Source organism: Nicotiana tabacum, chromosome 11 (assembly GCF_000715075.1).
Source record: "Nicotiana tabacum cultivar K326 chromosome 11, ASM71507v2, whole genome shotgun sequence".
Classification (NCBI taxonomy): Eukaryota; Viridiplantae; Streptophyta; class Magnoliopsida; order Solanales; family Solanaceae; genus Nicotiana; species Nicotiana tabacum.
Window position 1 is genome coordinate 121873515 of NC_134090.1, and position 72089 is coordinate 121945603.

Sequence of the window (72089 nt, forward strand, 5' to 3'; positions counted from 1 at the left end):
AATCAGGCGCCCACCTGGAGAACAAGAGAATACAGTTCAAGTTTAGGCAATCAGGGGCCCACATGGAGAACAAGGGAATATAGTTCAAGTTTTGGCAATCAGGCACCCTCCTGGAGAACAACGGAATACAGTTCAAGTTTTGGCAATCAGGCGCCCACCTGGAGTTCAAGGGAATACAGTTTATGTTTTGGCAATCAGGCTCCCACCTGGAGAACAAGGGAATACAGTTTGGCAATCAGGCGCCCACATGGAGAACAAGGGAGTACAGTTCAAGTTTTGGCAATCAAGCGTCTACCTGGAGAATAAGGAAATAAAGTTCAAGTTTTGACAATCAAGCATCCACCTGGAGAACAAGGTAATACATTTCACATTTTGGCAATCAGGCACCCACCTGGAGAACAAGGGAATACAGTTCGAGTTATGGCAATCAGGCGCCTACCTGGAGAACAAGGGAATACAATTCAAGTTTTGGCAATCTGGCGCCCACTTGTAGAAAAAGGGAATATAGTTCAAGTTTATGCAATCAGGTGCCCACCTGGAGAACAAGAGAATACAGTTCAAGTTTTGGCAATCAGGCGCCTACCTGGAGAACAAGGGAATACAATTCAAGTTTTGGTAATCTGGCGCCCACTTGGAGAAAAAGGGAATATAATTCAAGTTTATGCAATCAGGTGCCCACCTGGAGAACAAGAGAATACAGTTCAAGTTTTGTCAAATAGGAGCCAACCTGGAGAATAAAGGAATACAGTTCAAGTTTTGGCAATTAGGCGCCCACCTAGAGAACAAGGGAATACAGTTCAAGTTTTTGTCAATCAGGTGCCCACATGGAGAACAAGGGAATACAATTCAAGTTATGGCAATCAGGTACCCACACGGAGAACAAGGGACTATATTTCAAGTTTTGACAATCAAACGCCTATCTGGAAAACAAAGGAATACAATTCAAGTTTTGGTAATCAGGCGCCCACCTGGAGAACAAAGGAATATAGTTCAAGTTTTGGCATCAGGCACCCACCTGGAGAACAAGGGATTACAATTCATGTTTTGGCAATCAGGCGCCCACCTAGAGAACAAGGGAATATAGTTCAAGTTTTGGCAATCAGGCGCCCACCTGGAGAACAAGGTAGTATACAGTTCAAGTTTAGGCAATCAGGCGCCCACATGGAGAACAAGGGAATACATTTTAGGTTTTGGAGATCAGGCACCTACCTAGAGAACAAGAGAATAGAGTTCAAGTTTTGGCAATCAGGCGCCCACTAGGAGAACAAGGGTATATAGTTCAAGTTTTGGCAATCAGGCGCCCTCCTGGAGAACAAGGTAGTATACAGTTCAAGTTTAGGCAATCAGGCGCCCACATGGAGAACAAGGGAATACATTTTAAGTTTTGGAGATCAGGCACCCACCTAGAGAACAAGAGAATAGAGTTCAAGTTTTGGCAATCAGGCGCCCACCTGGAGAACAAGGGAATACAGTTCAAGTTTTGGCAATCAGGCGCCCACCTGGAGAATAAGAGAATACAGTTCAAGTTTAGGCAATCAGGGCCCACATGGAGAACAAGGAAATACATTTTAAGTTTTTGAGATCAGGCACCCACCAAGAGAACAAGAGAATAGAGTTCAAGTTTTGGCAATCAGGCGCCCACCTGGAGAACAAGGTTATATAGTTCAAGTTTTGGCAATCTAGTGCACGCCTGGAGAACAAGGGAATACAGGTCAAGTTATGGAAATCAGGCGCCGACCTGGAGAACAAGCGAATACAGTTCAAGTTTAGGCAATCGGGCGCCCACCTGGAGAACATGGGAATACAATTCAAGTTTTGGCAATCTGGCGCCTACATGGAGAACAAGGGAATACAGTTCAAGTTTTAGCAATCCGGCGCCTACCTGGAGAACAGGGGAATACAGTTCAAGTTTTGGCAATCAGGCACCCACCTAGAGTACAAGGAATACAGTTTATGTTTTGGCAATCAGGCTCCCACGTGGAGTACAAGGGAATACAGTTTGGCAATTAGGAGCCCACATGGAGAACAAGGGAGTATAGTTCAAGTTTTGACAATCAAGCATCCACCTGGAGAACAAGGTAATACATTTCACGTTTTGGCAATCAGGCACCCACCTGGAGAACAAGGGAATACAGTTCAAGTTATGGCAATCAGGCGCCTACCTGGAGAACAAGGGAATACAATTCAAGTTTTGGCAATCTGGCGCCCACTTGTAGAAAAAGGGAATATAGTTCAAGTTTATGCAATCAGGTGCCCACCTGGAGAACAAGAGAATACAGTTCAAGTTTTGGCAATCAGGCGCCTACCTGGAGAACAAGGGAATACAATTCAAGTTTTGGCAATCTGGCGCCCACTTGGAGAAAAAGGGAATATAATTCAATTAGGCGCCCACATGGAGAACAAGGGAGTATAGTTCAAGTTTTGACAATCAAGCATCCACCTGGAGAACAAGGTAATACATTTCACGTTTTGGCAATCAGGCACCCACATGGAGAACAAGGGAATACATTTTAAGTTTTGGAGATCAGGCACCCACCTAGAGAACAAGAGAATAGAGTTCAAGTTTTGGCAATCAGGCGCCCACCTGGAGAACAAGGTTATATAGTTCAAGTTTTGGCAATCTAGTGCACGCCTGGAGAACAAGGGAATACAGGTCAAGTTATGGAAATCAGGCGCCGACCTGGAGAACAAGCGAATACAGTTCAAGTTTAGGCAATCGGGCGCCCACCTGGAGAACAAGGGAATACAGTTCAAGTTTAGGCAATCAGGCGCCCACATGGAGAACAAGGGAATACATTTTAGGTTTTGGAGATCAGGCACCCACCTAGAGAACAAGAGAATAGTGTTCAAGTTTTGGCAATCAGGCGCCCACCTGGAGAACAAGGGTATATAGTTCAAGTTTTGGCAATCAGGCGCCCACCTGGAGAACAAGAGAATACAGTTCAAGTTTAGGGAATCAGGCGCCCACATGGAGAACAAGGGAATACATTTTAAGTTTTGGAGATCAGGCACCTACCTAGAGAACAAGAGAATAGAGTTCAAGTTTTGGCAATCAGGCGCCCACTTGGAGAACAAGGGTATATAGTTCAAGTTTTGGCAATCAGGCGCCCTCCTGGAGAACAAGGTAGTATACAGTTCAAGTTTAGGCAATTCAGGCGCCCACATGGAGAACAAGGGAATACATTTTAAGTTTTGGAGATCAGGCACCCACCTAGAGAACAAGAGAATAGAGTTCAAGTTTTGGCAATCAGGCGCCCACCTGGAGAACAAGGGAATACAGTTCAAGTTTTGGCAATCAGGCGCCAACCTGGAGAATAAGAGAATACAGTTCAAGTTTAGACAATCAGGGCCCACACGGAGAACAAGGGAATACATTTTAAGTTTTGGAGATCAGGCACCCACCTAGAGAACAAGAGAATAGAGTTCAAGTTTTGGCAATCAGGCGCCCACCTGGAGAACAAGGTTATATAGTTCATGTTTTGGCAATCTAGTGCACGCCTGGAGAACAAGGGAATACAGGTCAAGTTATGGAAATCAGGCGCCGACCTGGAGAACAAGCGAATACAGTTCAAGTTTAGGCAATCGGGCGCCCACCTGGAGAACATGGGAATACAATTCAAGTTTTGGCAATCTGGCGCCTACATGGAGAACAAGGGAATACAGTTCAAGTTTTAGCAATCCGGCGCCTACCTGGAGAACAGGGGAATACAGTTCAAGTTTTGGCAATCAGGCACCCACCTAGAGTACAAGGAATACAGTTTATGTTTTGGCAATCAGGCTCCCACGTGGAGTACAAGGGAATACAGTTTGGCAATTAGGCGCCCACATGGAGATCAAGGGAGTATAGTTCAAGTTTTGACAATCAAGAATCCACCTGGAGAACAAGGTAATACATTTCACGTTTTGGCAATCAGGCACCCACCTGGAGAACAAAGGAATACAGTTCAAGTTATGGCAATCAGGCGCCTACCTGGAGAACAAGGGAATACAATTCAAGTTTTGGCAATCTGGCGCCCACTTGTAGAAAAAGGGAATATAGTTCAAGTTTATGCAATCAGGTGCCCACCTGGAGAACAAGAGAATACAGTTCAAGTTTTGGCAATCAGGCGCCTACCTGGAGAACAAGGGAATACAATTCAAGTTTTGGCAATCTGGCGCCCACTTGGAGAAAAAGGGAATATAATTCAAGTTTATGCAATAAGGTGCCCACCTGGAGAACTAGAGAATACAGTTCAAGTTTTGTCAAACAGGAGCCAACCTGGAGAATAAGGGAATACAGTTCAAGTTTTGGCAATCAAGCACCCACCTGGAGAACAAGGGAATACATTTCAAGTTTTGGCAGTCAGGCGCCCACATGGAGAACAAGGGAATACATTTTAAGTTTTGGAGATCAGGCACCCACCTAGAGAACAAGAGAATAGAGTTCAAGTTTTGGCAATCAGGCGCCCACCTGGAGAACAAGGGTATATAGTTCAAGTTTTGGCAATATAGTGCACGCCTGGAGAACAAGGGAATACAGTTCAAGTTATGGAAATCAGGCGCCGACCTGGAGAACAAGCGAATACAGTTCAAGTTTTGGCAATCGGACGCCCACCTTGAGAACATGGGAATACAGTTCAAGTTTTGACAATCTGGCGCCTACATGGAGAACAGAGGAATACAGTTCAAGTTTTAGCAATCAGGAGCCTACCTGGAGAACAGGGGAATACAGTTCAAGTTTTGGCAATCAGGCGCCCACCTAGAGTACAAGGGAATACAGTTTATGTTTTGGCAATCAGGCTCCCACGTGGAGTACAAGGGAATACAGTTTGGCAATTAGGCGCCCACATGGAGAACAAGGGAGTATAGTTCAAGTTTTGACAATCAAGCATCCACCTGGAGAACAAGGTAATACATTTCACGTTTTGGCAATCAGGCACCCACCTGGAGAACAAGGGAATACAGTTCAAGTTATGGTAATCAGGCGCCTACATGGAGAACAAGGGAATACAATTCAAGTTTTGGCAATCTGGCGCCCACTTGTAGAAAAAGGGAATATAGTTCAAGTTTATGCAATCAGGTGCCCACCTGGAGAACAAGAGAATACAGTTCAAGTTTTGACAATCAGGCGCCTACCTGGAGAACAAGGGAATACAATTCAAGTTTTGGCAATCTGGCGCCCACTTGGAGAAAAAGGGAATATAATTCAAGTTTATGCAATCAGGTGCCCACCTGGAGAACAAGAGAATACAGTTCAAGTTTTGTCAAACAGGAGCCAACCTGGAGAATAAGGGAATACAGTTCAAGTTTTGGCAATTAGGCGCCCACCTAGAGAACAAGGGAATATAGTTCAAGTTTTGGCATCAGGCACCCGCCTGGAGAACAAGGGATTACAATTCAAGTTTTGGAAATCAGGCGCCCACCTATAGAACAAGGGAATACAGTTCAAGTTTTGGCAATCAGGCGCCCACCTGGAGAACAAGGTAGTATACAGTTCAAGTTTAGGAAATCAGGCACCCACATGGAGAACAAGGGAATACATTTTAAGTTTTGGAGATCAGGCACCCACCTAGAGAACAAGAGAATAGAGTTCAAGTTTTGGCAATCAGGCGCCCACCTGGAGAACAAGGGTATATAGTTCAAGTTTTGGCAATCAGGCGCCCACCTGGAGAACAAGGTAGTATACAGTTCATTTTTAGGCAATCAGGCGCCCACATGGAGAACAAGGGAATACATTTTAAGTTTTGGAGATCAGGCACCCACCTAGAGAACAAGAGAATAAAGTTCAAGTTTTGGCAATCAGGCGCCCACCTGGAGAACAAGGGAATACAGTTCAAGTTTTGGCAATCAGGCGCCCACCTGGAGAACAAGAGAATACAGTTCAAGTTTAGGCAATCAGGGGCCCACATGGAGAACAAGGGAATATAGTTCAAGTTTTGGCAATCAGGCACCCTCCTGGAGAACAACGGAATACAGTTCAAGTTTTGGCAATCAGGCGCCCACCTGGAGTTCAAGGGAATACAGTTTATGTTTTGGCAATCAGGCTCCCACCTGGAGAACAAGGGAATACAGTTTGGCAATCAGGCGCCCACATGGAGAACAAGGGAGTACAGTTCAAGTTTTGGCAATCAAGCGTCTACCTGGAGAATAAGGAAATAAAGTTCAAGTTTTGACAATCAAGAATCCACCTGGAGAACAAGGTAATACATTTCACATTTTGGCAATCAGGCACCCACCTGGAGAACAAGGGAATACAGTTCGAGTTATGGCAATCAGGCGCCTACCTGGAGAACAAGGGAATACAATTCAAGTTTTGGCAATCTGGCGCCCACTTGTAGAAAAAGGGAATATAGTTCAAGTTTATGCAATCAGGTGCCCACCTGGAGAACAAGAGAATACAGTTCAAGTTTTGGCAATCAGGCGCCTACCTGGAGAACAAGGGAATACAATTCAAGTTTTGGCAATCTGGCGCCCACTTGGAGAAAAAGGGAATATAATTCAAGTTTATGCAATAAGGTGCCCACCTGGAGAACTAGAGAATACAGTTCAAGTTTTGTCAAATAGGAGCTAACCTGGAGAATAAAGGAATACAGTTCAAGTTTTGGCAATTAGGCGCCCACCTAGAGAACAAGGGAATACAGTTCAAGTTTTTGTCAATCAGGTGCCCACATGGAGAACAAGGGAATACAATTCAAGTTATGGCAATCAGGTACCCACACGGAGAACAAGGGACTATATTTCAAGTTTTGACAATCAAACGCCTATCTGGAAAACAAAGAAATACAATTCAAGTTTTGGTAATCAGGCGCCCACCTGGAGAACAAAGGAATATAGTTCAAGTTTTGGCATCAGGCACCCACCTGGAGAACAAGGGATTACAATTCAAGTTTTGGCAATCAGGCGCCCACCTAGAGAACAAGGGAATATAGTTCAAGTTTTGGCAATCAGGCGCCCACCTGGAGAACAAGGTAGTATACAGTTCAAGTTTAGGCAATCAGGCGCCCACATGGAGAACAAGGGAATACATTTTAGGTTTTGGAGATCAGGCACCCACCTAGAGAACAAGAGAATAGTGTTCAAGTTTTGGCAATCAGGCGCCCACCTGGAGAACAAGGGTATATAGTTCAAGTTTTGGCAATCAGGCGCCCACCTGGAGAACAAGAGAATACAGTTCAAGTTTAGGGAATCAGGCGCCCACATGGAGAACAAGGGAATACATTTTAAGTTTTGGAGATCAGGCACCTACCTAGAGAACAAGAGAATAGAGTTCAAGTTTTGGCAATCAGGCGCCCACTAGGAGAACAAGGGTATATAGTTCAAGTTTTGGCAATCAGGCGCCCTCCTGGAGAACAAGGTAGTATACAGTTCAAGTTTAGGCAATCAGGCGCCCACATGGAGAACAAGGGAATACATTTTAAGTTTTGGAGGTCAGGCACACACCTAGAGAACAAGAGAATAGAGTTCAAGTTTTGGCAATCAGGCGTCCACCTGGAGAACAAGGGAATACAGTTCAAGTTTTGGCAATCAGGCGCCCACCTGGAGAATAAGAGAATACAGTTCAAGTTTAGGCAATCAGGGCCCACATGGAGAACAAGGAAATACATTTTAAGTTTTTGAGATCAGGCACCCACCTAGAGAACAAGAGAATAGAGTTCAAGTTTTGGCAATCAGGCGCCCACCTGGAGAACAAGGTTATATAGTTCAAGTTTTGGCAATCTAGTGCACGCCTGGAGAACAAGGGAATACAGGTCAAGTTATGGAAATCAGGCGCCGACCTGGAGAACAAGCGAATACAGTTCAAGTTTAGGCAATCGGGCGCCCACCTGGAGAACATGGGAATACAATTCAAGTTTTGGCAATCTGGCGCCTACATGGAGAACAAGGGAATACAGTTCAAGTTTTAGCAATCCGGCGCCTACCTGGAGAACAGGGGAATACAGTTCAAGTTTTGGCAATCAGGCACCCACCTAGAGTACAAGGAATACAGTTTATGTTTTGGCAATCAGGCTCCCACGTGGAGTACAAGGGAATACAGTTTGGCAATTAGGAGCCCACATGGAGAACAAGGGAGTATAGTTCAAGTTTTGACAATCAAGCATCCACCTGGAGAACAAGGTAATACATTTCACGTTTTGGCAATCAGGCACCCACCTGGAGAACAAGGGAATACAGTTCAAGTTATGGCAATCAGGCGCCTACCTGGAGAACAAGGGAATACAATTCAAGTTTTGGCAATCTGGCGCCCACTTGTAGAAAAAGGGAATATAGTTCAAGTTTATGCAATCAGGTGCCCACCTGGAGAACAAGAGAATACAGTTCAAGTTTTGGCAATCAGGCGCCTACCTGGAGAACAAGGGAATACAATTCAAGTTTTGGCAATCTGGCGCCCACTTGGAGAAAAAGGGAATATAATTCAAGTTTATGCAATAAGGTGCCCACCTGGAGAACTAGAGAATACAGTTCAAGTTTTGTCAAACAGGAGCCAACCTGGAGAATAAGGGAATACAGTTCAAGTTTTGGCAATTAGGCGCCCACCTAGAGAACAAGGGAATATAGTTCAAGTTTTGGCATCAGGCACCCACATGGAGAACAAGGGAATACATTTTAAGTTTTGGAGATCAGGCACCCACCTAGAGAACAAGAGAATAGAGTTCAAGTTTTGGCAATCAGGCGCCCACCTGGAGAACAAGGGTATATAGTTCAAGTTTTGGCAATATAGTGCACGCCTGGAGAACAAGGGAATACAGTTCAAGTTATGGAAATCAGGCGCCGACCTGGAGAACAAGCGAATACAGTTCAAGTTTTGGCAATCGGACGCCCACCTTGAGAACATGGGAATACAGTTCAAGTTTTGACAATCTGGCGCCTACATGGAGAACAGAGGAATACAGTTCAAGTTTTAGCAATCAGGAGCCTACCTGGAGAACAGGGGAATACAGTTCAAGTTTTGGCAATCAGGCGCCCACCTAGAGTACAAGGGAATACAGTTTATGTTTTGGCAATCAGGCTCCCACGTGGAGTACAAGGGAATACAGTTTGGCAATTAGGCGCCCACATGGAGAACAAGGGAGTATAGTTCAAGTTTTGACAATCAAGCATCCACCTGGAGAACAAGGTAATACATTTCACGTTTTGGCAATCAGGCACCCACCTGGAGAACAAGGGAATACAGTTCAAGTTATGGTAATCAGGCGCCTACATGGAGAACAAGGGAATACAATTCAAGTTTTGGCAATCTGGCGCCCACTTGTAGAAAAAGGGAATATAGTTCAAGTTTATGCAATCAGGTGCCCACCTGGAGAACAAGAGAATACAGTTCAAGTTTTGGCAATCAGGCGCCTACCTGGAGAACAAGGGAATACAATTCAAGTTTTGGCAATCTGGCGCCCACTTGGAGAAAAAGGGAATATAATTCAAGTTTATGCAATCAGGTGCCCACCTGGAGAACAAGAGAATACAGTTCAAGTTTTGTCAAACAGGAGCCAACCTGGAGAATAAGGGAATACAGTTCAAGTTTTGGCAATTAGGCGCCCACCTAGAGAACAAGGGAATATAGTTCAAGTTTTGGCATCAGGCACCCGCCTGGAGAACAAGGGATTACAATTCAAGTTTTGGAAATCAGGCGCCCACCTATAGAACAAGGGAATACAGTTCAAGTTTTGGCAATCAGGCGCCCACCTGGAGAACAAGGTAGTATACAGTTCAAGTTTAGGAAATCAGGCACCCACATGGAGAACAAGGGAATACATTTTAAGTTTTGGAGATCAGGCACCCACCTAGAGAACAAGAGAATAGAGTTCAAGTTTTGGCAATCAGGCGCCCACCTGGAGAACAAGGGTATATAGTTCAAGTTTTGGCAATCAGGCGCCCACCTGGAGAACAAGGTAGTATACAGTTCATGTTTAGGCAATCAGGCGCCCACATGGAGAACAAGGGAATACATTTTAAGTTTTGGAGATCAGGCACCCACCTAGAGAACAAGAGAATAAAGTTCAAGTTTTGGCAATCAGGCGCCCACCTGGAGAACAAGGGAATACAGTTCAAGTTTTGGCAATCAGGCGCCCACCTGGAGAACAAGAGAATACAGTTCAAGTTTAGGCAATCAGGGGCCCACATGGAGAACAAGGGAATATAGTTCAAGTTTTGGCAATCAGGCACCCTCCTGGAGAACAACGGAATACAGTTCAAGTTTTGGCAATCAGGCGCCCACCTGGAGTTCAAGGGAATACAGTTTATGTTTTGGCAATCAGGCTCCCACCTGGAGAACAAGGGAATACAGTTTGGCAATCAGGCGCCCACATGGAGAACAAGGGAGTACAGTTCAAGTTTTGGCAATCAAGCGTCTACCTGGAGAATAAGGAAATAAAGTTCAAGTTTTGACAATCAAGAATCCACCTGGAGAACAAGGTAATACATTTCACATTTTGGCAATCAGGCACCCACCTGGAGAACAAGGGAATACAGTTCGAGTTATGGCAATCAGGCGCCTACCTGGAGAACAAGGGAATACAATTCAAGTTTTGGCAATCTGGCGCCCACTTGTAGAAAAAGGGAATATAGTTCAAGTTTATGCAATCAGGTGCCCACCTGGAGAACAAGAGAATACAGTTCAAGTTTTGGCAATCAGGCGCCTACCTGGAGAACAAGGGAATACAATTCAAGTTTTGGCAATCTGGCGCCCACTTGGAGAAAAAGGGAATATAATTCAAGTTTATGCAATCAGGTGCCCACCTGGAGAACAAGAGAATACAGTTCAAGTTTTGTCAAATAGGAGCCAACCTGGAGAATAAAGGAATACAGTTCATGTTTTGGCAATTAGGCGCCCACCTAGAGAACAAGGGAATACAGTTCAAGTTTTTGTCAATCAGGTGCCCACATGGAGAACAAGGGAATACAATTCAAGTTATGGCAATCAGGTACCCACACGGAGAACAAGGGACTATATTTCAAGTTTTGACAATCAAACGCCTATCTGGAAAACAAAGGAATACAATTCAAGTTTTGGTAATCAGGCGCCCACCTGGAGAACAAAGGAATATAGTTCAAGTTTTGGCATCAGGCACCCACCTGGAGAACAAGGGATTACAATTCAAGTTTTGGCAATCAGGCGCCCACCTAGAGAACAAGGGAATATAGTTCAAGTTTTGGCAATCAGGCGCCCACCTGGAGAACAAGGTAGTATACAGTTCAAGTTTAGGCAATCAGGCGCCCACATGGAGAACAAGGGAATACATTTTAGGTTTTGGAGATCAGGCACCCACCTAGAGAACAAGAGAATAGTGTTCAAGTTTTGGCAATCAGGCGCCCACCTGGAGAACAAGGGTATATAGTTCAAGTTTTGGCAATCAGGCGCCCACCTGGAGAACAAGAGAATACAGTTCAAGTTTAAGGAATCAGGCGCCCACATGGAGAACAAGGGAATACATTTTAAGTTTTGGAGATCAGGCACCTACCTAGAGAACAAGAGAATAGAGTTCAAGTTTTGGCAATCAGGCGCCCACTAGGAGAACAAGGGTATATAGTTCAAGTTTTGGCAATCAGGCGCCCTCCTGGAGAACAAGGTAGTATACAGTTCAAGTTTAGGCAATCAGGCGCCCACATGGAGAACAAGGGAATACATTTTAAGTTTTGGAGATCAGGCACCCACCTAGAGAACAAGAGAATAGAGTTCAAGTTTTGGCAATCAGGCGCCCACCTGGAGAACAAGGGAATACAGTTCAAGTTTTGGCAATCAGGCGCCCACCTGGAGAATAAGAGAATACAGTTCAAGTTTAGGCAATCAGGGCCCACATGGAGAACAAGGAAATACATTTTAAGTTTTTGAGATCAGGCACCCACCTAGAGAACAAGAGAATAGAGTTCAAGTTTTGGCAATCAGGCGCCCACCTGGAGAACAAGGTTATATAGTTCAAGTTTTGGCAATCTAGTGCACGCCTGGAGAACAAGGGAATACAGGTCAAGTTATGGAAATCAGGCGCCGACCTGGAGAACAAGCGAATACAGTTCAAGTTTAGGCAATCGGGCGCCCACCTGGAGAACATGGGAATACAATTCAAGTTTTGGCAATCTGGCGCCTACATGGAGAACAAGGGAATACAGTTCAAGTTTTAGCAATCCGGCGCCTACCTGGAGAACAGGGGAATACAGTTCAAGTTTTGGCAATCAGGCACCCACCTAGAGTACAAGGAATACAGTTTATGTTTTGGCAATCAGGCTCCCACGTGGAGTACAAGGGAATACAGTTTGGCAATTAGGAGCCCACATGGAGAACAAGGGAGTATAGTTCAAGTTTTGACAATCAAGCATCCACCTGGAGAACAAGGTAATACATTTCACGTTTTGGCAATCAGGCACCCACCTGGAGAACAAGGGAATACAGTTCAAGTTATGGCAATCAGGCGCCTACCTGGAGAACAAGGGAATACAATTCAAGTTTTGGCAATCTGGCGCCCACTTGTAGAAAAAGGGAATATAGTTCAAGTTTATGCAATCAAGTGCCCACCTGGAGAACAAGAGAATACAGTTCAAGTTTTGGCAATCAGGCGCCTACCTGGAGAACAAGGGAATACAATTCAAGTTTTGGCAATCAGGCTCCCACGTGGAGTACAAGGGAATACAGTTTGGCAATTAGGCGCCCACATGGAGAACAAGGGAGTATAGTTCAAGTTTTGACAATCAAGCATCCACCTGGAGAACAAGGTAATACATTTCACGTTTTGGCAATCAGGCACCCACATGGAGAACAAGGGAATACATTTTAAGTTTTGGAGATCAGGCACCCACCTAGAGAACAAGAGAATAGAGTTTAAGTTTTGGCAATCAGGCGCCCACCTGGAGAACAAGGTTATATAGTTCAAGTTTTGGCAATCTAGTGCACGCCTGGAGAACAAGGGAATACAGGTCAAGTTATGGAAATCAGGCGCCGACCTGGAGAACAAGCGAATACAGTTCAAGTTTAGGCAATCGGGCGCCCACCTGGAGAACAAGGGAATACAGTTCAAGTTTAGGCAATCAGGCGCCCACATGGAGAACAAGGGAATACATTTTAGGTTTTGGAGATCAGGCACCCACCTAGAGAACAAGAGAATAGTGTTCAAGTTTTGGCAATCAGGCGCCCACCTGGAGAACAAGGGTATATAGTTCAAGTTTTGGCAATCAGGCGCCCACCTGGAGAACAAGAGAATACAGTTCAAGTTTAGGGAATCAGGCGCCCACATGGAGAACAAGGGAATACATTTTAAGTTTTGGAGATCAGGCACCTACCTAGAGAACAAGAGAATAGAGTTCAAGTTTTGGCAATCAGGCGCCCACTTGGAGAACAAGGGTATATAGTTCAAGTTTTGGCAATCAGGCGCCCTCCTGGAGAACAAGGTAGTATACAGTTCAAGTTTAGGCAATCAGGCGCCCACATGGAGAACAAGGGAATACATTTTAAGTTTTGGAGATCAGGCACCCACCTAGAGAACAAGAGAATAGAGTTCAAGTTTTGGCAATCAGGCGCCCACCTGGAGAACAAGGGAATACAGTTCAAGTTTTGGCAATCAGGCGCCCACCTGGAGAATAAGAGAATACAGTTCAAGTTTAGACAATCAGGGCCCACACGGAGAACAAGGGAATACATTTTAAGTTTTGGAGATCAGGCACCCACCTAGAGAACAAGAGAATAGAGTTCAAGTTTTGGCAATCAGGCGCCCACCTGGAGAACAAGGTTATATAGTTCATGTTTTGGCAATCTAGTGCACGCCTGGAGAACAAGGGAATACAGGTCAAGTTATGAAAATCAGGCGCCGACCTGGAGAACAAGCGAATACAGTTCAAGTTTAGGCAATCGGGCGCCCACCTGGAGAACATGGGAATACAATTCAAGTTTTGGCAATCTGGCGCCTACATGGAGAACAAGGGAATACAGTTCAAGTTTTAGCAATCCGGCGCCTACCTGGAGAACAGGGGAATACAGTTCAAGTTTTGGCAATCAGGCACCCACCTAGAGTACAAGGAATACAGTTTATGTTTTGGCAATCAGGCTCCCACGTGGAGTACAAGGGAATACAGTTTGGCAATTAGGAGCCCACATGGAGAACAAGGGAGTATAGTTCAAGTTTTGACAATCAAGCATCCACCTGGAGAACAAGGTAATACATTTCACGTTTTGGCAATCAGGCACCCACCTGGAGAACAAAGGAATACAGTTCAAGTTATGGCAATCAGGCGCCTACCTGGAGAACAAGGGAATACAATTCAAGTTTTGGCAATCTGGCGCCCACTTGTAGAAAAAGGGAATATAGTTCAAGTTTATGCAATCAGGTGCCCACCTGGAGAACAAGAGAATACAGTTCAAGTTTTGGCAATCAGGCGCCTACCTGGAGAACAAGGGAATACAATTCAAGTTTTGGCAATCTGGCGCCCACTTGGAGAAAAAGGGAATATAATTCAAGTTTATGCAATAAGGTGCCCACCTGGAGAACTAGAGAATACAGTTCAAGTTTTGTCAAACAGGAGCCAACCTGGAGAATAAGGGAATACAGTTCAAGTTTTGGCAATCAAGCACCCACCTGGAGAACAGGGAATACATTTCAAGTTTTGGCAATCAGGCGCCCACATGGAGAACAAGGGAATACATTTTAAGTTTTGGAGATCAGGCACCCACCTAGAGAACAAGAGAATAGAGTTCAAGTTTTGGCAATCAGGCGCCCACCTGGAGAACAAGGGTATATAGTTCAAGTTTTGGCAATATAGTGCACGCCTGGAGAACAAGGGAATACAGTTCAAGTTATGGAAATCAGGCGCCGACCTGGAGAACAAGCGAATACAGTTCAAGTTTTGGCAATCGGACGCCCACCTTGAGAACATGGGAATACAGTTCAAGTTTTGACAATCTGGCGCCTACATGGAGAACAGAGGAATACAGTTCAAGTTTTAGCAATCAGGCGCCTACCTGGAGAACAGGGGAATACAGTTCAAGTTTTGGCAATCAGGCGCCCACCTAGAGTACAAGGGAATACAGTTTATGTTTTGGCAATCAGGCTCCCACGTGGAGTACAAGGGAATACAGTTTGGCAATTAGGCGCCCACATGGAGAACAAGGGAGTATAGTTCAAGTTTTGACAATCAAGCATCCACCTGGAGAACAAGGTAATACATTTCACGTTTTGGCAATCAGGCACCCACCTGGAGAACAAGGGAATACAGTTCAAGTTATGGTAATCAGGCGCCTACATGGAGAACAAGGGAATACAATTCAAGTTTTGGCAATCTGACGCCCACTTGTAGAAAAAGGGAATATAGTTCAAGTTTATGCAATCAGGTGCCCACCTGGAGAACAAGAGAATACAGTTCAAGTTTTGGCAATCAGGCGCCTACCTGGAGAACAAGGGAATACAATTCAAGTTTTGGCAATCTGGCGCCCACTTGGAGAAAAAGGGAATATAATTCAAGTTTATGCAATAAGGTGCCCACCTGGAGAACAAGAGAATACAGTTCAAGTTTTGTCAAGCAGGAGCCAACCTGGAGAATAAGGGAATACAGTTCAAGTTTTGGCAATCAAGCACCCACCTGGAGAATATGGGAGTACAGTTCAAGTTTTGGCAATCAGGCGCCCACCTGGAGAACGTGGGAATATAGTTCAAGTTTTGGGATTTAGGCATCCACCTGGAGAACAAGGGAATACAGTTCAAGTTTTTGGCAATCAGCGCCCACCTGGAGAACAAAGGAGTATAGTTCAAGTTTTGGTAATCGGGCGCCCACCTGGAGAACAAGGGATTATAGTTCAAGTTTTGGCAATCAGGCGCCCACCTGGAGAGCATGGAATTACATTTCAAGTTTTGGTAATCAGGTGCCCACCTGGAGAACAAGGGAATATAGTTAAAGGTTTGGCAATCAAGCGCCCACCTGGAGAACAAGGGAGTACAGTTCAAGTTTTGGCAATCAGGCGCCCACCTGGAGAACGAGGGAATACAGTTCAAGTTTTTGCTTTCAGGCACCCACCTGGAGAACAAGGGAATACAGTTCATGTTTTTGGCAATCAGGCACCCACCTAGAGAACAAGGGAATACAGTTCACATTTTTGGCAATCAGGCGCCCACCTAGAGAACAAGGGAATACAGTTCACGATTTTGGCAATCAGGCGTCCACCTGGAGAATAAGGGAATACAGTTCAAGTTTTTGGCAATCAGGCGCCCACATGGAGGACAAGAAATACAGTTCAAGTTTTGGCAATCAAGCGCCCACCTGGAGAACAAGGGTATACAAGTCATGTTTTGGTAATCAGGCACCCACCTGGAGAACATGGGAATACAGTTCAAGTTTTGGCAACCAAACTCCTACCTAGAGAATAGGGGAGTACAGTTCAAGTTTTGGCAATCAGGCGCCCACCTAGAGAACGAGGGAATACAGTTCAAGTTTTGGCAATCAGGTGCCCACCTAGAGAACAATGGAATACAGTTCAAGTTTTGGCAATCAGGCGCCCATATGGAGAACAAGGGAATACACTTCAAGTATTAGCAATTAGGTACCCTCCTGGAGAACAGGGGAAAACAATTAAAGTTTTTGCAATTAGGCGCCCACCTGGAGAACAGGGGAATACGGTTCAAGTTTTGGCAATATGTTGCCCACCTGGAGAACAAGGGTATACAGTTCAAGTTTTGGTAATCAGGCGCCCACCTGGAGAACATGGGAATACTGTTCAAGTTTTGGCAATTAAATGCCCACCTAGGGAATAGGGGAGTACAATTCAAGTTTTGGCAATCAGGCACCCACCTGGAGAACGAGGGAATACAGTTCGAGTTTTGGGTTTTAGGCATCCCCTGGAGAACAAGGGAATACAGTTCAAGTTTTTGGCAATCAGCGCCCGCCGAGAGAACACAAGAATACAGTTTATGTTTTTGGCAATCAGGTGCCCACCTGGAGAATAAGGGATTATAGTTGAAGTTTTGGCAATCAGGCGCCCACCTGGAGAACAAAGAGATACAGTTCAAGTTTTGGTAATCAAGTGCCCACCTTGAGAACAAGGGAATACAGTTCAAGGTTTGGCAATCTAGCACCCACTTGGAGATCAAGGGAGTATAGTTCAAGTTTTGCCAATTAGGCGCCCACCTGGAGAACAAGGGAATACAGTTCAAGTTTTGGCTTTCAGGCGCCCACCTGGAGTACAAGGGAATACAAATCACGTTTTTGGCAATCTAGTGCTCACTTTGAGAACAAGGGAATACAGTTCATGTTTTTGGCAATCAGGCGCCCACCTGGAGAATAAGGGAATACAATTCACGTTTTTGGCAATCAGGCGCCCACCTGGAGAACAAGAGAATACAGTTCACGATTTTGGCAATCAGGCGCCCACCTAAAGAATAAGGGAATATAGTTCAAGTTTTGTGCAATCAGGCGCCCACATGGAGAACAAGGAAATACAGTTCAAGTTTTGGCAATCAGGTGCCCACCTTGAGAGCGAGGAAATACAGTTCAAGTTTTGGCTTTCAGGCGCCCACCTGGAGAATAAGGGAATACAATTCACGTTTTTGGCAATCAAGCGCCAACCTGAAGAACAAGAGAATACAGTTCAAGTTTTTGGCAATCATGCGCCCACCTGGAGAACAAAGGAGTATATTTCAAGTTTTGGCAATCAGGCGCCCACCTGGAGAACAAGGGATTACAGTTCAAGTTTTGGCAATCAGGCGCCCACCTGGAGAACAAGGAAATACATTTCAAGTTTTGGTAATCAGGTGCCCACCTGGACAACAAGGGAATACAGTTAAAGGTTTGGCAATCAAGCGCCCACCTGGAGATCAAGGGAGTACAGTTCAAGTTTTGGCAATGAGGCGCCCACCTGGAGAACGAGGGAATACAGTTCAAGCTTTTGCTTTCAGGCACCCACATGGAGAACAAGGGAATACAGTTCATGTTTTTGGCAATCAGGCACCCCACCTAGAGAACAAGGGAATACAGTTCACATTTTTGGCAATCAGGCACCCACCTGGAGAATAAGGGAATACAGTTCAAGTTTTTGGCAATCAGACGCCCACATGGAGGACAAGGAAATACAGTTGAAGTTTTGGCAATCAAGCGCCCACCTGGAGAATAAGGGAATAGATTTCAAGTTTTGGCAATTAAGCAACCACCTGGAGAACAAGGGAATACAGTTCAAGTTTTTGGCAATCAGGCGCCCACCTAGAGAACAAGGGAATACAATTCAAGTTTTTGTCAATCAGGCACCCGCATAAAGAACAAGAGATTACAGTTGAAGTTTTGGAAATCAAGCACCTACCTGGAGAACAAGGAAATATAGTTAATGTTTTGGAAATCAGGCGCCCACCTGGAGGACAAGGGAACACAGTTCAAGTTTTGGCAATCAGGCGCCCACCTGGAGAACAAGGGAGTACAGTTCAAGTTTTGGTAATCAGCCGCCCACCTGGAGAACATGGGAGTACAGTTCAAGTTTTGGCAATCAGGCGCCCACATGGAGAACAAGGGAATACAGTTCAAGTTTTGGCAATCAGGCGCCCACCTGGAGAACAAGGGAATACAGTTCAAGTTTTGGCAATCAGGAGCGCACACGAAGAACAAGGGAATACATTTCAAGTTTTTGCTTCAGGCACCCACCTGGAGAACAAGGGAATATAGTTCAAGTTTTGGCAATCTGGCGCCTACCTGGAGAACAAGGGAATACAGTTCAAGTTTTGGAAATCAGGCGCCCACCTGGAGAACAAAGGAGTATAGTTCAAGTTTTGGCAATCAGGCGGCCACCTGGAGAACAAGGGATTATAGTTCAAGTTTTGGCAATCAGGCACCCACCTGGAGAACAAGGAAATACATTTCAAGTTTTGGTAATCAGGTGCCCACCTGGAGAACAAGTGAATACAGTTAAAGGTTTGGCAATCAAGCGCCCACCTGGAGAACAAGGGAGTACAGTTCAAGTTTTGGCAATCAGGCGCCCACCTGGAGAACGAGGGAATACAGTTCAAGTATTTGCTTTCAGGCGCCCACCTGGAGAACAAGGGAATATAGTTCATGTTTTTGGCAATCAGGCACCCACCTAGAGAACAAGGGAATACAGTTCACGTTTTTGGCAATCAGGCGCCCACCTAGAGAATAAGGGAATACAGTTCAATGTTTTGGCAATCAGACGCCCACATGGAGGACAAGGAAATACAGTTCAAGTTTTGGCAATCAAGCGCCCACCTGGAGAACAAGGGAAAAGATTTCAAGTTTTGGCAATCAAGCAACCACCTGGAGAACAAGGCAATACAGTTGAAGTTTTTGGCAATCAGGCGCCCACCTGGAGAACAAGGGAATACAATTCAAGTTTTTGGCAATCAGGCACCCGCTTAAAGAACAAGAGATTACAGTTGAAGTTTTAGAAATCAAGTGCCTACCTGGAGAACAAGGAAGTACAATTAATGTTTTGGAAATCAGGCGCCCACCTGGAGGACAAGGGAACACAGTTCAAGTTTTGGCAATCAGGCGACCACCTGGAGAACAAGGGAGTATAGTTCAAGTTTTGGCAATCAGGCGCCCACCTGGAGAACAAGGGAATACAGTTCAAGTTTTGCCAATCAGGCGCCCACCTGGAGAACAAGGGAATACAGTTCAAGTTTTGGCAATCAGGAGCGCACACAGAGAACAATGGAATACATTTCAAGTTTTTGCATTCAGGCGCCCACCTAGAGAACAAGGGAATATAGTTCAAGTTTTGGCAATCTGGCGCCTACCAGGAGAATAAGGGAATACAGTTCAAGTTTTGGTAATCAGGCACCCACCTGGAGAACAAGGGAATACAATTCAAGTTTTGGCAATCAGGTGCCCACCTAGAGAATTTGGGAATACAGTTCAAGTTTTGGGAATTAGGTGCCCATATGGAGAACAAGGGAGTACAGTTCAAGTATTAGCAATCAGGCACCCACCCAGAGAATAGGGGAATATAGTTCATGTTTTGGCAATTAGGCGCCCACCTGGAGAACATGGGAATACAATTCAAGTTTTGGCAATCAGGCGCCCACCTGGAGAACAGGGGAATATAGTTCAAGTTTTGGCAATCAGGCACTCACCTAGAGAACAAGGGAATATAGTTAAAGTTTTGGCAATCAGGCTCCCACCTGGAGAACAAGGGAATACAGTTCATGTTTAGGCAATCAGGCTCCCACCTGGAGAACAAAGGAGTATAGTTCATGTTTTGGCAATCAGGCGCCCACCTAGAGAACATGGGAATATCGTTCGAGTTTTTACCAATCAGGCGCCTAATTAGATAACAAGGGATTACATTTGATGTTTTGGCAATCAGGCGCCCACCTGGAGAAGAAGGAAATACAGTTCAGGTTTTGGTAATCAGGCGCCCACCTGGAGAACATGGGAATATGGCAATCAAGCGCCCTCTTGGAGAACAAGAGAGTACAGTTCAAGTTTTGGCAATCAGGTGCCCACCTGGAGAATGAGGGAATATAGTTCAAGTTTTGGCAATTAGGCACCCACCTGGAGAACAAGGGAATACAATTCACGTTTTTGGCAATCAAGCGCCCACCTAGAGAACAAGAAAATATAGTTCATGTTTTTGGCAAATAGGCGTCCACCTGGAGAACAAGCGAATAGAGTTTACGTTTTTGGCAATCAGGTTCCCACCTGGAGAACTAGAGAATTCAGTTCATGTTTTTGGCAACCAGGTATCCACCTGGAGAACAAGGGAATACAATTCATGTTTTTGGTAATCAGGCGCCCACCTGGAGAACAAGGGTATACAGGTCATGTTTTGGTAATCAGGCGCCCACCTGGAGAACATGGGAATACAGTTCAAGTTTTGGCAATCAAACGCCCACCTGGAGAATAGAGGAGTACAGTTCAAGTTTTGGCAATCAGGCGCCCACCTAGAGAACGAGGAAATACAGTTTAAGTTTTGATAATCAGGTGCCCACCTAGAGAATAAGGGAATACAGTTCAAGTTTTGGCAATCAGTCGCCCATATGGAGAACAAGGGAATACAGTTCAAGTATTAGCAATTAGGTACCCACCTGGAGAATAAGGGAAAACAGTTCAAGTTTTTGTAATTAGGCGTCCACCTGGAGAACAGGGGAATACAGTTCAAGTTTTGGCAATCTGGCGCCCACCTGGAGAACATGGGAGTACAGTTCAAGTTTTGGCAATCAGGCACCCACCTGGAGAACAAGGGAATACAGTTCAAGTTTTGGCAATCAAGCGCCCACCTGGAGAACAAGGGAATACAGTTCAAGTTATGGCAATCAGGAGCGCACACGGAAAACAAGGGAATACATTTCAAGTTTTTGCATTCAGTCGCCCACCTGGAGAACAAGGGAATATAGTTCAAGTTTTGGCAATCTGGCGCCTACCTGGAGAACAAGGGAATATAGTTCAAGTTTTGGAAATCAGGCGCCCACCTGGAGAACAAGGGAATACAATTCATGTTTTGGCAATCAGGTGCCCACCTAGAGAATTAGGGAATACAGTTCAAGTTTTGGCAATCAGCCGCCCATAAAGAGAACAAGGGAGTACAGTTCAAGTATTAGCAATCAGGCACCCACCCGGAGAACAAGGGAATACAGTTCAAGTTTTGGCAATTAGGCGCCCACCTATAGAACATGGGAATACAGTTCAAGCTTTGGCAATCAGGCGCCCACCTGGAGAACAGGGGAATATAGTTCATGTTTTGGCAATCAGGCACTCACCTAGAGAACAAGGGAATAGAGTTAAAGTTTTGGCAATCAGGCTCCTACCTGGAGAACAAGGGAATACCGTTCATGTTTAGGCAATCAGGCGCCCACCTGGAGAACAAGGGAGTATAGTTCAAGTTTTGGCAATCAGGCGTCGACCTGGAGAACAAGGGATTACAATTCAAGTTTGGCAATCAGGTGCCCACCTGGAGAACAAGAGAATATCGTTCAAGTTTTTAGCAATCAGGCGCCTACATAGAGAACAAGGGATTACATTTGAAGTTTTGGCAATCCGGCGCCCACCTGGAGAAGAAGGAAATACAGTTCAGGTTTTGGTAATCAGGCGCCCACCTGGAGAACATGGGAATATGGCAATCAAGCGCCCACTTGGAGAACAAGTGAGTACAGTTAAAGTTTTGGCAATCAGGTGCCCACCTGGAGAACGAGGAAATACAGTTCAAGTTTTGGCTTTCGGGCGCACACCTGGAGAACAAGGGAATACAATTCACGTTTTTGGCAATCAAGCTCCCACCTGGAGAACAAGGGAATACAATTTATATTTTTGGAAATCAGGTGTCCACCTCGAGAACAAGGGAATACAATTCACGTTTTTGGTAATCAGGCGCCCACCTGGAGAACAAGGGAATACAGTTCATGTTTTTAGCAATCAGGCCCCCACCTAGAGAACAAGGGAATATAGTTCAAGTTTTGAAAATCAGGCACCCACCTGGAGAACAAGGGAATACACTTCACGTTTTTTGGCAATCAGGAGCCCTCCTGGAGAACAAGGGAATACAGTTCACGATTTTGGCAATCAGGAGCCCACCTGGAGAATAAAGGAATACAGTTAAAGTTTTTGCCAATCAGGCGCCCACATGGAGAACAAGGAAATACAGTTCAAGTTTTGGCAATCAACCGCCTACCTGGAGAACAAGTGAATACAGTTCAAGTTTAGGCAATCAAGCAACCACCTGGAGCACAAGGGAATACAGTTCAAGTTATTGGCAATCATGTGCCCACCTAGGGAACAAGGGATTATAATTTAAGTTCTGGCAATCAGGCGCCTAGCTGGAGTACAAGAAAATACAGTTGAAATTTTGGCAATCAGGCGCCCACCTGGAGAACAAGGGAATACAGTTCAAGTTTATGGTAATAAGGCGCCCACCTGGAGAACAAGGGAATACAGTTCAAGTTTATGGTAATAAGGCGCCCACCTGGAGAACAAGGGAATACAGTTCACGTTTTTGGCAATCAGGCACCCACCTGGAGAATAAGGGAATACAGTTCATGTTTTTGGCAATCAGGTGCCCACCTGGAGAACAAGGGTATACAAGTCATGTTTTGGTAATCAGGCACCCACTTGGAGAACATGGGAATACAGTTCAAGTTTTGGCAATCAAATGCCCACCTGGAGAATAGAGGAGTACAATTCAAGTTTTGGCAATCAGGCGCCCACCTAGAGAACGAGGGAATACAGTTCAAGTTTTGGTAATCAGGTGCCCACCTTGAGAACAAGGGAATACTGTTCAAGTTTTGGCAATCAAGCGCCCATATGGAGAACAAGGGAATACAGTTCAAGTATTAGCAATTAGGTACCCACCCGGAGAACAGGGGCAAATAGTTCAAGTTTTTGTAATTAGGCGCCCACCTGGAGAACAGGGGAATACAGTTCAAGTTTTGGCAATCTGGCGCCCACCTGGAGAACAAGGGTATACAGTTCAAGTTTTGGTAATCAGGCGCCCACATATGCAAATTCAAGAGAACTACGACAAGGAGATATGGATGAAGTCCAAAAATGGATTTTATCAGTACTAAAAATAAAGAAAATATCAAAATGGATAAAATATTAGTAAAAAATTTGGCATGCTGCAAAAATTGAACAACACCCCAATTTGGATGCACAGATAAATATTACAAAAAAGAAAGAAAGAGAAAAAGATATAAATCAAAATATAAGTATAAGAAACCAAGAGGAAGATATTATGTAAAAAATTACAAACATAAAAAACCATATAGAAAAAAGAAAAAACTAACCGAATGTACTTGTTACAATTGTGGAAAGCTAGGACACTTAGTTAAAAATTGCAGATTACCAAAAAATCCAAAGAAAAAATAAATTACCAAAATAATTATAGACAATGATAAATATACACAAATAGAGTATGTAGATTATGAATTAGGCAGTGAAGACAGCATATATGAGATATCAGAAAACGAGTTCTCAGGTGGGCTACCAAAAGCATTAAGAAAAAATGAAGAAACAACTGAAAAGGAATTAATTATTGGAGGAGGAATACCAATATTAATAAATTTTAAAATATATCAAGGAGATAAAAACATTACACTAGGAATAAAATGGTTAGAAAAAGTCAAACCATATAAGTTAGAAGATAGGCAATTAACAATAAGTTATGAAAATAAGAAAATAATAATAAAAAGAACCTTAATATAATGCCAAAAATATATATACTTGCCAAAATAATAATAGAAGGATATTATAATAGATATTATACACCTATGATGGATACAGGAGCAGAAGCTAACATGTGTAGGCATAATTGTCTACCAGAAAGTAAATGGGAAAAGCTAAAAAACCCATAGTAGTAACAGGATTTAACAATGAGGGAAGTATGATAACATACAAAGCAAGGAATCTAAAAATACAAATATGGGATAAAATATTAACCATAGAAGAAATATATAGTTATGAATTCACAAAAAAGGATATATTATTGGGAATGCCATTTTTAGATAAGTTATACCCACATATTATAACAAAAACACATTGGTGGTTTACTAATCCGTGTAAGCAAAAATTAGGAGCAAAAAGAGTAAATATTAAATTGAGAAAAACAACACCCTGGATTAAGGGAAGTGAAAAAATTACCCAGAAATTAGAAAATATGATACAAAGCAACCATAATATAGAAATAATTATTTTCTCAATAAACAAGATAAAACTACTCCAAGATAAATTAGAATTACTATATAATGATAATCCACTACAAGGTTGGGAAAAACATAAAACAAAAATAAAAATTGAACTAATAGATGAAAATAGTATAATAACACAAAAACCTTTGAAATACAATTTTAATGATCTAACAGAATTTAAAATACACATACAGTAAGTATTAGACAATAAGTACATATAAGAAAGTAATAGTAAACACACTGGCCCAGCATTTATAGTAAATAAACATAGCGAACAAAAACGAGGGAAAAGTCGTATGGTTGTAGATTATAGAAATTTAAATGCAAAAACAAAAACATATAATTATCCGATACCAAATAAAATACTAAAAATCAGATAAATACAAGGATATAACTATTTTAGTAAATTTGACTGTAAATCAGGATTTTACCATTTAAAACTAGAAGACGAATCTAAAAAGTTAACAGCATTCACAGCACCACAAGGATTTTACGAATGGAACGTATTACCATTTGGATATAAAAATGCACCAGGTAGATACCAACATTTTATGGATAACTACTTTAACCAATTAGAAAATTGTATAATATATATATAGATGATATACTGTTATATTCTAGAACAGAGAACGAACATATAAAATTACTAGAAAAATTCATACACATTGTAGAAATATTAGGAATTAGTTTAAGTAAAAAGAAAGCAGAGGTGATGAAAAATCAAATAGAATTCTTAGGTATACAAATAGATAAAAATGGAATAAAAATTCAAACTCATATAGTACAAAAAATAATTAACTTAAATGAAACACTTGATACAAAAAAGAAGTTACAATCATTTTTAGGATTAGTTAACCAAGTAAGAGAATATATCCCTAAATTAGCAAAAAACTTAAAACCATTACAGAAAAAATTAAAAAAGGATGTAGAATACCATTTTGACGAAAAAGATAAAATACATATAAAAAAGATCAGAAATATGTGTAAAAAATTACCAAAACTATATTTTCCAGATGAAAAAAGACAGTTCACATACATAGTAGAAACTGATTCTAGTGATTACATCTACGGAGGAGTTCTAAAATATAAATATGATAATGAAAAGATTGAACACCATTGTAGATATTATTCAGGATCATACACGGAACCACAATTAAAATGAGAGATAAATAGGAAAGAACTATTTGGATTATATAAATGTTTGTTAGCATTTGAGCCATATATCGTTTATAACAAGTTTATTGTGAGAACAGATAATACACAAGTAAAATGGTGGATAACACGAAAAGTACAAGATTCAGTAACTACGAAGGTAATAAGAAGACTTGTATTAAATATACAGAATTTTACATTTACAATTGAAGTAATAAGGACTGACAAAAATATTATTGCAGACTACCTATCAAGACAAAGGTACCCAAACAGATGAAAGCCAAGAATCAAAAGATATATTTGCAATCCTTACTACTCTATCTTTACAGATGGATGGTATGGGAAAAAGATTACAACAGCTAGAGGAAAGCCAGTCAAGTCAGCAGCATGACTATAAAAATGCGGAGCTAAGTCGATCGGAAGACTCAAAACTTCCAGAGTTAGAAGGAGACGTTGGGAAACTCCAAAAAACCCATAACACAGTTGGTTTATATACAGCTGCAGGTACAAGTAAACAAGTTAACAAGACGCCACATATCAATGTCAATTTAAACAACATATTTGATAAACCAATTACTCCGAAAAGGCCAAAAGAAACAAAAGTTACAACACCACAAACCTCAACCTATGCCAACAACCTACACCAAAATAAGAAAATATACAACCATATTACTCAGACCTATATAGAGAATATATACAAAATTCAAACATTCCTAAACCTGAACCCCAGAGCAACTACTACAACAGATCCAACATAGGACTATATAACCCAAAAACTCCAAGGATATAATAGGCTTATTGCACAGCCAAAAACTAGAGCCAATTTAGTAAAAACATGTTACAATTACGGATTACTTAGCACGGTATATACCTATGATGGGGAAGAGATAAGTGGAATACCAGAGCTATATAAAGCATTTATTACATTCAAAAGAATTACAAAAGGAAATTTATTTTTTATAAAATTCTATACAGCACCAGCTGAGATACTATACGATGAGATAAAACCTATTATACAAGTTGTAAAAATAGGATTGACACGAGATATGATAATACCAGAAGAAATAGAACAACAACCAGAAATACCGAAAATCGAGATACCAGGCTTTTATGCCAACAAAAGAATAATTGGGATAGCAACTATTATCCAAGAGCTAGCCAACAATTATTTACAGGAAAATGCTATCTGGAGCTACTGCTCAAGAGACCAACTAATGATATATGCAAATTCAAGAGAACTACGACAAGGAGATATGGATGAAGTCCAAAAATGGATTTTATCATTACTAAAACCAGAGATACAACCAACTACAAGAGCACTAAAGAAATGATTTATTTCCAATGAATTATTGACAAGATACTGCAAATTAGTAGGACACAAATACCCAGATCATATATGTTCAAAATGCAACGGAGAAGATAACCATGTACCAGAAGTACAACTGGAATGAAGATATCAGCAAGAAGACAAAATGGGGAAAACAGCTATTATTGAAAAAATAAAGTCGTAAAGTAAATAGTACGAGTCATATTCACGAACAGTAAAGGTCGTTCATGAAAAGTCATTTGTAAACAGTAAGAGTCGTTTGTGAATAGTAAGAGTCATGTAAAAAAAGTCGTAAAGTAAATAGTACGAGTCATATTCATGAACAGTAAAGAGTCGTTTAAATTTTCTATATATAGTTTGTTTAAATTTTCTATATATAGTTTGTAAATCCGAAGAAGAGAGGACTGTAACGACCCGACCGGTCGTTTTGAGCTCCGACGCGTCATTCAGCAGTATGAGGCCATGAGCGGCTTCATCTCAGGTATATTGACTTGTGTGTGCGGTCAGAATTAAAATTCAGGAAGTTTGGAGTCAAATCTAAATGGAAATTCTCATTTTGAAAGCTTAAAATTGAAGAAATGAACTAGGATTAGAATTTTGAGTAAACGACCTCGGAATTGAGATCTGAAAGTTCCAGCATGTTCGTATGATGATTTCGGACTTGAGCGTGTGTCCGGATTTGGTTTTGGATAACCCGTGAGCATTTCGGCGTATATTGTGGAACTTAGTATTTTAGAAGAATTTCATAAATTTGGGTTGGAAGGCATTTCAGAGCTATAGATGTGTGTTTGGGATTCCGAGTCTGGGAATAGCTCCGTATGGTGATTTTGGAGTTGGGAGCGCGATCGGAAGTGAATTCGGATGTCCGGAGGTCATTTTGAAGTCATTTGGCTAAATATAGAAATTTGAAGGTTTTTGAGAAAATTCGACAGGAAGTGGAAATTTTGATATCGGGGTCGGAATGCGATTCCAAAAGTTGGTGCAAGTCCGTAATGTCGAATATGACTTGTGTGCAAAATTTGAAGTCATTCGGACTAGTTTTGGTAAGGTTTGAGACACTTAGTCTCTTTTAAGGAAGCTTAAGTTGGAAAAGTCAACCAGATATTGACTTATGTGTTAGAGGGATCGAAATATGAATTTTATGGTTCGGATAGGTTCGTTAGGTGATTTGGGACTTAGTAGTGTGTCCGGAATATTTTTGTGATGATCGGTGTAGAATTAAGCTTGAATTGGCGAAGTTAGTATTTTGGCGAATTCCGGTTGATAGGTGAGATTTTAATCCGGGAGTTGGAATGCAATTCCGAGAATTGCTGTAGCTTTGTTATGTCATTTGTGATGTGTGTGCAAAATTTCAGGTCATTCGGACATCGTTTGGTCGGGTTTTTTATCGAAAGTGTATTTTTGAAAGTTTTTGGAAACTTAGGCTTGAATTCGATGATGATTTGATGTTTTGATGTTATTTTGGGTGTTTCGAAGGTTGGGACAAGTTTGAATGATATTGTGGGACATGTTGATATAATTGGTTAAGGTCCCGAGGGCCTCGGGTGGATTTCGGAAGGTTAACGGAATGAAATTCGGACCAAAAAGAAAAGAAAAAGCTGCAGAAATTTCTGCTGCAATTTTCTGATTCGGGGAGCCTACTTTAGAAGCTCATATCTCGGGATATATAAAGAGTTATATGGTGTACAACCTATAAAATTAAAGATCTCCGAGTCTAATTTCTAAATATTCAATCCGTTTGTCATTTGGATACTTATACAAGACGTTATGGGTGTTTAAACAGAAGGTGTCCGACAAGGAAAATTTTTAATAGGATGTACAACTTGTATAGCACAAGTGCAAGGTACAACTCGACGAAGCAGGGGCAGATTCTTTTAAACACGGATTTGGCTTATTTCTTTCACTTCTTTCATTTGGCTTGGATTATTTTGGAGAGAATTTCAAGGGGGATTTCATCAAGCATCAAAGGTGAGTTGTTTCTACTTATTTCCAAGTTAAATACATGGATTAGAGCTGAAATTCAAGTTAATTATGGACAAAAATGGTGGTTTAGGGCTTGAAACTTAAGAGAATTAAATGGTGATTTGAGGGGTCAAATGAACTCCGATTTTTATGAATTTGGTATGTATAGACTCGTGGCGAGATAAGGGTCGTATTGATGTAAAAATTTCTGAATTTTGAGACGTGGGACCGGGGCTCGGGTTTTGCTAATTTCGGGATTTTCGACATTTTTCGAGTCTTTTCGATTGGGTTATATTCCCTTAGCCTATTGTAACGTATTTGTTGTGGTTTTGACTAGATTCGATGCGCGAAGAGGTCGATTCAAGAGGAAAGGGTATTGCGGACTAGTCTACGGCCGGTTAGAGGTGAGTAATACTTGTAAATGATATCCTGAGGGTTTGAAACTCCGGATTTGCACATCATAGTGTTGTATTGAGGTGACTTGCACGCCGGATATGAGCGTGGGGTAGAGCACCATTGGGGATTGTGACTTGGTCCATCCCGGTTGTTGATTTTACTGCGTATTTGACTGAAATTTCTTGTTATCATCATAATTTGGGTTGATTGCCATGTTTGGGGCCTTGTGCCGACTTTTAAAATCCTTCGAGGATTGATATTACTTCTTAGCATGATTTGCATATCATCTAACTTCAGTCCAAGGTTTTTAAATGCTGTTTTGCAAACCCAGCCGTATTTCTAAGTTTTGAAAACTTAAATGACATTTTAAATGCATTTCGGGCGATTTTGTAAATGCCCAAGGGGCTTACTATATTATTTTCTGGACTGATAATAAAGTGACTTGAAACAGTGGTAACAATGACACTGTAATATATATACTTGAAACAGTGGTAACAATGACACTGTAATATATATACCTGAAACAGTGGTAACAATGACACTGTATGTTATACTTGAAACAGTGGTAACAATGACACTGAAATATATACTTGGAACAGTGGTAACAATGGCACTGTAGGATATAAATTGGTCAGGTAACATTGGCTGACTAGTCAGGTAACATTGACTGACCAGTATATTGCGCTTGGGCTGTAGGAGCCCCTCCGGAGTCTGTACATGACACTGAAATATATACTTGGAACAGTGGTAACAATGGCACTGTAGGATATAAATTGGTCAGGTAACATTGGCTGACCGGTCAGGTAACATTGACTGACCAGTATATTGCGCTTGGGCTGTATGAGCCCCTCCGGAGTCTGTACACACCCCCAGTGAGCGCCGTCAACGATAAATAAATATGGATGGCTCGGGCTGCACGCCGCAGTGGGTACTGAAATGTACCATCATATGCATTGCATTGCATTCATGCATTTGTTCATTATTTGTCGTTGTGATATTTCTGGAGATATTTATCTGCTTTTGTTGGTGCTATCTGATCCTTGAGTGTTGGGGCCCGAGTGGCTGACCAGGAATGAAGATATTGCCCGAGGGGCGGGTTTCTGTGTATAGTGACACTGATGGCTGGAATTATTTTGCAACTGCTAAAAAGATTATTTTCAAAAGAGGTTTAAAACTGAGTCAGATATTTTATAAAGGATTTTCATGGAATTACTGTTTTCAAAAAGGGTTGTACCGACTTAGATAGCATGATGAAGTGTTATTACGTGATTTCTTATAGCTCAGTTATTATTTACTCTTATTACCACTGAGTTGGAAGTACTCACTTTACTCCCTGCACCTCGCGTGCAGTTGCAGGTACTGTTCACCCGGTAGCGGGTTATTAGCGGACTGAAGGTATACTATTGTAGCTGAGCAAGGTGACCGTCAGCGTTCACGACACCGTATTTCTTCATTGATTCTAAATTTCATTATATATATTGCTGGTCTTGTATTAGTATTTAGATCTTTAGATGCTCGTGGCTTGTGACACCCCGATTTCGGGCTGAGTCGGGATGGTTTCCATTATTTTATCATGTTTACTTCGCACTTGTGATTATATTATCTGCGAATTAGACTTATTCCTGCTAAGTAATTATAAAGAGATGTATTGTTTTGTTGTTGGCTGGCCTTGTCCCCACGAGAGGTGCCATCACGACCGGGTTGGGATTTTGGGTCGTGACAAGGACACACCCTCACCTTCTCTCTCTTATCTTCTCTCTCTTATAAGAAATATCTGAGTTATTTACAAGTCTCTTAAACAACTATGGAACATTCAAACGAGTTACAAGATCAGGTAAGTTTATTCACAGTCATGTCTAACTAAACTTTTATATTCCTAATAATCTCTTGAATATCATAACTGTTTATCATGTTATAGTACTGTTATAAAGAACATCTTGAGAAAGTTTGCCATGTCTAATAATGCTGAGAGTAGTTAAGCCCAGACTATGCCATCCTAAGGTCGAAACCGGTAGGCATGGAAGCCGTTTAGGGGAGTAGACAGAGTTGAGGCGCTGTTAGGGTAAATGATTGAAGCAAGAAAAATATGGTAGTGACTAGAAAAGATTGTTCAGTATAACTTATTAAAACATGATGAACTCTATGATAAACAAAGAGGTTAAAGGGAATATGTTTAGTAAACGCATGATAAGAATAATAAGGAAAAATAATAATATCTTATGAACAACCCCACTTATTTACTAGATAACAATAATGATTATAAAATACTCATGTTATATACCTTGAACCAACTTAATAACGACATTAGGAGAAAAATTTATGATATTTTAATTTCTTTTGAAATAATTAACATAATGGAACAAGGATATACAGAACTAATTTTATCAGAAGAAATAGATATCTTAGATTTATATGAACTAGACTCATATTAAGATTAATGATCAACTACGAATATATCAAGTTAATTCCGCTTTTTTACAACATCAGACTACACTTTCAAAATTGGTATCAGAGCTATGAAACTGATAAATAAACATTTACTCTAAGAAGTAAAATCATGAAAAATAACACTGAAATTGATAGCACAAATCCGCAAAAAATATCCATAAACAGTGAGTCAATTACAGAAAATAGGCAGATTAAAATAACTAAAAATCAAGGAAAATAAGGAAGAAACTAAAGAAACTATACCTAGAATATGAATACCTAAGTATTACCAAAATAAACAAAGCTAGGCTATCTGAATTAATAGATATACTATCTAAAACAGAATATAAATATATTTGCTATCTTAAAAATAAAAGATGAATAAAGAAGAGTTCGCATTAGAAGAGAAAACATATGAAAATCCAGAAGGATTAAAAATAACAATAATATTTTCCAACTTAGGAAGAAGATACAAAAAAATAGGAAATAACCTGAACTTAATGTTAGAAAAAGAAACTGTAAAACTAGAAGATAGTTTAACCGCAATGATTAGAATAACAAAAGAAAACGAAGAAATAGATAGAAAACGAGAAATTAAAGAAATACAACAGCAAGCTAAAGAAAAAATACAACAGATAGAGGAAGTAAAAAACACTAAAATAAAAGAATTAGAAAAGGAATTAGAAATGCTAAAACAGCTATATACGAATAAACTAAAAGAAAAAGAAAAACGTAAAGAAGAAGAACAAGAGCTAAGACTGACAAATGAGATAGAGAAATTTAAATTACAGTTAGAAGAGGTACAGGATAATCCGCCAAATATAAGTATAAACGAGATAAATGACCAAAGTGATAACGACAAAGATCTAGGAGAAAACTACTCAGAAACAAGTGAAACGTACACAGAACTTATAGAAAAAACAGAAAAGATAAAAACAAATCCAGAAATAAACAAGGAGATATGGCCGAGGATAAACCAAGCACATCAGGAGTAAAAAATCCAAGACAACTAAACCCAACCTATTACAGAGTAAGTTATGATTCATATGATAGAAACAAAACATTATGGGATAAAAGGCGAAATAGGAAATGGACACCAAGACAGATAACTGAACAATGCAATTTTTTAGATCTAGATTGTGTAGCAGATATAAATAAAACAATCCAATTATGGATAAGGTATATCTCAAAATAACTAATAGATAATAAAATAGTAATAGCTGAAATACCAGGATATATAGAAAGAACACTTATAGGAACGGTAAAACTATGGTTACAAAATTTAACAAGTGAAAGCTTAGAGACATTAAGAAGTAATAAAAAACTTGATGGTACAACTGCAACAACAGTTACAGATATATTGAATAAATATAAAATAGCAATAAGAAATGAATTTAGTAGTATGACAACAGAAGTAGAAGAACAAAATAAAGAAAAGACTACATAGAAACTTAATGACAAAATTAGCAATATGTAATATGTGTTATATAGACGAATATACTTGTGCATTTAGAAACTATTATTATAAAGGAACATATAGTCCGGATGAAAGTAAGGAAATAAGAAAATTATATATTACCAAATTACCAGAACCGTTTAGCTCAAAAATAATAAAAAATTGGAATGAAGCAGAACTAGCAGATACTCTAGGAGCTCGAATAAAATTTTACTCTAAGAAGTAAAATCATGGAAAATAACACTGAAATTGATAGCACAAATCCGCAAAAAATATCCATAAACAGTGAGTCAATTACAGAAAATAGGCAGATTAAAATAACTAAAAAATCAAGGAAAATAAGGAAGAAACTAAAGAAACTATACCTAGAATATGAATACCTAAGTATTACAAAAATAAACAAAGCTAGGCTATCTGAATTAATAGATATAATATCTAAAACAGAATATAAATATATTTGCTATCTTAAAAATAAAAGATGAATAAAAAAGAGTTCGCATTAGAAGAGAAAACATATGAAAATCCAGAAGGATTAAAAATAACAATAATATTTTCCAACTTAGGAAGAAGATACAAAAAAATAGGAAATAACCTGAACTTAATGTTAGAAAAAGAAACTGTAAAACTAGAAGATAGTTTAACCGCAAGGGTTAGAATAACAAAAGAAAACGAAGAAATAGATAGAAAACGAGAAATTAAAGAAATACAACAGCAAGCTAAAGAAAAAATACAACAGATAGAGGAAGTAAAAAACACTAAAATAACAGAATTAGAAAAGGAATTAGAAATGCTAAAACAGCTATATACGAATAAACTAAAAGGAAAAGAAAAACGTAAAGAAGAAGAACAAGAGCTAAGACTGACAAATGAGATAGAGAAATTTAAATTACAGTTAGAAGAGGTACATGATAATCCACCAAATATAAGCATAAACGAGATAAATGACCAAAGTGATAACGACAAAGATCTAGGAGAAAACTACTCAGAAACAAGTGAAACGTACACAGAACTTATAGAAAAAACAGAAAAGATAAATAATCCAGAAATAAACACAGGAGATATGGCCGAGGATAAACCAAGCACATCAGGAGTAAAAAATCCAAGACAACTAAACCCAACCTATTACAGAGTAAGTTATGATTCATATGATAGAAACAAAACATTATGGGATAAAAGGCTAAATAGGAAATGGACACCAAGACAGATAACTGAACAATGCAATTTTTTAGATCTAGATTGTGTAGCAGATATAAATAAAACAATCCAATTATGAATAGGGTATATCTCAAAACAACTAATAGATAATAAAATAGTAATTGCTGAAACACCAGGATATATAGAAAGAACACTTATAGGAACGGTAAAACTATGGTTACAAAATTTAACAAGTGAAAGCTTAGAGACATTAAGAAGTAATAAAAAACTTGATGGTACAACTGCAACCACAGTTACAGATATATTGAATAAATATAAAATAGCAATAAGAAATGAATTTAGTAGTATGACAACAGAAGTAGAAGAACAAAATAAAGAAAAGACTACAAATAGAAACTTAATGACAAAATTAGCAATATGTAATATGTGTTATATAGACGAATATACTTGTGCATTTAGAAACTATTATTATAAAGGAACATATAGTCCGGATGAAAGTAAGGAAATAAGAAAATTATATTTTACCAAATTACCAGAACCGTTTATCTCAAAAATAATAAAAAATTGGAATGAAGCAGAACTAACAGATACTCTAGGAGCTCGAATAAAATTTCTACAAAACTGGTTCATAGAGTTATGTGAAAAATATAAAGAAAATATCAAAATGGATAAAATATTAGTAAAAAATTTGGCATGCTGCAAAAATAGAATAGCACCCCAATTTGGTTGCACAGATAAATATTACAAAAAAGAAGGAAAGAGAAAAAGATATAAATCAAAATATAAGTATAAGAAACCAAGAGGAAGATATGTAAAAAATTACAAACATAAAAAACCATATAGAAAAAAGAAAAAATTAACCGAATGTACTTGTTACAATTGTGGAAAGCTAGGACACTTAGCTAAAGATTGCAGATTACCAAAAAACCCAAAGAAAAAAATAAATTACCGAAATAATTATAGACAATGATAAATATACACAAATAGAGTATGTAGATTATGAATTAGGCAGTGAAGACAGCATATATGAGATATCAGAAAACGAGTTCTCAGAAAATGAAAAGGAAATAAATAATAATGAAATAGAAGAATCAGACGAAGATAATTATGACTGAAAAAGATATACAAATTATACAACAAGAAGAACACCAAGATGAACAATCTTCAGAACAGAAAATAATATTTGACACCACTATATTTGAACAAATAAAAGGAAAAGAATTGGATCTAAGCATAGACAAAATACTAGAAGTACCAACAATAAAGAATTGGTTCAAAAGACAAAAAGAAGAATATTATGTAGTAAGCCAAAGAGAACATATAATAGACTGTAAATACATTAAAGATAAAGCAAGAATACCAATATTAAATAAAAAACTATTAAATAAAGAAATACAAGATATAAAAGCAAAAAATCCAATAAAATATGTACACTTAGGAGGAACAGAGATACTAATAAAAGCATGTTTTAGAGAAGGAATAGATACCCCTATAGAAATATACCTGGCCGACGATAGAATTGTACAACCTATAGAAAAGAGTATAATAAGTGCAGTAAGAGGTAACTTAATATACCAAAAATTCAAATTCATAATAAGTGCCAACTATTCAGTGGCAATAGATGATAAAAATATAGATAAATCATTAGTGCTATACTGGAAAATGTCTGGAATAGAACTAGCACCAGGAAGTAAGATATTCACAGCAAGATGTAAAAATCTATATGTATTAACGACAAAACATAAGATAACAGCCAAAAATAAAATAAAAAAAAATAAAAATAGAAAATCCATTCGAAAGAATAGTATCAATTATAGACAATAATGATTACAGTTATAAGGAAATGGATATAGAAGAAGATTTAGAAATAGTAAAAGAAAGATTAAGCACGTCAAAACGAACAAATAATGAAATACCAGAGACATCATCAAGAATAAGTACATCAAGAAGAATGGATTACATAACTCCACAAAAATTAATAGAACAAAAAATAGAAGAAATAAACCCACATCATTATTATATAACAGGAATAATGGACCAAAGAAAATATTTAATATTAATAAATACAGGACAAGAAGAGAATTATGTTATAAGAGAACTGATACCAGAAAAAGAGATAGTGACAATAGAACAACAAAATTCAGAGCTACCAAAAGCATTAAGAAAAAATGAAGAAACAACTGAAAATGAATTAATTATTGGAGGAGGAATACCAATATTAATAAATTTTAAAATATATCAAGGAGATAAAAACATTACACAAGGAATAAAATGGTTAGAAAAAGTCAAACCATATAAGTTAGAAGATAGGCAATTAACAATAAGTTATGAAAATAAGAAAATAATAATAAAAAGAACCTTAATATAATGCCAAAAATATATATACTTGCCAAAATAATAATAGAAGGATATTATAATAGATATTATACACCTATGATGGATACAGGAGCAGAAGCTAACATGTGTAGGCATAATTGTCTACCAGAAAGTAAATGGGAAAAGCTAAAAAAACCCATAGTAGTAACAGGATTTAATAATGAGGGAAGTATGATAACATACAAAGCAAGGAATCTAAAAATACAAATATGGGATAAAATATTAACCATAGAAGAAATATATAGTTATGAATTCACAAAAAAGGATATATTATTGGGAATGCCATTTTTAGATAAGTTATACCCACATATTATAACAAAAACACATTGGTGGTTTACTAATCCGTGTAAGCAAAAATTAGGAGCAAAAAGAGTAAATATTAAATTGAGAAAAACAACACCCTGGATTAAGGGAAGTGAAAAAATTACCCAGAAATTAGAAAATATGATACAAAGCAACCATAATATAGAAATAATTATTTTCTCAATAAACAAGATAAAACTACTCCAAGATAAATTAGAATTACTATATAATGATAATCCACTACAAGGTTGGGAAAAACATAAAACAAAAATAAAAATTGAACTAATAGATGAAAATAGTATAATAACACAAAAACCTTTGAAATACAATTTTAATGATCTAACAGAATTTAAAATACACATACAGTAAGTATTAGACAATAAGTACATATAAGAAAGTAATAGTAAACACACTAGCCCAGCATTTATAGTAAATAAGCATAGCGAACAAAAACGAGGGAAAAGTTGTATGGTTGTAGATTATAGAAATTTAAATGCAAAAACAAAAACATATAATTATCCGATACCAAATAAAATACTAAAAATCAGATAAATACAAGGATATAACTATTTTAGTAAATTTGACTGTAAATCAGGATTTTACCATTTAAAACTAGAAGACGAATCTAAAAAGTTAAGAGCATTCACAGTACCACAAGGATTTTAATAAAAATGCACCAGGTAGATACCAACATTTTATGGATAACTACTTTAACCAATTAGAAAATTGTATAATATATATAGATGATATACTGTTATACTCTAGAACAGAGAACGAACATATAAAATTACTAGAAAAATTTATACACATTGTAGAAATATCAGGAATTAGTTTAAGTAAAAAGAAAGCAGAGGTGATGAAAAATCAAACAGAATTCTTAGGTATACAAATAGATAAAAATGGAATAAAAATGCAAACTCATATAGTACAAAAAATAATTAACTTAAATGAAACACTTGATACAAAAAAGAAGTTACAATCATTTTTAGGATTAGTTAACCAAGTAAGAGAATATATCCCTAAATTAGCAGAAAACTTAAAACCATTACAGAAAAAATAAAAAAAGGATGTAGAATACCATTTTGACGAAAAAGATAAAATACATATAAAAAAGATAAAAAAATATGTGTAAAATATTACCAAAACTATATTTTCCAGATGAAAAAAGACAGTTCACATACATAGTAGAAACTGATTCTAGTGATCACAGCTACGGAGGAGTTCTAAAATATAAATATGATAATGAAAAGATTGAACACCATTGTAGATATTATTCAGGATTATACACGGAACCACAATTAAAATGGGAGATAAATAGGAAAGAACTATTTGGATTATGTAAATGTTTGTTAGCATTTGAGCCATATATCGTTTATAACAAGTTTATTGTGAGAATAGATAATACACAAGTAAAATGGTGGATAACACGAAAAGTACAAGATTTAGTACCTACGAAGGAAATAAGAAGACTTGTATTAAATATACAGAATTTTACATTTACAATTGAAGTAATAAGGACTGACAAAAATGTTATTGCAGACTACCTATCAAGACAAAGGTACCTAAACAGATGAAAGCCAAGAATCAAAAGATATATTTGCAATCCTTACTACTCTATCTTTACAGATGGATGGTATGGGAAAAAGATTACAACAGCTAGAGGAAAGCCAGTCAAGTCAGCAGCATGACTATAAAAATGCGGAGCTAAGTCGATCGGAAGACTCAAAACTTCCAGAGTTAGAAGGAGACGTTGGGAAACTCCAAAAAACCCATAACACGGTTGGTTTATATACAGCTGCAGGTACAAGTAAACAGCTTAACAAGAAGCCACATACCAATGTCAATTTAAACAACATATTTGATAAACCAATTACTCTGAAAAGGCCAAAAGAAACAATAGTTACAACACCACAAACCTCAACCTATGCCAACAGCCTACACCAAAATAAGAAAATATACAACCATATTACTCAGACCTATATAGAGAATATATACAAAATTCAAATACTCCTAAACCTGAACCCCAGAGCAACTACTACAACAGATCCAACACAGGACTATATAACCCAAAAACTCCAAGGATATAATAGGCTTATTGCACAGCCAAAAACTAGAGCCAATTTAGTAAAAACATGTTACAATTACGGATTACTTAGCACGGTATATACCTATGATGGGGAAGAGATAAGTGGAATACCAGAGCTATATAAAGCATTTATTACATTCAAAAGAATTACAAAAGGAAATTTATTTTTTATAAAATTCTATACAGCACCAGCTGAGATACTATACGATGAGATAAAACCTATTATACAAGTTGTAAAAATAGGATTGACACGAGATATGATAATACCAGAAGAAATAGAACAACAACCAGAAATACCAAAAATCGAGATACCACGCTTTTATGCCAACAAAAGAATAATTGGGATAACAACTATTATCCAAGAGCTAGCCAACAATTATTTACAAGAAAATGCTATCTGGAGCTACTACTCAAGAGGCCAACTAATGATATTTGCAAATTCAAGAGAACTACGACAAGGAGATATGGATGAAGTCCAAAAATGGATTTTATCAGTACTAAAACCAGAGATACAACCAACTACAAGAGCACTAAAGAAAGGATTTATTTCCAATGAATTATTGACAAGATACTGCAAATTAGTAGGACACAAATACCCAGATCATATATGTTCAAAATGCGACGGAGAAGATAACGATGTACCAGAAGTACAACTGGAATGAAGATATCAGCAAGAAGACAAAATGGGGAAAACATCTATTATTGGAAAAATAAAGTCGTAAAGTAAATAGTACGAGTCATATTCATGAACAGTAAAGGTCGTTCATGAAAAGTCATTTGTAAACAGTAAGAGTCGTTTGTGAATAGTAAGAGTCATGTAAAAAAAGTCGTAAAGTAAATAGTACGAGTCATATTCATGAACAGTAAAGAGTCGTTTAAATTTTCTATATATAGTTTGTAAATCCGAAGAAGAGAGGACTGTAACGACCCGACCGATCGTTTTGAGCTCCGACGCGTCATTCAGCAGTTTGAGGCCATGAGCGGCTTCATCTCAGGTATATTGACTTGTGTGTACGGTCAGAATTAAAATTCAGGAAGTTTGGAGTCAAATTTAAATGGAAATTCTCATTTTGAAAGCTTAAAATTGAAGAAATGAACTAGGATTAGAATTTTGAGTAAACGACCTCGTAATTGAGATCTGAAAGTTCCAGCATGTTCGTATGATGATTTCGGACTTGGGCGTGTGTCCGGATTTGGTTTTGGATAACCGTGAGCATTCGGCGTATATTGTGGAACTTAGTATTTTAGAAGAATTTCATAAATTTGGGTTGGAAGGCATTTCAGAGCTATAGATGTGTGTTTGGGATTCCGAGTCTGGGAATAGCTCCGTATGGTGATTTTGGAGTTGGGAGCGTGATCGGAAGTGAATTCGGATGTCCGGAGGTCATTTTGAAGTCATTTGGCTAAATATAGAAATTTGAAGGTTTTTGAGAAAATTCGACAGGAAGTGGAAATTTTGATATCGGGGTCGGAATGCGATTCCGAAAGTTGGTGCAAGTCCGTAATGTCGAATATGACTTGTGTGCAAAATTTGAAGTCATTCGGACTAGTTTTGGTAAGGTTTGAGACACTTAGTCTCTTTTAAGGAAGCTTAAGTTGGAAAAGTCAACCGGATATTGGCTTATGTGTTAGAGGGATCGAAATGTGAATTTTATGGTTCGGATAGCTTCGTTAGGTGATTTGGGACTTAGGAGTGTGTCCGGAATATTTTTGTGATGACCGGTGTAGAATTAAGCTTGAATTGGCGAAGTTAGTATTTTGGCGAATTCCGGTTGATAGGTGAGATTTTGATCCGGGTGTCGGAATGCAATTCCGAGAATTGCTGTAGCTTTGTTATGTCATTTGTAATGTGTGTGCAAAATTTCAGGTCATTCGGACATCGTTTGGTCGGGTTTTTGATCGAAAGTGTATTTTCGAAAGTTTTTGGAAACTTAGGCTTGAATTCGATGATGATTTGATGTTTTGATGTTATTTTGGGTGTTTCGAAGGTTGGGAAAAGTTTGAATGATATTTTGGGACATGTTGATATAATTGATTAAGGTCCCGAGGGTCTCGGGTGGATTTCGGAAGATTAACGGAATGAAATTCGGACCAAAAAGAAAAGTAAAAGCTGCAGAAATTTCTGCTGCAATTTTCTGATTCGGGGAGCCTACTTTAGAAGCTCATATCTCGGGATATATAAAGAGTTATATGGTGTACAAACTATCAAATTAAAGATCTTCGAGTCTAGTTTTTAAATATTCAATCCGTTTGTCATTTGGATACTTATACAAGACGTTATGGGTGTTTAAACAGAAGATGTCCGACAAGGAAAATTTTTAATAGGATGTACAACTTGTATAGCACAAGTGCAAGGTACAACTCGACGAAGCAGGGGCAGATTCTTTTAAACACGGATTTGGCTTATTTCTTTCACTTCTTTCATTTGGCTTGGATTATTTTGGAGAGAATTTCAAGGGGAATTTCATCAAGCATCAAAGGTGAGTTGTTTCTACTTATTTCCAAGTTAAATACATGGATTAGAGCTGAAAACTCAAGTTAATTATGGACAAAAATGGTGGTTTAGGGCTTGAAACTTAAGAGAATTAAATGGTGATTTGAGGGGTCAAATGAACTCCGATTTTTGTGAATTTGGTATGTATAGACTCGTGGCGAGATAAGGGTCGTATTGATGTAAAAATTTCTGAATTTTGAGACGTGGGCCCGGGGCTCGGGTTTTGCTAATTTCGGGATTTTCGACATTTTTCGAGTCTTTTCGATTGGGTTATATTCCCTTAGCCTATTGTAACGTATTTGTTGTGGTTTTGACTAGATTCGACGCGCAAAGAGGTCGATTCAAGAGGAAAGGGCATTGCGGACTAGTCTACGGCCGGTTAGAGGTGAGTAATACTTGTAAATGATATCCTGAGGGTTTGAAACTCCGGATTTGCACATCATAGTGTTGTATTGAGGTGACTTGCACGCCAGATATGAGCATGGGGTAGAGCACCATTGGGGATTGTGACTTTGTCCGTCCCGGTTGTTGATTTTACTGCGTATTTGACTGAAATTTCTTGTTATCATCATAATTTGGGTTGATTGCCATGTTTGGGGCCTTGTACCGACTTTTAAAATCCTTCGAGGATTCATATTACTGCTTAGCATGATTTGCATATCATCTAACTTCAGTCCAATATTTTAAATGCTGTTTTGCAAACCCAGCCGTATTTCTATGTTTTGAAAACTTAAATGACATTTTAAATGCATTTCGGGCTGGAAATTCCGATTTTGTAAATGCCCAAGGGGCTTACTATATTATTTTCTGGACTGATAATAATGTGACTTGAAACAGTGGTAACAATGACACTGTAATATATATACTTGAAACAGTGGTAACAATGACACTGTAATATATATACCTGAAACAGTGGTAACAATGACACTGAAATATATACTTGGAACAAGGGAATACAGTTCAAGTTTTTGCTTTCAGGCGCCCACCTGGAGAACAAGGGAATACAGTTCACGATTTTGGCAATTAGGCGCCCACCTGGAGAATAAGGGAATACAATTCATGTTTTTGGCAATCAGTCACCCACCTGGAGAACGAGGAAATATAGTTCATGTTTTTGCTTTCAGGCGCCCACCTGGAGAACAAGGGAATACAGTTCACGATTTTGGCAATTAGGCGCCCACTTGGAGAATAAGGGAATACAGTTCATGTTTTTGGCAATCAGTCGCCCACATGGAGAACAAGGAAATACAATTTAAATTTTGACAATCAAGTGCCCAACTGGAGAACAAGGGAATACAGTTCAAGTTTTAGCAATCAAGCAACCACCTGGAGAACAAGGGAATACAATTCAAGTTACTGGAAATCAGGCGCCCACCTGGAGAACAAAGGAATACAGTTCAAGTTCTTGGTAATCAGGCGCCCACCTAGAGAGCAAGGGATTACAATTTAAGTTCTGGCAATCAAGCGCCTACCTGGAGAACAAGGGAGTACAGTTCAATTTTGGCAATCAAGCGCCCACCTGGAGAACAAGGGAATACAGTTCAAGTTTTGGCAATCAGGCGCCCACCTGGAGAACGAGGGAATATAGTTCAAGTTTTTGCTTTCAGGTGCCCACCTGGAGAAGAAGGGAATACAGTTCATGTTTTTGGCAATCAGGCACCGACCTAGAGAACAAGGGAATATAATTCACATTTTTGGCATTAAGGCGCCCACCTGGAGAACAAGGGAATACAGTTCACGATTTTGGCAATCAGGCGCCCACCTGGAGAATAAGGGAATACAGTTCATGTTTTTGGCAATCAAGCGCCCACATGGAGAACAAGGAAATGCAGTTCAAATTTTGACAATCAAGTGCCCAACTGGAGAACAAGGGAATACAGTTCAAGTTTTACCAATCAAGCAACTACCTGGAGAACAAGGGAATGCAATTCAAGTTATTGGAAATCAGGCGCCCACCTGGAGAACAAAGAAATACAGTTCAAGTTCTTGGCAATCAGGCGCCCACCTAGAGAGCAAGGGATTACAATTTAAGTTCTGGCAATCAAGCGCCTACCTGGAGAAGAAGGGAGTACAGTTCAATTTTGGCAATCAAGCGCCCACCTGGAGAACAAGGGAATACAGTTCAAGTTTTGGCAATCAGGCGCCCACCTAGAGAACAAGGGAGTACAGTTCAATTTTGGCAATCAAGCGCCCACCTAGAGAACAAGGGAATAGTGTTCAAGTTTTTGCAATCAGGCGCCCACCTGGAGAATAAGGGAATATTGTTCATGTTTTGGCAATCAAGCGCCCACCTGGAGAATAAGAGTATACAATTCAAGTTTTGGAAATCAGGTGCCCACTTAGAGAACAAGGGAATACAGATCAAGTTTTGACAATCAGGCGCCCACACAGAGAACAAAGGAATACAGTTCAAGTATTAGCAATTAGGCACCCACCCGGAGAATAGGGGAAAATAGTTCATGTTTTTGAAATTAGGCGCCCACCTGGAGAGCAGGGGAATATAGTTCAAGTTATGGCAATCTGGCGCCCACCTGAAGAACAAGGGAATATAGTTCATGTTTTGGCAATCAGGCTCCCACCTAGAGAACAAGGGAATACAATTCATGTTTTGGCAATCAGGCTCCTACTTGGAGAACATCGCAGTACAGTTCAAGTTTTGGCAATCAGGTGCCCACCTGGAGAACAAGGGATTACAGTTCAAGTTTTGGCAATCGGGCGCCCACCTGGAAAACACAGGAATACAATTCAAGTTTTTAGCAATTAGAAGTCTACCTAGAGATCAAGGGAATATAGTTGAAGATTTGGAAATCAGGTGCCCAGCTGGAGAATAAGGAAATACAATTCAAGTTTTGGTAATCATGCGCCAACCTAGAGAACAAGGGAGTATAGTTCAAGTTTTGGCAATTAGGTGCCCACTTGGGGAACAAGGGAATACAATTCAAGTTTTGGCTTTTAGGTGCCCACCTGGAGAACAAGGGAAAACAATTCATGTTTTTGGAAATCAAGCGCCCACATGGAGAACAAGGGAACTACAGTTCAAGGTTTTGGCAATTAGGCGCCCACTTGGAGATCAAGGGAATACAGTTCACATTTTTGGTAATCAGGCGCCCACCTGGAGAACAAGGGATTACAGTTCAAGTTTTGGCAATCAGGAGCCTACCTAGTGAACAAGGGAATATAGTTCAAGTTTTTCGCAATCAGGTGCCTACGCAGAGAACAAGGGATTACATTTGAAGTTTTGGCAATCAGGCGTCCACCTGGAGAAGAAGGAAATACAGTTCAGGTTTTGGTAATCGGGCGCCCACCTGGAGAACAAGGGAATATAGTTCAAGTTTTGGCAATCCGGCGCCCACCTAGAGAATCAGGCACCCACCTGGAGAACAAGGAAATACAATTCAAGTTATGGCATTTAGGTGCCCACCTAGAGAACAAGGGAATACAGTTTAAGTTTTGGAAATCAGGTGCCCACATGGAGAACAAAGGAATACAGTTCAAGTATTAGCAATCAGGCACCCACCCGGAGAACAGGGGAATATAGTTCAAGTTTGGGAAATTATGCGCCCACCTGGAGAACATGAGAAAACAGTTCAAGTTTTGGCAATTAGGCGCCCACCTGGAGAACAGGGGAATATAGTTCATGTTTTGGCTATCAGGCACCCATCTGGAGAACAAGGGAATATAGTTGAAGTTTTGGCAATCAGGCTCCCACCTGGAGAACAAGGGAATACAGTTCATGTTTAGGCAATCAGGTTCCCACCTGGAGAACAAGGGAGTATAGTTCAAGTTTTGACAATCAGGCGCCCACCTAGAGAACAAGGGATTACAGTTCAAGTTTTGGCAATCAGGCGCCCACCTGGAGAACAAGGGAATATCGTTCAAGTTTGTAGCAATAAGGCTCTAACTTAGAGAACAAGGGAATACATTTGAAGTTTTGACAATCAGGCACCCACCCGGAGAAGAAGGAAATATAGTTCAAGTTTTGGCAATCAAGCGCACACCTGGAGAACAAGGGAGTACAGTTCAAGTTTTGGCAATCAGGTGCCCACATGGAGAACTAGGGAGTATAGTTCAAGTTATGGTTTTCAGGAGCCCACCTGGAGAACAAGGGAATACTATTCACGTTTTTGGACATCAAGCGACCACCTAGAGAATAAGGGAATACATTTCAAGTTTTTGGCAATCAGGCGCCTACTTGGAGAACAAGGGAATACAGTTCAAGTTTTTGCCAATCAGGCGCCCACCTGGAGAACAAGAGAATACAATTCAAGTCTTGGTAATCAGGCGCCCACCTGGAGAACAATGGAATATAGTTTATGTTTTGGCAATCAAACGCCCACCTGGAGAATAAGGAAGTATAGTTCAAGTTTTTGCAATCAGGTGACCACCTGGAGTACGAGGGAATACAGTTCATGTTTTGGGATTTAGGCGCCCACCTGGAGAACAAGGGAATACAATTCAAGTTTTTGGCTGTAAGCACGTGAATTTTGCTCCCTATGAGAATTGCTCCCAAAATTCAAAAAATATATAATAAAGATTTTCCTTGTCATACAATTTTGAGAATATGCGTGACATTTTGATAATCGTTCTGTCCGTAAACAAAAATACAAAAATACATGTTGCATGCATTTAGGAATTAGTAGCACATTTAGAAATTAATTAACCATAACATTGGTTAAAAGAAAATCAAAAAATATGTGCATGTGTGTTTCCGGACATTGAGCGATTTTTACTTAATGTTTAATTATGTGTTAATTATTATGGGTGTTAAATAATATGTGTGTAATTTTATTGTTACTTTTTAAGGGAATTTTGTTTAATTTTCATAATTAAAGAAAAAGAAAAGAGTTGTTAAAAATCGGATTGGGCCCCAAAATTAGGCCCAAAACCAAAACAGACCCAGTCCAACCCAGGCTGCCCAAGCACGGCCCCAAGCGATGCCGTATCGGCGTCCTTGTTTTGATCCGTTGATTTGGTTCAAATGAACGGTCCCGATCAGGCCGCTCATTTAACCACAACGACGCCGTTTCAGGGCGTTTGATCTGAGCCGTCCAACCCCATTGATCCAACGGATCCAGGCCCTCCCCTAGACCCGTTAATCACCCGATCCATTCCCCTACCCGGTCTCACCCACCTTTACACCTAAACGACGTCGTCCTTCCTAAATGAATAGATCCTAGCCATAGATCTCACTTGATCCAACGGCCAGGATCTAAACCCTCAATTCGTATATAAACCTAACCCTTTTACCCCGCCCCCCTATCCAAGCCCCCACCCCGTTCCTTCGTCTCTCTCAGAAAGGACCCCAAAATACCCCAAACCCTAGCAGCCGCCATAGTACCCTTTTCACTTGAACCCGGCGGCAACAACGCCCATGACCACCATACCAACACCCTTAAAACACAAGACCACCCTCAACCCCGATCTGGTAATGGTTTGGCTCGAATCTTCCTGGAACGTCTCGAATAATCATTCAAAGGTTCGAGCCGAAACCCTAAGTCACCGGATGAGTCCTAAATTAACCATAGTCACTCCTTTGACATCCCTCATACCCTAACCAGCTTTGGTTCCGGTCAAATATAAGCAGAACTCTTCGAACCCCAAATCTGAGTTCAAGAACCCTAAAAACCAAATCTGGTTCATTTTGAGGTAAGTTTCCAGTGTATTCTTCTTTTCTTTCTTTCTGTTTGTGTGCTATTCATATGTTCGTAGATTTGTTTCTGGATTTGTGATTATTTTTCTGTCAGTCCCCCCATCTTCAAAGACCCTTTTATTTGGTCGATTTCTTTCTTTCTTCAGTGTTAAGTGTGTGTTATGAGATGTATATTTGCTTCGATTTGATATTTTCGACGGAGAATTAGAACAGTCAGAAGCTTGCATAGCAAGGATGAAGGTCAGGTGGGCAAAAGGCACAATGGCCTGGAGGCAGCGTCTGCAACAAGTCATAAGGGATTATGAAATGAGCATCGGGATATTAAGGAAGACGAACTCCACGCTTCAGGAGCGGGTCTTCAAACAAGCACGAGATGCCCAAGCCGACAGAAGGCGCTGTTACGATGCAATGACCAGAATGAAAAGGCAAATGGAGATGTTCCAGGATTAACTTGCCGACAATGCTCAAGCACTGGGATTAAAGAACCGACGAATAAGACAATTGTTCATTGAAAGGGATAACATTCGAGGAAGGATCGACGAGATTGGGCACTACATCTACATGAAATGCCTAGCATGCGAGCAAATACCTCGGAAAACCCTCCTTGTTTCCATCATGGGCTGCGTCCACTGGATCATGAATGAGTTGAAAAGCTTGCAGAGAGACCTCATACCAAGGGCCGCGGAAAGGCCGAATGATGCCTCGCGGGCCCCTAAGTTGGAAAATTAATTTTTGGTCGAGTCCTGTTTTTTTGGCTTTGTTGCTTTCACTTATGTTGTTTTCTTTTCTTTTAATCGAGTCTGGTTAAGAACTCTGGAGTCTGTACTATTGTTGTTCCTTGTTTGAAGTAATGCGTAATAGCAGATTTTGATGATAAATTAATTGACTCCGAAAGAACTTTTGTGTGTCTTTACTTTGTGGCAGAACTACGCCCGGTCTGATTCGCGCAGGGACGTGATACGTAGGCAATCCACATAAGATTCTACCGCCTTTAATAAAGAAAAAAAAGAGAGAAGAAAATACAAAATAGAATAAAATACAGGGGTTTCCCAAAGTACTTTAAAGGGGCAAGTAAGCAAGCCGGGATGACGCATGTTGTTTGAAGCAAAGCATGTTAGAAACGGCTAACTGCCTAGGAGCATTTCATCCTCAATGTGTTGTTATCAAATCTGTTAAACTCCAACGCTAACAAGTTTGTTGTTTTCCAACATCCAGATAGTTAGTTGTTAAAGAATTCTGGCAACACACCCTTACCAAACTAGATCCAAAGGACCGGTATCAATGAGCATGACTACTTCACAGAATAGTACCGAGAAAGAAAGGCCGATAAGCCAGTTGTTAAAAGAAGCGATGGAAAAGATAGAAAGGATGGGACTAGAGATGAATACAATGCAGCTAGCTCTAGCCAAAGCACAAAAGAGCCCTGAGCCACTAGGGCACATGCCGAAATACCCTCACTCCGGCCCTTCAACAAGCCTCCCGAATCACCGTTATCATCAGGAGAGAAGCCCCCATGATTCCCAAGCTCCACCACCCCATCAACCTCTCTCAACACCAAACGTTCCCACTTTTGTAGGACCCACATCAGCCACCCTGCAAAGAACGACAAGCGAGCCATTGTTTCAGGCTCACGATACGCAATACTATCCCCTGAGCCCACATTCTATGCCCCCGAACCACATACCTACAATCCGCACTTGGAGGTACCGGAAGAGATTGAAAAGCCGGTTAAAGCCCCAGAACAAGATGAGGTATTGAGGAAGTTCAAAAGCCTGGAGCAGTCCTTCAGGAACTTGCACGGATTAGGCAACCAGGTCAGCGTGGCCTACAAGGATCTATGCCCTTTCCCGGACGTCCAACTCCCGGCTGGGTTCAAGATGCCTAAGTTTGATTTATATGAAGGACACGGTGATCCCATGGCACATTTGCGGGGTTTCTGTAGCAAAATGAGAGGAGCAGGCGGCAAAGGTGAGCTGCTGATAGCTTATTTTGGCCAAAGTCTGAGCGGGTCGACACTAGAATGGTATACCAGGCAGGATTCCAGCAGATGGTACACTTGGGATGATCTGGCGCAGGCTTTCGCAGGTCATTTTCAATACAATCTCGAGATAGTCCCTGACCATATCATATTGCTGAGGACTGGGAAGAAGCCCGGGGAAATTTTCGCAAGTTCGGGTTCCGCTGGAGAGAGCAAGCGGCCAGAGTTGATCCTCCCATGAGAGAGGGAGAAATGGTGGACTACTTCTTGCAAACACTGGATCCAACCTACTTTGGTCACTTGGTGACGACGGTTGGAAAGTCCTTCAATGAGGTAGTGAAGATAGGGGTCATGATAGAAGAGGGTCTGAGGTCTGACAAAATCCTGAATTACTCGGCACTCAAGGCAACGACCCAGGCTATTCAAAGCGGCACGGGAGGTGCGCTGGGAAGAAGGAAAAAAGAAGAAATTGCCACGATTGAGGCAAGAAGTTGGTCCAGGTCTGGCAGACCACACTACAACCAACCCAGACCCCACCGGCCAAACTACCTATACAGCCTACCACAGCACTACTATCCACCTCGAGAACCACATTTCTCCGTACACCAAGCCCAGACATACACTCAGCCTCCGGTTCGCCCGCAATGGCGTGCACCGGCTCCCCCGAACACATATGCACCACCACAAAATACCTATCCTCCACCAAGGGCATATAGAAACCCTCCAGGGACATGCTTTCAGGAAATCAAGCTGCTAGGAATGACAGGCTACAGAAACATAGAACTTTCACTGAATTGGGAGAAACCTACACCGCTTTGTTCCACAAATTGAGGCAGTTGGGTTTGGTTAGTCCTGTCGAGACTCGGGGACCGAATCCTCCACCCCAAAATTTGGACCGATCAATAAGCTGTGAGTACTGCTCAGGGATGCTGGGGCATGATACCGAAAAGTGTTGGAAGTTGAGGCATGCCATGCAGGATCTTATTGATGCCAATAAGATCGAGGTCCAGACACCGGAGGCACCTAACATCAACCAGAACCCATTGCCAGCTCACCACGAGGCTCACATGATCAAGTTGGTGTATGAGGGAGGAGAGCTGAGGAAGCCTTCGCAGACAGTGATGATGATCCAGGCCGTTCCGAAAGAAGGATCGACCAGTGGAAGACCAGGGGTACAGTCGCAGGGAGAAGACATCAAGCCAGTAGTGATACTGGGAAAGAGTCCGTCCACTGTAACAAAGAAACCCGAGCCAGCCAAGTTGGTGATAGCAGGGACTCCACCCACATCCGCAGTTGTGTTGAAAGGGGTATACAGGGAACTGGTCATCATAAAGCCTGTAGTCCAGCTACCGATGATTGATAGCAAGGCCATGCCTTGGAAATACGAGAAGGCGGTGGTGATGTACAAAGGAAAACAAGTGGAGGAAGTTAGTTGTGAAGCGCAAGGGCTGACTCGATCAGGACGGTGTTTTGCTCCGATGGAGCTGAGAAGACCCAACCCAGCTGCAACCAAGAAACCTATGTCCGAAGAAGAGGCTGAGGAGTTCTTGAGGAAGATGAAAGTGCAGGACTACTCCGTGGTCGAACAGCTGAGGAAAACACCGGCCCAGATCTCGCTGCTATCATTACTAATCCATTATGAGGAACATCGTCAGGCCCTGATGAAGATATTGAACGAAGCTCATGTGCCCAAAGATATTTCTGTGAACCACCTGGAAACCATTGGCAACAAAATTTTCGAGGTGAACAGGGTAACATTCTCAGATGATGATCTACCAGTGGAAGGTACGGAGCATAATAAGGCTCTCTACCTAACTGTCAAAAGTGAAAACTCGGTAGTTACTCGGGTATTGGTGGATAACGGTTCAAGTGCCAACATCTGTCCATTATCCACCCTGAACCAGTTAAAGATCGACCACGGAAGAATCCACAAGAATAGCATCTGCGTCCGAGGATTTGACGAGAATGGAACAACCACTGTGTGGGATGTTGTACTTGAATTGACCATCGGTCCGATCCAGTTTACCATGGAGTTCCAGGGGTTAGATGCCACAGTATCTTATAACCTTCTGTTAGGACGACCGTTGATCCACGCAGCCAAAGCAGTGCCTTCCACCCTACATCAGATGGTCAAGTTCGAGTGGGATAGACAAGAGGTCGTACTGCACGGCGAGGACACGGCGTGCACCATGGGTGGCGCCATTGTGCCCTTCATAGAGACCGATGATGACAAAGGTCCTTGGGTCTACCAGATTTTCGATACAATGTCGGCAAACAAGATTTCTGAGGGTGAGATCCTCCCGCACCCTAGGGTAGCTTCCGCAACAGTCATGATGGTCTCGAAAATGCTGGGCAACGGGTTTGTGCCGGGAAAAGGCTTGGGGGTTGAGCTTCAGGGGATTGTCCAACCTGTCTCCCTGCCCAAGAATTTGGAAAACTTCGGTTTGGGGTTCAAACCAACTGCGGCTGATGTGAAGCGAGTGCGAAAAATGAAGAAGAAAGTCTGGTTTCTTCCCAAACCTGTGCCACGTCTCTCAGGATCTTTTGTTAAAGCAAATACCAAAGGGTCGCCGGTCCCAAAGATTCTCGGACCATTGATTGGTATGGATGAGGACCTGAATCAGAGTTTCGAGAGGCTATTTGCGGATGTCAATATGGTGGAGAGAGTTCCAGCGGAACAGAGATACAGTTTGTGGGGCCTGAGGCCAAAACCAACAATTGGACGGTTACTCCTCTTCCTATCCGGGGGGAGTCTTGGTAGTAGGCTTTGATTTATGCTTTTCTTGTTCGGATTATTCCAGGGTGTAATCCCAATTTTCAATTTTGTTTTGTAAAAGTGTGAACCCTGTTATCCCGCAAGTTTAATAAAGTTCTCTTTTTTTTCTCATTTTGATTTTGTTTTTGTTCTTTTTCTTTTTGAACAGTTCTCTTTTTACTGGTTCTAATGGCATGGCATGCACAGCGGATCTTCGACCTAGTCTAATAAATCAATCCGAGTCCGACTTAATGATACAAGAGGTCGTTTGTGACGATGAATCTAAATATGATGAAGAAGAAGCCTTCGAAGAGATAAACCGAGAACTGTGCCAATTTGAAGAGAAACCCAAGCCTAACCTAAATGATACTGAGGCTGTAAACCTAGGAGATGCGGATAATGTCAGAGAAACCAAAATCAGCATCCACATTGAGCCAAATGTCAGGGAAGAATTGATCAAAACCCTCGTGGAATTCAAAGATGTTTTTGCATGGTCATATGATGATATGCCGGGATTAAGCACCAATTTAGTGGTTCACAGATTGCCCACTGACCCGGCATACCCTCCGGTCAAGCAAAAGCTAAGGAAATTTAAAACAGAAATGAGTGTAAAGATCAAAGAAGAGGTGATTAAGCAGCTGCAGGCGAAGGTCATTCGGGTCACTTGATATCCCGAGTGGTTGGCCAATGTGGTACCAGTTCCAAAGAAGGACGGGAAAATCAGGGTGTGCGTCGACTACCACAATCTCAACAAAGCAAGTCCCAAGGACAATTTTCCCTTGCCCAACATCCATATCCTGATCGATAATTGCGCTGGGTGCGAGATCGGATCCTTTGTGGATTGCTATGCAGGATATCATCAGATCCTAATGGACGAGGAGGATGCGGAAAAGACAGCTTTTATTACGCCATGGGGAACCTACTGCTATTGGGTAATGCCATTCGGATTGAAGAATGCCAGGGCAACGTACATGCGAGCAATGACTACTGTGTTTCACGACATGATACACAAAGAAATTGAGGTGTACGTAGATGATGTGATCATAAAATCTTGCCGTCAGGAAGACCATGTAGCGGACCTAAGGAGATTTTTCCAAAGACTCCGAAGGTATGATATCAAGCTCAACCCGGCCAAATGCGCATTCGGGGTTCCATCAGGAAAGCTGTTAGGATTCATCGTCAGTCGACGGGGTATTGAGTTAGACCCATCCAAGATCAAATCCATCCGAGATTTGCCACCACCAAAGAGCAAAACAGAGGTAATGAGTCTGTTGGGGAGACTCAATTACATCAGCAGGTTCATCTCTCAACTCACGGCGACTTGTGAACCCATATTTCGGCTGCTGAAAAAAGATGCTGCGGTAAGTTGGACGGCAGAGTGTCAGGAGGCTTTCGACCAAATCAAAGGGTATCTGTCCAATCCACCCGTGTTGGTTCCACCTAAGCCAGAGAAGCCCTTAATCCTTTATCTGACGGTCCTGGAAAATTCATTTGGTTGTGTACTAGGTCAACATGATGACACAGGAAGGAAGGAGCAGGCAATTTATTATCTTAGCAAGAAGTTCACAGTATATAAGGTCAAGTACACTCAACTCGAGAAAACATGCTGCGCCCTAACTTGGGTGGCTCAGAAGTTGAAGCACTACCTGTCCTCGTATACTACTTATCTCATATCCCGTTTGGACCAAATTGAAGTACATCTTTCAGAAACCTATGCCCACAGGGAGGTTGGCAAAATGGCAAATTCTGCTCACAGAGTTCGATATCGTCTATGTGACGAGGACAGCCATGAAAGCCAAAGCGCTGGCCGACCATTTGGTAGAGAATCCTGTTGATGAGAAATACGAGCCTTTAAGAACGTATTTTCCCGACGAAGAAGTGATGCATACGGGTGAGCTGGAGTTACCCGAGGAACCGGGTTGGAAACTTTTCTTCGATGGAGCCGCGAACACGAAAGGGGTTGGAATAAGAGCAATACTCATTTCTGAAACGGGACGCCACTATCCCGTTACAGCTCAACTACGCTTCTATTGCACCAATAATATGGCCGAGTATGAAGCTTGCATTTTGGGTCTGCGATTAGCTGCGGACATGGATGTCCAAGACGTTTTGGTCTTGGGAGACTCGGACCTCTTGGTACATCAGATTCAGGGTGAATGGGAAACACGGGATTTGAAACTTATACCATATCGACAATGTTTGCACGATCTGAGCAAGCGATTTCGATCAGTGAAATTCAAACATATCCCGAGAGTTCATAACGAGGTTGCGGATGCATTAGCCACCTTAGCATCAATGTTACACCACCCTGACAAAATGTATGTAGACCCTTTGCACATCCAGGTTCGTGATCAGCACGCTTATTGCAACGCGATAGAAGAGGAAGTAGATGGCGAGCCCTGGTTCCATGATATCAAGGAGTACCTCAAAATGGGGATATACCCGGAACAGGCCACTGGAGACCAAAAAAGAGCCCTTCGGCGTTTGTCGAATGGTTTCTTCCTCAGCGGAGGAGTTTTGTATAGAAGAACCCCGGACTTGGGATTGTTAAGATGTATAGACGCCGGCCAAGCCACAATGGTTATGGCAGAAGTACATGCTGGAGTTTGTGGGCCACATATGAACGGATATGTATTGGCAAGGAAGATCCTTCGAACAGGGTGTTATTGGCTCACCATGGAGCACGACTGTATCACTTTCGTGAGGAAATGCCATCAGTGTCAGATACATGGAGATCTGATTCATTCTCCGCAAACAGAGTTACATATGATGTCAACACCCTGGCCGTTTGTTGCATGGGGCATGGATGTCATTGGGCCTATCGAGCCGGCAGCATCCAACGGCCATAGGTTCATTCTGGTGACCATTGACTACTTCACCAAATGGGTCGAGGCTAAAACCTTCAAGTCGGTAACTAAAAAGTCAGTGGTGGATTTTGTTCACTCCCATATCATCTGCAGATTTGGGATCCCAAAAGTGATCATCACGGACAACGGTGTAAATCTTAACAGCAGACTGATGAGAGATATATGCCAACAATTCAAGATTACACACCGCAATTCCACCCCATATCGCCCCAAGGCGAATGGAGCAGTCAAAGCAGCCAATAAGAACATTAAGAAGATACTGCGGAAGATGGTGGAAGGATCTAGACAATGGCACGAGAGATTACCCTTTGCTTTGTTGGGTTATCGCACTACCGTCCGGACCTCCATAGGTGCAACTCCTTATTTGTTGGTGTACGGAACTGAGGCCGTAATACCAGCGGAGGTCGAAATTCCGTCCCTCCGAATTGTCGCGGAAGCCGAGATTGATGATGATGAATGGGTCAAAGCTCGATTGGAACAGTTGAGCTTGATAGACGAGAAAAGATTGGCAGCAGTATGCCATGGTCAGCTGTATCAGAAGAGAATGGCAAGAGCATATAATAAGAAGGTACGCCCCAGAAAGTTTGAAGTAGGGCAGCAGGTATTGAAGCAGATCCTCCCGCATCAGGTCGAGGCAAAAGGCAAGTTCGCCCCAAATTGGCAAGAGCCTTATATCGTGACCAGAGTGTTGTCCAATGGTGCTTTGTGTCTAACAGATATCGAGGGAAGATGTGTCGACATGGCTATCAATTCTGACGCAGTCAAAAGATATTATGCGTAATTTCTTTGATTATGGTAATTATTGGTCCGTTTGTTTGTATTTGGTACTTATTAGATAATGAAATGACGGAGGCAATTCTTTCTTCTATCCAAACACTTTTGACCCTTGTTTCCCCCTTTTGAGCCTTAAGTTATTCTTTCATACCCCTCTTTTGGAATCACTAATGGGAAAAAGATATAAAAAAAAAGAATTTTTTTAAAAGAAAATGAAAAAAGAAGATAAAAATCACAAGAAAAACAAAAGCGCGTAGGAACTACGTTTGACCTGATACCTCAAAGAGGATACGTAGGCGCCTCACGGCTCGGTCATAGTGTGCACAGTGTGCGTAACGCACACAGCTCAACATGATGTAAAAAAATAAAATCCCCCAAAACAAGAAAACTGGGGCAGAGGATATGTTTTAAAAGTTTCAATAAAAGTTTGATTCCAAGAGTTGTAGTGGCTCACCCGTCAAAGTTATTTCGAATTTTTGATAGCCTTTCTTTTAACCCCACACCAAAACCAACATCGATATACAAAAAGACCTCCCAATCAACTTCCGAGAGGTACCAAGTCAGGCAAATGAAGCCGAGAATAATACACTGATCCCCAACAAAGAAGAGGATCATAAAACTGGAAATGAATTGATAGTCAAAAGAATCTCCAGAAGAGAGGGTCATATCGACAACAATCCAATTCCCCGCTGAAGAAACAAAATGAGAGAGTCTTATCGGTGAAAACCTTCGCAGGCACCATAAGGCGACGAAAGATGAGAGATATAAAACGAGAGAGTATTATCGGTGAAAACCTTCACAGGCACCATAAGGCGCCGGGAGATGAGAGAAAAGAGAGAGTCTCATAAGTGAAAACCCCTCGAAGGGCACTATAAGGCGACAAGACAGATCAACAAGAGGGTCCAGGTTCGCGAAGAAATGGACACCCATCTATCCCCAGCAAGTAAGGCCATCAGGCAGGTTGATTGATACAAATAGACTGGGTCGGGAATCTATGGTGCACATCGTGATCGTGAGGACCAGTTAGGTCATCCAAATAAGTTCTTCTCTTTTCCTTTTTTCCACCAGTATTTGGTTCAGAAAGATTTTTCTCCTTTTCTATCTTTTTCATTCCTTTCTAGAAATTCGTTTTGAAAAGGATTTTTCAGAGTTTACTACCAGAGGCCGAAGGGGTACAAAACCAAAGGACGAATTGTGTAGAAAGTTAAGGGTGGCGTGGAAAGAGCGGAGAATGACGGGTGAAGGACTTGTAGACCTAGTTCCGAGAAGGTCTCCCCGCAGAATGTCGATAAATCACGGACCCATGTCCGAAGTGGTCAGACCCCACAGGAAAGGAGAATTAATCCGATGCAAGATAATCCTAACAGTCCTAAAGGTTATCACCAGACGATGAAATTCTATGCCTTGCAGTTCTGGGAGGAGATAAACTCCTAAGGAAGTGGTTTCGGGATTGAAGAGGACTCCCACAGCTTGCTCTGTAAAGAGAAAGCAAAAAAGGGGATAAATGGAAAACCATCCCCAGCAGGCAGGAATCCCCCAGCAAGCAACTTTATCCACCAACCAGTTGTGAGAGCACGGAGAAAGAAAAAGTAAAGAAAAAAAAATCATCCCCCAGCGGGAAGGACACCGCTGCCCACCATGATTAAAACTAACAAAATCTTTTTGTCTGCTGCAAGAAAATAAAGGTTGATGGTGGCAGAAGGATGCGATGCCAAAGAAGGTCACCAAAACCGGGGCAGAAAATTTTCTGCCGTTGTTAAAATTTTCTTCGGAGGAACGAGGAAACGAATTCAATACTTTCTGTCCTTTCACATTCTGTTCTAGGTCGCCCACCAGTATAATGCGGGAATACTTTCTGTCCTTTCACATTCTGTTCTAGGTCTCCCACCAGTATAATGCGGGAATACTTTCTGTCCTTTCATTTTTGTTCTAGATCGCCCACCAATATAATGAGGGAATACATTCTGTTCTAGGTCGCCCACAAGTATAATGCGGGAATACATTTTTGTTCTAGGTCGCCCACCAGTATAATGCGGGAATACATTTTGTTCTAGGTCGCCCAGCAGTATAATGCGGAAATACATTCTGTTCTAGGTCGCCCACCAGTATAATGCGGGAATATTTTCTGTCCTTTCATTTTTGTTCTAGGTCGCCCACCAGTATAATGCGGGAATACATTCTGTTCTAGGTCGCCCGCTTGTATAATGCGGGAATACTTTCTGTCCTTTCACATTCTGTTCTAGGTCGCCCACCAGTATAATGCGGGAATATTTTCTGTCCTTTCATTTTTGTTCTAGGTCGCCCACCAGTATAATGCGGGAATACATTCTGTTCTAGGTCGCCCGCTTGTATAATGCGGGAATACTTTCTGTCCTTGGTCGCCCACCAGTATAATGCGGGAATATTTTCTGTCCTTTCATTTTTGTTCTAGGTCGCCCACCAATATAATGCGGGAATACATTCTGTTCTAGGTCGCCCACCAATATAATGCGGAAATACATTCTGTTCTAGGTCGCCCACCAGTATAATACGGGAATATTTTCTGTCCTTTCATTTTTGTTCTAGGTCGCCCACCAATATAATGCGGGAATACATTCTGTTCTAGGTCGCCTACCATTATAATGCGGGAATACTTTCTGTCCTTTCACATTCTATTCTAGGTCGCCCACCAGTATAATGCGGGAATACTTTCTCTCCTTTCATTTTTGTTCTAGGTCGCCCACCAGTATAATGCGAGAATACATTCTGTTCTAGGTCGCCCACCAGTATAATGCGGGAATACATTTTGTTCTAGGTCGCCCACCAGCATAATGCGGGAATACATTCTGTTCTAGGTCGCCCACCAGTATAATGTTGGAATACTTTCTGTCCTTTAATTTTTGTTCTAGGTCGCACGCCAGTATAATGCGGGAATACATTCTGTTCTAGGTCGCCCACCAGTATAATGCGGGAATACTTTCTGTCCTTTCATTTTTGTTCTAGGTCGCCCACCAGTATAATGCAGGAATACATTCTGTTCTAGGTCGCCCACCAGTATAATGCGGGAATACATTTTTGTTCTAGGTCGCCCACCAGTATAATGTGGGAATAGATTCTGTTCCAGGCGCCCACCTGTATAATGAGAGGAATAATTTTTAGTTTTATACTTCAGATTTTGAGATCAGTAACCCCACCGGAAGGCAGAGGGTTACAACAGGAATCCCTCAGCAGGAAACAATAAAATTCACCAACACCGGGAAGCAGAAGGTTGCAAACTCAAGTGCATTTGTCAAAAGGAAGAAAAGACGCGTCTTGAAAGAAGCAGCTTGTGAACATTAAAATATGCCCAGCATAACAAATCTGATGAAGAGAGCGTACCCCTAGAGGAACCGCCGAAAAGCTCAATGAAAAAAGCCATGTCCCCAGCGGACCGAACAAAATGATGAAAACTGGTATTCAGAAAAAGCAAAGGACAAATGTCATCCCCAAATTCACGGAAGAAAAGCACCAGAGGAAGCACAAGCCGACAAGAAAGCAAGGCAACAAGAACAAGTTGAAGATAGATGAGATCTTATAATCCATAGTCTTGCCTAGCTTCTTGTTTTTCCTTTTATCACAATGTAACAAGGAGATCGGTAAGCAATAACAGCATACACCAGCATGTAATAGCACACAACAACAGCGAACATTACAGCCATATGGTAGTCCCAGCTACCAAAACTTCCCGAACTACATTGACCTGATTCCTGTTCAGCCCAGGATATGTAGGAAACCACTAAAGCAAAGGTTCGGTCAAATCTTTTTCAAAAAATGCCTCACACGGAGTACTCGGATGAGCAAAAATCGCTCACTTTATCTTTGCACGAAAACCCTTCGTGTCTTCAAGCAAAGAGGGGCAGCTGTAAGCACGTGATTTTTGCTCCCTATGAGAATTGCTCCCAAAAATTCAAAAAATATATAATAAAGATTTTCCTTGTCATACAATTTTAAGAATATGCGTGACATTTTGATAATCGTTCTATCCGTAAACAAAAATACAAAAATACATGTTGCATGCATTTAGGAATTAGTAGCACATTTAGAAATTAATTAACCATAACATTGGTTAAAAGAAAATCAAAAAATATGTGCATGTGTGTTTCCGGACATTGAGCGATTTTTATTTAATGTTAAATTATGTGTTAATTATTATGGGTGTTAAATAATATGTGTGTAATTTTATTGTTATTTTTTTAGGGAATTTTGTTTAATTTTGGTAATTAAAGAAAAAGAAAAGAGTTGTTAAAAATCGGATTGGGCCCCAAAATTAGGCCCAAAACCAAAACAGACCCAGTCCAACCCAGGCTGCCCAAGCACGGCCCCAAACGATGCCGTATCGGCGTCCTTGTTTTGATCCGTTGATTTGGTTCAAATGAACGGTCCCGATCAGGCCGCTCATTTAACCACAACGACGCCGTTTCAGGGCGTTTGACCTGAGCCGTCCAACCCCATTGATCCAACGGATCCAGGCCCTCCCCTAGACCCGTTAATCACCCGATCCATTCCCCTACCCGGTCTCACCCACCTTCACACCTAAACGACGTCGTCCTTCCTAAATGAATAGATCCTGGCCATAGATATCACTTGATCCAACGGCCAGGATCTAAACCCTCAATTCGTATATAAACCTAACCCTTTTACCCTGCCCCCTATCCAAGCCCCCACCCCGTTCCTTCGTCTCTCAGAAAGGACCCCAAAATACCCCGAACCCTAGCAGCCGCCATAGTTCCCCTTTCACTTGAACCCGGCGGCAACAACGCCGATGACCACCATACCAACACCCTTAAGACACAAGACCACCCTCAACCCCGATCTGGTAATGGTTTGGCTCGAATCTTCCTGGAACGTCTCGAATAATCATTCAAAGGTTCGAGCCGAAACCCTAAGTCACCGAATGAGTCCTAAATTAACCATAGTCACTCCCCTGACATCCCTCATACCCTAACCAACTTTGGTTCTGGTCAAATATAAGCAGAACTCTTCGAACCCCAAATCTGAGTTCAAGAACCCTAAAAACCAAATCTGGTTCATTTTGAGGTAAGTTTCCGGTGTATTCTTCTTTTCTTTCTTTCTGTTTGTGTGCTATTCATATGTTCTTAGATTTGTTTCTGGATTTGTGATTATTTTTCTGTCAGTCCCCCATCTTCAAAGACCCTTTTATTTGGTCGATTTCTTTCTTTTTTCAGTGTTAAGTGTGTGTTATGAGATGTATATTTGCTTCGATTTGATATTGTCGACTAGTTTCATAAATTCCATGTTAAATGTTCCGAGTTTTGAAATAAATGGGTGCCCTGTTTAGTCTATGTTGTTTGTCGATTAATTGTTACGTATAATAGTTCGTATAGTCGACCTGAGTAACGTCGTCAAATAAATAAGTTTCGTAAGTTCCATTGTTGTCTGAAAAATGCCTGAATCACTCAGTTGTTCTATTTTGAGTTTAGTTGATTAACGACTAATTAGTATACGTTATAACTCGCAAAGTCGACTCATGTCGTTGTTTGTTTCACAGCATTAAATGGCAAACGACCTAACTCTTACTGGCTGATTTTGTTGAGGGTTGTGTTGGACTGATTATAGGTTTGTTTGTCAGCTGTGTGTGGGGGGGGGGGGGGTTTGAACTAGTTCTCAAATGATTATAACTGGCGGATTCAATAGAATGAGAGGGTAGGGCAAGGCATCAATGACCAAGGGTCTGTTGGGTAATTTTGGTTGGGGAAAGACTAATTAAGTGTTCAGGATTAAGGGGCTATCAATTGTTTAATCAAAAAATACTATTAATCTAGTATTAGTGGGGACAAAACATAAGAGCATGGGAGTTTAAAATGAGTACTTAATTGAACCCATGACTCTTGATTAGAGCAATAGGCCAAGCATGGGGAACCAAATGATTTGCATCAAGAAGATGCTTAGGCATGGGAATTGAAGGGTATGGGTAGACCTGGAAGTTGTGTAATTCTAGGCCGACCTTAGGGGGTCTCTTTCAGATGATAAATATAGCTATTTTTAGCTAAAGGCTAGAGAGTTTGAGGTTGGAAAACTGAAAGAAAAAAACAGAAAGAAATTTCAGAACACTGTAACTACACACTGTCTGAAAATTGCATAAGAGATTAAGTTGGTCAGGCTGTCTTGGCCAAGTCAGTTACTCTAGTTGGGTTGTTACTATTCTATTAGGATATTCTGATTTTCTCTGCGGGATTGCTACTATTCCGGGCTTCTCTATGCTGCTAGCTGGGTCTGGTCTTATTGCTATTTGAATTAGTTGTTGGTTATTTGCTGAGCTTTTGTGATTATTGAACTGCTGTTGCCATTGCATTGAGTATCCTGGGTTTTCTGCTGGTTTACTACTCTATTTTCTGGGATTGCTTGTTTGGTGCTCGACCACCTGTGGGTTTCATCGTTGTTCAAACTGTTGTTGTTTGTTGGTGGACTATTGGATACATTGTTGCTGTGTTACTGCTGTATTGCTGCTGCTTGGCTGCTTTCTGCTGACACTTTTCCTTTTTCTTCCTGTTCTTGTTATCTGAATCCAGGTACACATACTAAGTCGATGTAATTCCATGTTTGAAGTTGACATTTGAAGCATGAATACACACATGAAGAAGTTGAAGCTATAAACTGAATTTAGTTTTTTTTACTGGTTGTACTTAAACCATTTTGTGTATCAATAATATGTAATTCTTTCCAAGGAACTGTATAATTTAGTTTATGAACTCCCTAGGTATGTCCTTAGAGGGATATGATGCTAGAAATCACCCTGTTTATTTCATGTCATTTGTAAAGATGCATGTTAGACTTGAATCAAGTAAATGGACTTCTAATTGTCGTAACAGTCTAATCTCAGTATACAAAATGGTTCGAATTAGGATTAAAGCTTGATCTTAAAGTCCTTTCATGACAACAGATAGCCTATTTTAAACTTACAATAGATTGTTAAATGAAATAGTAGCATTTTATCTTCCAGCTTTGCAAACTCACGAATAGGCGTAAAAACAAGCAATTAGGCTAATATCAGAATAAGGACTGCCCATGTCCAGTGTAATACCATATGCGTTGGACCCAAGTTCATGCTTTGGCCAACGGATGGCCCACACGTGCCTTTGTATTTGGATCCTCATAAATTTTGTCTCTTGTTTGGAGTTCGACTATAACCACTTTAAGTATGTAATGGGGCTAGGATCTTTTCCTCTCTTTCATTCTAGAGACGGACAAAAATAGAAGAACGTAGTCGTTTTAAGATATCCTTTAAAAATAAAAATGAGACGAGCCTCGCCAAATAAAAATACGAAACTGCGGGGCCCTCAGTAAATATTTGCTTTAAAATTGCGTAGGCTTCGGGGTGGACCGTTTTAGCAAAATTTCACGGCCTTTCTCAGAATAATGACACGCTAGTTGCTTTAGGAGCGTATTTAATAATGTTATCTCCTTAAACTCGGGTGCACATTTATGTGACCCAAATCCAAATCTCAACGGGATCGAAATGTGTCTCTAATCACGGGTATATTGATTGTGACGTGATTCGAGCTGCATTTCCATGACGTTGCAAATTCTTTTTTAATAATGAATGAGACGAGCCTCGACAAACAAAAGAAATATGCACAAGCTGTGGGGCCCTCTAAATGTATATATTAAAATACTTAGAATTCGGGACAGGCCGTGTTAGCGAGTTTTACGGCTTTCCCCAAAATAACAATACGCTAGTTGCTTTTTAGGCTCGCCTTTAATAATTTATTTTCCTTAATTCGGGTGCACATTTATGTGACCCAAATCCAAATCTCAACCGAGTCGAGATGTGTCAATAACCACGGGTGCATTGATGTAACGTGGTTCGAGATATGTTTTCCACAACGTTGCAATTCCTTATAAAAAAATAATTATGAAAGCGGTAAAAAGTTAAAATTTGTACATAAGTTAATATTTGTATAAAATCAGATTAATCAAGCCGAATATAATAGTTGAGCGACAGTGCTAGAACCACGGAACTCGGGAATGCCTAACACCTTCTCCCGGGTTAACAGAATTCCTTATCCGGATTTCTGGTACGCAGACTGTAATATGGAGTCATTCTTTTCCTCGATTCGGGATTAAAATTGGTGACTTGGGACACCCTAAAACCTCCCAAGTGGCGACTCTGAAATAATTAAACAAATCTCGTTTTGATTGTCCTTCAATTGGAAAAAACTCCCTTGTCCCCTCGCGGGGGCGAAAAAAGGAGGTGTGACATTGGCAATCAGGCGCCCACCTGGATAACAAGGGAATACAGTTCAAGTTTTGGCAATCAAGCGCCCACCTGGAGAACAAGGGAGTACAGTTCAAGTCTTGGCAATCAGGCACCCACCTGGAGGACAAGGAAATATAGTTAAAGTTTTGGCAATCAAGCGCCAAACTGGAGAACAAGGGAATAGAGTTCAAGTTTTGGCAATCAAGAAACCACCTGGAGAACAAGGCAATACAGTTCATGTTTTTGGCAACCAGGCGCCCACTTAAAGAACAAGAGATTACAGTTTAAATTTTGGAAATCAGGTGCCTACCTGGAGAAGAAGGAAATACAGTTGAAGTTTTGGCAATCAAGAGCCCACCTAGAGAACAAGGGAACACAGTTCATGTTTTGGCAATCAGGAGCCCACCTGGAGAACAAGGGAATATAGTTCAAGTTTTGGCAATCAGGCGCCCACCTGGAGAACAAGGGAGTACAGTTCAAGTTTGGCAATCAGCCGCCCACCTGGAGAACAAGGTAATACAGTTCAAGTTTTGGAAATCAAGCGCCCACCTGGAGAACAAGGGAATACAGTTACAAGTTTTGGCAATCAGGAGCGCACATGGAGAACAAGGGAATACATTTCAAGTTTTTGCAATCAGGCGCCTACCTGGAGAATAAGGGAATACAATTCAAGTTTTGGCAATCTAGCTCCCACCTGGAGAACAAGGGAATGTAGTTCAAGTTTTGGCAATTTGGCGCCCACCTGGAGAATCAGGCGCCCGCCCGAAGAACAAGGGAATACAATTCAAGTTTTGGCAATCAGGTGCCCACCTAGAGAACAAGGGAATACAGTTCAAGTTTTGACAATTAGGCGCCCACATGGAGGACAAGGGAATACAGTTCAAGTATTAGCAATCAGGCACCCACCTGGAGAACCGGGGAATACAGTTCAAGTTTGGACAATTAGGCGCCCACCTGGAGAACACGAGAATACAGTTCATGTTTTGGCAATTAGGTGCCCACCTGAAGAACAAGGTAATACAGTTCAAGTTTTGGCAATCAGGCGCCCACCTGGAGAACAAGGGAGTACAGTTCAATTTTGGCAATCAGCCGCCCACCTGGAGAACAAAGGAATACAATTCAAGTTTTGGAAATCAAGCGCCCACCTGGAGAACAAGGGAATACAGTTAAAGTTTTGGCAATCAGGAGCGCACATGGAGAACAAGGGAATACATTTCAAGTTTTTGCAATCAGGCGCCTACCTGGAGAACAAGGGAATACAATTCAAATTTTGGCAATCTGGCGCCCACCTGGAGAACAAGGGAATATAGTTCAAGTTTTGGCAATTTGGCGCCCACCTGGAGAATCAGGCGCCCACCCGAAGAACAAGGGAATACAATTCAAGTTTTGGCAATCAGGTGCCCACCTAGAGAACAAGGGAATATAGTTCAAGTTTTGACAATTAGGCTCCCACATGGAGAACAAGGGAATACAGTTCAAGTATTAGCAATCAGGCACCCACCTGGAAAACAGGGGAATACAGTTCAAGTTTGGACAATTAGCCGCCCACCTGGAGAACATGGGAATACAGTTCAAGTTTTCGCAATCAGGCGCCCACCTGGATAAGATGGGAATATAGTTCAAGTTTTGGCAATCAGGCACCCACCTGGAGAACAAGAGAATATATTTAAAGTTTTGGCATTCAGGATTCCACCTACAGAACAAGGGAATACAGTTCGTGTTTAGGCAATCAGGCTCTCACCTGGAAAAGAAGAAAATATAGTTCAGGTTTTGGTAATCAGTTGCCCACCTAAAGAACTAGGGAATATGGTAATCAAGCGCCCACCTGGAGAATAAGGGAGTACAGTTCATGTTTTAGCAATTAGGTGCGCACCTAGAGAACGAGGAAATATAGTTCATGTTTTGGCTTTCAGGCGCCCACCTGGAGAACAAGGGAATACAATTAACGTTTTTGGCAATCAAGCGCCTACCTGGAGATTAAGGGAATATAGTTCAAGTTTTTGGCAATCAGGCGCCCACCTGGAGAACAAGGGAATATTGTTCATGTTTTTGGCAATCAGGCGCCCACTTGGAGAATAAGGGAATACATTTCAAGTTTTTGGCAATCAGGCGCTCACCTGGAGAACAAGGGTATAGTTCAAGTTTTGGTAATCAGGCACCCACCTGGAGATCATGGTAATACAATTCATGTTTTGGCAATCAAACGCCCACCTGGAGAATAATGGAGTACAGTTCAAGTTTTGGCAATCAGGCGCCCACCTGGAGAACGAGGGAATGCAGTTCAAGTTTTGGGATTTAGGCGTCCACCTAGAGAACAAGGGAATGCAGTTCAAGTTTTTGGCAATCAGTGCCCACCTTGTGAACAAGGGAATATAGTTCAAGTTTTTGGCAATCAGGTACCTACCTAGAGAACAAGGTATTACAGTTGAAGTTTTGGCAATCAGGCGCCCACCTGGAGAACAAGGAAATACAGTTGAAGTTTTGGTAATCAGGCGCCTACCTAGAGAACAAGCGATTACAGTTTAAGTTTTGGCAATCAAGCGCCCACCTAGAGAACAAGGGAGTACAATTCAAGTTTTGGCAATCAGGCGCCCACTTGGAGAACGAGGGAATACAGTTCAAGTTTTGGCTTTCAGGCGCCCACCTGGAGAAAAAGGGAATACAATTCAGTTTTTGGAAATCAAGCGTCCACCTGGAGGACAAGGGAATACAGTTCAAGTTTTTGGCAATCAGGCGCCCACCTGGAGAACTGGGGAATAAAGTTCAAGTTTTGGCAATCAGGCACCCACCTGGAGAACAAGGGAATATAATTCATGTTTTGGCAATCAGGCTCCCACCTGGAGAACAAGGGAATACAGTTCATGTTTTGGCAATCAGGCTCCCACCTGGAGAACAAGGGAGAACAGTTCAAGTTTTGGCAATCAGGCGCTCACCTAGAGAACAAGGAATTACAGTACATGTTTTGGCAATTAGGCGCCCACATGGAGAAAAAGGTAATACAATTCAAGTTTTGGCAATCAAGCGCCCACCTGGAGAACAAGGGAATACATTTCAAGTTTTGGCAATCAAGCAACCACCTGGAGAACAAGGGAATACAGTTCAAGTTATTGGCAATCAAGCGCCCACCTGGAGAATAAGGGAATACAGTTTAAGTTTTTGGCAATCAGGCACCCACCTGGAAAACAAGGGAATACTGTTCATGTTTTTGGCAATCAGGCACCCACCTGGAGAATAAGGGAATACATTTCAAGTTTTTGGCAATCAGGCGCTCACCTGGAGAACAAGAGTATAGTTCAAGTTTTGGTAATCAGGCACCCACCTGGAGAACATGGTAATACTATTCATGTTTTGGCAATCAGACGCCCACCTGGAGAATAAGGGAGTACAGTTCAAGTTTTGGCAATCAGGCGCCCACCTGGAGAATGAGGGAATACAGTTCAAGTTTTGGGATTTAGGCGTCCACCTAGAGAACAAGGGAATGCAGTTCGAGTTTTTGGCGATCAGTGCCCACCTTGTGAACTAGGGAATACAGTTCAAGTTTTTGGCAATCAAGTACCTACCTGGAGAACAAGGTATTACAGTTGATGTTTTGGCAATCAGGCACCCACCTGGAGAACAAGGAAATACAGTTGAAGTTTTGGTAATCAGGCACCTACCTAGAGAACAAGAGATTACAGTTTAAGTTTTGGTAATCAAGCGCCCACCTAGAGAACAAGGTAGTACAATTCAAGTTTTGGCAATCAGGCACCCACTTGGAGAACGAGGGAATACAGTTCAAGTGTTGGCTTTCAGGCGCCCACCTGGAGAAAAAGGGAATACAATTCACGGTTTTGGAAATCAAGCGTCCACCTGGAGGAAAAGGGAATACAGTTCAAGTTTTTGGCAATCATGCGCCCACCTGGAGAACTGGGGAATAAAGTTCAAGTTTTGGCAATCAGGCAGCCACCTGGAGAAAAAGGGAATATAATTCATGTTTTGGCAATCAGGCACCCACCTGGAGAACAAGGGAATATAATTCATGTTTTGGCAATCAGGCTCCCACCTGGAGAACAAGGGAATACAGTTCATGTTTTGGCAATCAGGCTCCCACCTGGAGAACAAGGGAGAACAGTTCAAGTTTTGGCAATCAGGCGCTCACCTAGAGAACAAGGAATTACAGTTCATGTTTTGGCAATTAGGCGCCCACATGGAGAAAAAGGTAATACAATTCAAGTTTTGGCAATCAAGCGCCCACCTGGAGAACAAGGGAATACATTTCAAGTTTTGGCAATCAAGCAACCACCTGGAGAACAAGGGAATACAGTTCAAGTTATTGGCAATCAAGCGCCCACCTGGAGAATAAGGGAATACAGTTCAAGTTTTTGGCAATCAGGCACCCACCTGAAAAACAAGGGAATACTGTTCATGTTTTTGGCAATCAGGCGCCCACCTGGAGAATAAGGGAATATATTTCAAGTTTTTGGCAATCAGGCGCTCACCTGGAGAACAAGGGTATAGTTCAAGTTTTGGTAATCAGGCACCCACCTGGAGAACATGGTAATACAATTCATGTTTTGGCAATCAGACGCCCACCTGGAGAATAAGGCAGTACAGTTCAAGTTTTGGCAATCAGGCGCCCACCTGGAGAATGAGGGAATACAGTTCAAGTTTTGGGATTTAGGCGTCCACCTAGAGAACAAGGGAATGCAGTTCAAGTTTTTGGCGATCAGTACCCACCTTGTGAACTAGGGAATACAGTTCAAGTTTTTGGAAATCAAGTACCTACCTGGAGAACAAGGTATTACAGTTGAAGTTTTGGCAATCAGGCACCCACCTGGAGAACAAGGAAATACAGTTGAAGTTTTGGTAATCAGGCGCCTACCTAGAGAACAAGCGATTACAGTTTAAGTTTTGGCAATCAAGCGCCCACCTAGAGAACAAGGGAGTACAATTCAAGTTTTGGCAATCAGGCGCCCACTTGGAGAACGAGGGAATACAGTTCAAGTTTTGGCTTTCAGGCGCCCACCTGGAGAAAAAGGGAATACAATTCACGGTTTTGGAAATCAAGCGTCCACCTGGAGGACAAGGGAATACAGTTCAAGTTTTTGGCAATCAGGCGCCCACCTGGAGAACTGGGGAATAAAGTTCAAGTTTTGGCAATCAGGCAGCCTCCTGGAGAACAAGGGAATATAATTCATGTTTTGGCAATCAGGCTCCCACCTGGAGAACAAGGGAATACAGTTCATGTTTTGGCAATCAGGCTCCCACCTAGAGAACAAGGGAGAACAGTTCAAGTTTTGGCAATCAGACGCTCACCTAGAGAACAAGGGATTACAGTTCATGTTTTGGCAATCAGGTGCCCACATGGAGAACAAGGAAATACAATTCAAGTTTTGGCAATCAAGCGCCCACCTGGAGAACAAGGGAATACATTTCAAGTTTTGGCAATCAAGCAACTACCTGGAGAACAAAGGAATACAGTTCAAGTTATTGGCAATCAGGCGCCCACCTGGAGAATAAGGGAATACAGTTCAAGTTTTTGGCAATCAGGCGGCCACCTAGAGAACAAGGGATTACAATTGATGTTTTGGCAATTAGGCGCCTACCTGGAGAACAACAAAATATAGTTGGAGTTTTGGCAGTCAGGAGCCCTCCTGGAGAACAAGGGAATACAGTTCAAGTTTTGGCAATCAGGCGCCCACAAGGAGAACAAGGGAATACAGTTAAAGTATTAGCAATCAGGCACCCACCCGGAGAACAGGGGAATACAGTTCAATTTTATGCAATTAGGCGCCCACCTAGAGAATATGGGAATACAGTTCAAGTTTTAGCAATCAGGCGCCCTCCTAGAGAACAGGGGAATATAGTTCAAGTTTTGGCAATCTGGCACCCACCTAGAGAACAAGGGAATATAGTTCATGTTTTGGCAATCAGGCTCCCACCTGGAGAATAAGGGAATACAGTTCATGATTTGCTAATCAGGCTCCCACCTGGAGAACAAGGTAGTACAATTCATGTTTTGGCAATCAGGTGCCCACCTTGAGAAGAAGAAATACAGTTCAAATTTTGCTAACCATGCGCCCACCTAGAGAACAAGGGAGTACATCTTAAGTTTTGGCAATCAGGTGCCCACCTAGAGAACAAGGGAATACAGTTCAAGATTTTGCTTTCAGGCGCCCACCTGGAGAATATGGGAATACAATTCATGTTTTTGACAATCAAGCGCCCACCTACAGAACAAGGGAATACAGTTCAAGTTTTTGGCAATCAGGCGCTTACCTGGAGAACAAGGGAATAGAGTTTAAGTTTTGGTAATCAGGCTCCCACCTGGAGAACAAGGGAATACTGTTCAAGTTTTGGCAATCAAACACCCACCCGGAGAACAAGGGAGTACAGTTCAAGTTTCGGCAATCAGGCGCCCATCTGGAGAACGAGGGAATACAGTTCAAGTTTTGGGATTTAGGCGCCCACCTAGAGAACAAGGGAATACAGTTCAAGTTTTTGGCAATCAGCACCAACATGGAGAACAAGGGAATACAGTTCAAGTTTAGGCAATTAGGTGCCCACTTGGAGAACAAGGGAATACAGTTCAAGTACTAACAATCAGGCACCCACCCGGAGAATAGGGGCATACAGTTCAAATTTTTGCAATTAGGCGCCCACCTGGAGAACAGGGGAATACAATTCAAGTTTTGGCAATTATGCTCCCACATGGAGGATAAGGGAGTACAATTCATGTTTTGGCAATCAGGTGCCCACCTTGAGAACGAGGGAATACAGTTAAAGTTTTGACAATCAACGCCTACATGGAGAACAAAGGAATATTGTTCAAGTTTTGGCAATCAGGAACCCACCTAGAGAATAAGGGAATATAGTACAAGTTTTGGAAATCAGTTTCCCACCTAGAGAACAAGGGAATACAGTTCAAGTTTTGGCAATCGGGTGCCCACATGTAGAACAAGGGAATACATTTCAAGTATTAGCAATCAGGCAACCGCCCGGAGAACAGGTGAATACAGTTCAAGTTTTTGCAATTAGGCGCCCACCCGGAGAACCGGGGAATACAGTTCAAGTTTTGGCAATTATGCGCCCACATGGAGAACAAGGGAATACAGTTCAAGTTTTGACAATCTACGCCTACATGGAGAACAAGGGAATATTGTTCAAGTTTTGGCAATCAGGAACCCACCTGGAGAATAAGGGAATACAGTACAAGTTTTGGAAATCAGGTGCCCACCTAGAGAACAAGGGAATACAGTTCAATTTTTAGCAATCATGTGCCCACATGGAGAACAAGGGTATACAATTCAAGTATTAGCAATCATGCACCCACCCATAGAACAAGGGAATACAATTCAAGTTTTTGTAATTAGGCGCCCACCTAGAGAACAGGGGAATACAGTTCATGTTTTGGCAATCAGGCTCCCACCTGGAGAAGAAGGGAGAACAGTTAAAGTTTTGGCAATCAGACGCTCACCTAGAGAACAAGGGATTACAGTTCATGTTTTGGCAATCAGGTGCCCACATGGAGAACAAGGAAATACAATTCAAGTTTTGGCAATCAAGCGCCCACCTGGAGAACAAGGGAATACATTTCAAGTTTTGGCAATCAAGCAACCACCTGGAGAACAAGGGAATACAGTTCAAGTTATTGGCAATCAGGCGCCCACCTGGAGAATAAGGGAATACAGTTCAAGTTTTTGGCAATCAGGCGGCCACCTAGAGAACAAGGGATTACAATTGATGTTTTGGCAATTAGGCGCCTACCTGGAGAACAACAAAATATAGTTGGAGTTTTGGCAGTCAGGAGCCCTCCTGGAGAACAAGGAATACAGTTCAAGTTTTGGCAATCAGGCGCCCACAAGGAGAACAAGGGAATACAGTTAAAGTATTAGCAATCAGGCACCCACCCGGAGAACAGGGGAATACAGTTCAATTTTATGCAATTAGGCGCCCACCTAGAGAATATGGGAATACAGTTCAAGTTTTTGCAATCAGGCGCCCTCCTAGAGAACAGGGGAATATAGTTCAAGTTTTGGCAATCTGGCACCCACCTAGAGAACAAGGGAATATAGTTCATGTTTTGGCAATCAGGCTCCCACCTGGAGAATAAGGGAATACAGTTCATGATTTGCTAATCAGGCTCCCACCTGGAG

The 72089-nt window shown here is 41.2% G+C and overlaps 1 protein-coding gene and 1 pseudogene across 1 annotated transcript; both read left to right on the top strand.

Moving 5' to 3' along the window:
* Positions 1-26041: 26041 nt before the first annotated feature.
* Positions 26042-27215, top strand: LOC107783522 (uncharacterized; annotated as a pseudogene).
* Positions 27216-38740: 11525 nt separating this feature from the next.
* LOC142165989 (uncharacterized) lies at positions 38741-39862 on the top strand. Its single transcript, XM_075224388.1, has one exon. The coding sequence runs from the start codon at positions 38741-38743 to the stop codon at positions 39860-39862; it is 1122 nt and encodes a 373-aa protein (XP_075080489.1).
* The last annotated feature ends 32227 nt before the right edge of the window (positions 39863-72089 follow it).

Excerpts from the sequence above, each read along its gene's own strand:
- LOC142165989 (XM_075224388.1), top strand. The coding sequence starts at position 38,741 with ATGGATGGTATGGGAAAAAGATTACAACAGCTAGAGGAAAGCCAGTCA.